Below are 72,089 nucleotides of genomic sequence, written 5' to 3' on the forward strand. Positions count from 1 at the left end.
ACTGTGGAAGTCAATTCTGGATGCACACACCCTTCCACAGTGGGGACATAGGTTTCCAGGGGTGTGTGTGGAGTTCATCATGGTGAGGGTTTGCCAAATGTGCCTTCCTCTTAACTTGTTTCTCCCTTTTGTCCTGAGTTTGAGCGTCTTCAAAGTCCACAACATGTTTGGTAAAGGCTGTTCTCCAACTGGAACGCTCGCAGGCAAGTGTTTCCCAGTTGTCGGTGTTTATACTACATTTTTTAAAGATTGCGAGCATATGTGCTGGGGAATGGGTGGAAGTCAGTGGGAACATCACTTCCAAAATCCCCCATGAAGGAGGCCACCCCACCCATAAAAATCCATCTAATAGTCCCCATGCTTTTTGACCCTTGAATTTGAGGGGTCTTGGCCATTCATTTCAACAGTGCTATACAAAGTCCATAACTGATCCCAAACAACTATTATATTTTATCCTGGCAGGGCAAAACACCTGTTATTGTCTGGATGGTAGCTTCAGGTAAAAATTATTCGCTCACAGGTCAGTGTTTCTGAATTGTTGGTGTTTATATTACATATTTTAAAGCTTTGCCTTGAGGGAGTCTTTAAACCTCTTTTGTTGACCACCAGCACTACACTTACCATTTTTTAGTTCGGAATAGAGTAGTTGCTTTGGAAGACGATAATCAGGCATCCGCACAACATGACCAGTTCAACGAAGTTGATGTTGAAGAATCATTGCTTTGACACTGGTGATTTTTGCTTCTTCCAGTACACTGGCATTGGTCTGCCTGTCTTTCCAGGAACCCTGGACAGATGGCCGTTCAAACTCTGGTAAAAAACCTCCAATGAAGTCCAGAGCCTTCCCAGGTTGTCCATTCCATTGCCAAACAGCTGACCACCAGAAAGTTAGCAATGGTGTTTAAAATCTATTTCTGTCTTTCAGATTCACACACATTGTGTGCGCAGGGTTCTTTGGGTGTGCGCTGTCTGCAAGATTGGAATTCCATTTGCATCTGTAGCTTTGGGAAGCAGACCAATCCATTTCAGAGCCGCTCTGTATCTTTCTGATATGACTCATTATTGGGGACCAAATTAGATCTGTTAAAAATGCAGCTCTCTTTCCCACTCCCCCTTTCCTGATAATTGTTGTTGTTTAGTCGTTTAGTCGTGTCCGACTCTTCGTGACCCCATGGACCAGAGCACGCCAGGCACTCCTGTCTTCCACTGCCTCCTGCTGTTTGGTCAAACTCATGCTGGTAGCTTTGAGAACACTTTCCAACCATCTCATCCTCTGTTGTCCCCGTCTCCTTGTGCCCTCCATCTTTCCCAACATCAGGGTCTTTTCCAGGGAGTCTTCTCTTCTCATGAGGTGGCCAAAGTATTGGAGCCTCAGCTTCAGGATCTGTCCTTCCAGTGAGCACTCAGGGCTGATTTCCTTAAGAATGGATAGGTTTGATCTTCTTGCAGTCCATGGGACTCTCAAGAGTCTCCTCCAGCACCATAATTCAAAAGCATCCATTCTTCGGCGATCAGCCTTCTTTATGGTCCAGCTCTCACTTCCATACATCACTACTGGGAAAACCATAGCTTTTACTATACGGACCTTTGTTGGCAAGGTGATGTCTCTGCTTTTTAAGATGCTGGTTTTTTACATGATAATAGGGGGTATCTAAACATGACTATACCTCCAGCCCTTTTTCACAAAAAGTGGGTAAAAGTGTACTGCAGATACAGGAACCACTCTGCAATGGATGGCTAAGTCTTCTAACTTATAGTCAGATGCAGCTATAGGTTTTCATGCAGGGCCATAGTTCAGGCATATCCTTCACAGGAAGAGGGTCCCAGGTTCAAACCCTGACATCTCCAGGTAGGGCTATGAATGAAAAATCCCAGAGAGCTTCTGCCAGTCAGAGCAGGCGATGCTGAGTTAGATGGACCAATGGTCCAACTCAGCATAAGAAAGCTTCCTATGATGTATCTCAACAGGAATTCTATACTTTCCCATCCTTTCATTGCATCTCTTCCAGCTGTTCTGATTCATTTCAGGCCAAAACCTCTGGCACAGACGACAGGGGTCTGTTTCTCTGCTGATCTGCCAACCCATCTCTACATCCCAGTTCTCCTAACATCACCATTAAACAAGCCTACATTAAATCTGTCTAGAAATTGCTGAAGCCCAAGGCATCTTCAAATTCTGCTGGCTTATCAAGATGTCAGGTTTGCTCTTAAAGGTAAGGTAAAGGGACCCCTGAACATTAGGTCCAGTCGTGGCCGACTCTGGGGTTGCAGCGCTCATCTCGCTTTACTGGCCAAGGGAGCAGGCGTACAGCTTCCAGGTCATGTGGCCAGCATGATTAAGCTGTACTGGTGAACCAGAGCAGCGCACGGAAACGCCGTTTACCTTCCCACCGGAACGGTACCTATTTATCAACTTGCACTTTGACGTGATTTCGAACTGCTAGGTTGGCAAGAGCAGGGACCGAGCAACGGGAGCTCACCCCATCACGGGGATTCGAACCGCCAACCTTCTGATCGGCAAGTCCTAGGCTCTGTGGTTTAACCCACAGCGCCACCCGCGTCCCTATCAGGTTTGCTCTTAAGAAAGGATATATGGGATTGGATTAATAAATAAGACCATAAAATGGGTCTTGACAACTTACGGAGAAAATTGGGGGGCGGGGTGGTGGTGGTGAACCTCATCCGCAACAGAAAACTATACAAGCAGCTGCTGTCCCTCAGTTATAACCTGAACAACTGGCTGAAAGACTAGCGGTGCATTCAGACATGTGGAATATTGCATTGGTTTTCCTGACTATGATGCAAGCTCTCCTGTCCTGTTTTCTAATGCTCCTTTCACTCTGTTGTGTTAGGGGGGCAGTGTGGTGTAGTGGTTAGAATGTCAGACATAGGAGCTGGGAGACCAGAGTTCAAATCCATGCTCAGCCATGGAATCATAGAACTGCAGAGCTGGAAGGGACATTGAGGGTCATCTAGTCCAACCCCTTGCAATGCAGGAATTTCAAATGAAGCATCCATGACAGTTGGCCATCCAAGTTCTGCTTAAAAGCCTCCAAGGAAGGAAAGTCCACCAGCTTTTGAGGGAGTCCTTTCCACTGCCGAACCGCTTTTACCATCAGAAAGTTCTTCCTGGTATTTAGTTGGAATCTCCTTTTGTGTAACGTGAATCTGTACATGGTTGTGGGCCACTTTGTTTTTGTTTTTTAAATAATATTTTATTCAATTTTCAAGAAAAAGTTTACAAAAATAATAAAATAATACAGAAAAAATACAAACAATAAAAAATACAGAATAGAAAGAAAAGAAAATAAGAAAATAGAAAAAACAGTAGAAAAAAATAAGTCCATCTTTCAATGTCTTATTTTTCATTCACTTGTTTCCCTGACCTCCTCACACCTCCCTTTTTTGTATTCCATTTCGAATGGTTAATTCAGCAAATCCTTTCCCTCTTTGTTTTTATCTTAGTTCTTTATCTTGACATATTATAACCTTATAATTTCATCTATTTAATAAATCATTTTTACATACTCCTTTTCAACATTGTTACTAAAACCACTTCGTTTCATTCCAGCATCATTTTAACATTCGTTAATTTTGCAGGGTTTCTGTAAATAGTCCTTAAATTTCTTCCAGTCTTCTTCCACCGACTCTTCTCCCTGGTCTCGGATTCTGCCAGTCATTTCCACCAATTCCATTTAGTCCATCACTTTCATCTGCCATTCTTCCAGAGTGGGTAAATCTTGTGTCTTCCAATACCTTGCAATAAGTATTCTTGCTGCTGTTGTTGCGTACATAAAAAAAGTTCTATCCTTCTTTAACACCAATTGGCCGACCATGCCCAGGAGAAAGGCCTCTGGTTTCTTCAAGAAGGTATATTTAAATACCTTTTTCATTTCATTATATATCATCTCCCAGAAAGCCTTAATCCTTGGGCATGTCCACCAAAGGTGAAAGAATGTACCTTCATCATCTTTACATTTCCAACATTTATTATTGGGCAAATGGTAGATTTTTGCAAGCTTGACTGGTGTCATGTACCACCTGTATATCATTTTCATAATATTCTCTCTTAAGGCATTACATGCCGTAAATTTCATACCTGTGGTCCACAACTGTTCCCAGTCAGCAAACATAATGTTATGTTCAACATCTTGTGCCCATTTAATCATAGCAGATTTAACCGTTTCATCCTGGGTGTTCCATTTCAGCAGCAAGTTATACATTCTTGAAAGTATCTTAGTTTTGGGATCTAGCAGTTCTGTTTCCAATTTTGATTTTTCCACCTGGAAGCCAATTTTTTTATCCATATTGTAAGCCTCCCTTATTTGATAATAATGAAGCCAATCTCGCACTTTATCTTTTAATTTCTCAAAGCTCTGCAATTTCAATTTATCTCCTTCTTGTTCCAGAATTTCCCAATATTTCGGCCATTTGGCCTCCATATTGAGCTTTTTCTGGGCCTTTGCTTCCATCGGTGACAACCACCTTGGAGTTTTATTTTCAAGTAGGTCCTTATATCTTATCCAGACATTAAACAATGCTTTCCTGACAATATGGTTTATAAATGCTTTATGTGCTTTAACCTTGTCATACCACAAATATGCATGCCACCCAAAAAACGTTATTAAAACCTTCTAAATCCAAAATGTCTGTGTTCTCAAGAAGCAGCCATTCTTTCAACCAGCAGAATGCTGCTGATTCGTAGTAGAGTTTAAGGTCTGGCAGGGCAAATCTACCTCTTTCCTTTACATCAGTTAATATTTTAAATTTTATTCTGGGCTTCTTGCCCTGCCAGACAAATCTAGAAATATCTCTCTGCCACTTCTTGAAACAATCCATTTTGTCCAAAATTTGCAATGATTGAAACAGAAATAACATTCTTGGCAATACATTCATCTTTATAGCAGCAATTCGACCTAACAAGGACAGCTTCAAATTTGACCATATTTCTAGATCCTTTTTCACTTCTGACCAACATTTCTCATAATTGTCTTTAAACAAATTTAAGTTCTTAGCGGTCATATTAACCCCCAGATATTTCACTTTCTTAACCAATGTTAAACCTGTCTCCTTCTGAAACCTCTCTTTCTCAATCGGTGTTAAGTTTTTCTCTAGAACCTTAGTTTTTAACTTGTTCAGCTTAAATCCTGCCACATGACCAAATTCTTGAATCAATTCCAATACTCTTTTAGTACTAGATTCTGGCTCCTGTAATGTCAGTACTAAATCATCTGTGAAAGCTTTCAATTTGTACTGTTTGGCTCCGACCTGTATACCTTTAATCAAACGGTCCCTTCTGATCATATTTAGCAAAACCTCCAGGACCGAAATAAAAAGCAATGGGGAAATTGGGCAGCCTTGTCGTGTCCCTTTCTCTATCTTAAATTCCTCTGTTACCACATTGTTAACAATTAGTTTAGCCTTTTGTTCTGAGTAAATTGCACCTATACTGTTTTCAAAACCTTGACCAACCCCCATCCCCTGAAGATTTTTCTTCATAAAACTCCAAGAAATATTGTCAAAAGCTTTCTCCGCATCTACGAATATTAAGACTGCTTTGGTGTTAATATTCACTTGCAGTTTCTCCAAAATATTAATTATATTTCTCGTGTTGTCAGACAAGTGTCTACCCGGGAGAAAGCCAGCTTGGTCTTGGTTGTGGGCCACTTTGAGCTCTTTGGAAAAAGAGGTGAGCTATAAATGCCTTTTTTTTTGTAAAGGGAACTGTGGGTTTTTGACCTACACATCTGCATGTTGCACTAAATTTCATTCACATCACAGGGTGTGGTGTGGTGTGGCATAGCAGAACAATAAACACCATTGGGCAAAATCACTACACCCCTGAAATATACTTGGAGTCAAGAGTGGATTTCATTCTCTTTATTCAGCTCATAGTGGTGAGGAGGAATGGAAGTTCCCCCAGAATGTCTGCTTTATATACATTATTTACACAATGGGCCCCACGTGATTGGCTAATTCCAGGATTTACCTGTAGGCCAATCAGGTTGCGGATTCACTTCCACCTGGAGCTGGATTGGGTGGCTCCTGTGGACCAATCAGACAGCTGCATTCTGAATCCTATTGTTCTAGGACCAATCAGACTGCTGCATTTTGGATCCTATTCAACTCAGTACATAACAACCCCTAAACATGTGCTCTTCTCTTTCCCCATGAAAACAGCAGGAAAGACCTGTACATTGATATGCTTCCTCCAAATGTTGCATCACTTTACTCCTGCAATTTTTCCACTTAAAGGAGGTTGCAAACTGATTTTTTTCTTGGAATCTAATAACACAGAAATGAGTGCTAAACTTGCACTGTATTCCATTAATTTTCTGGCACTGGCTTTTTTATGTTTTGCGAAAACTCGGAATGAATGCTGAACCTGTCAGTTAGGGGGAAATTGGGGAAATGGAATAAGCTGACATGGGGATGTAGCCCCAAAGTGGAAAATGCTATTTGAAGGAAAACAACAAGAGCCGCAGCAGCAACAACAACAACAGGCTCGGGGTGTTGAGGACTTGGAGCGGCCTTTTCCGATGTGGCCCCTCTTCCCAATGCATATTTTGTACTCCACCAGCCCTAAAAAGCATGCTCAGTGGTCAGGAATAGTGGGAATCGTTGTCCAACAACATCAGCAAGGTTGGAAGTTCAGAATACACACAATTATAAAATAGATTTAGATGCATGGGGAAGATAGGGATTATGTTGTGGGTGTCAGAAGTGAGCAATAACAAGCCTTTGAAGCTAATAAAAATGATTGCAGCCCAGGTCACTCCATTCTGGGCCTAGGTCAAGCTCACATGCCTTCATTCATAAATGCAGTCCATCCTCTTTCCTCTTTATTTTGTGATCTTAAAAAGGGAAAAAATGTATGAAAATTAACATTTAAATATCCACTTCATCTCGATGTACGCATTTCTGAACATGCTTTATCCCGAAATATGTATGTTTACACATACCAGTACTTTCCCCCCACTTAAAGTCAAGAACTGTCTCACACAATTCTGCAAAGCACAAAATTCAAAGGATAATTACCTTCTAATTATGCATTAGACTGGAAGGTGTGAATTAGGTTGGTTCGCTTAAAATGAGGTCTGAAATAAAACCTTCTCCATCTCTAGGGTGGGGAAACACTTTAATACATGAAATACCTTTAGCTGCCCTGGGGAAAGCTCAGCGTATTTTCCCCAACCCTGCTGAACTGGGATGGGAGGATCAGAGTAAGCCATGAAAAGGAGAATTACAGGGGAGTATCAGGGGTGTGGCCAGTTCAACATAGCTCAGTTGGTAGAGCATGAGACTCTTAATCTCAGGGGTGGGTTTGTTGGGCAAAAGATTCCTGCATTGCAGGGGGTTGGACTAGATGACCCTCCATTCCAGTCCTACAGTTCTATGACCTAATAATCTGGATCCTGAACCCATTCAACTTGGTCTTGTGACCTGGTAACCCAAAAACTTAAGCTGGCAAAAAAGGGTTTTGTAATGCAAACACAAGCTCCGTATAGTTAAAGCTATGGTTTTCCCAGTAGTGATGTATGGAAATGAGAGCTGGACCATAAAGAAGGCTGGTCGCCGAAGAATTGATTCTTTTGAATTATGGTGCTAGAGGAGACTCTTGAGAGTCCGATGGACTGCAAGAAGATCAAACCTATCCATTCTGAAGGAAATCAGCCCTGAGTGCTCACTGGAAGGACAGATCCTGAAGCTGAGGCTCCAATACTTTGGCCACCTCATGAGAAGAGAAGACTCCCTGGAAAAGACCCTGATGATGGGAAAGATGGAGGGCACAAGGAGAAGGGGACAACAGAGGATGAGATGGTTGGAAAGTGTTCTCAAAGCTACCAGCATGAGTTTGACCAAACTGCAGGAGGCAGTGGAAGACAGGAGTTGCTGGCGTGCTCTGGTCCATGGGGTCACGAAGAGTCGGACACGACTAAATGACTAAACAACAACAGCAAACACTATAGGATTTCTTCCTGAAGAACCAATTCCCTGTGCACACTCACCTTTGAATAAACTCAACTGGATACAAATGGCACTTATGCACCTAAACCATCCAGGAACCAGACCAGATTAAGATTGGTTGAAACCTTAGAACTGTACTAATTTGCATGGGGTGGACAGAAAAGCATGGCCCTTTATGGTACAAAGATGTAGCACTCTGGTTAAAGGAACCAAAATTTGATGTCTATAATGCAAGCAATAAGTCCCTCCCGCTGAAGCCATTTTTAACGCCTTCTCTATCTTCACAACAGCCATATGAGGTAGGCTGGGCTGAGGGTTGGTGACTGGTCCAAGGCCAGAAGTGAGCAAAACCAGTGAAAAAATTCAGTGAGAAAAATTCATTGAACCAAGGAGATAAGGAACTATACAGCCTTTAGAAGACATCTGAAGGCAGCCCTGTACAGTCGTACCTTGGTTCTCGAACGCCTTGGTACTTGTATGTTTTGGCTCCCAAACTCTGCAAACCCGGAAGTAAGTGTCCCGGTTTGTGAACGTTTTTCAGAAGCCAGACATCCAACATGACTTCCGCTTGACTGCAGGAAGCTCCTGCAACCAATCGGAAACCGTCCCTTAGTTTTTGAGTGGTTTCAGGAGTTGAACGGACTCCCAGAATGGATTAAGTTCAAGAACCAAGGTACCATTATATAGGGAAGTTTTTTTAAACGTTCAATGTTTTGTTGTGTTTTTAGGTATGTTGGAAGCCACCCAGAGTGGCTGGGGCAACCCAGACAGATGGGCAGGACATAAGTAAAACAACAACAACTGTGGTTATGCAATAGGACATTGAGGAAATTTACATCAAGGAAATCTTGGAGGGTATAGAATCATAGAACTGAAGAGTTGGATGGGACCCTGAGCTTCATCTAGTCCACCCCCTGCAATTTGTCCCCCAAGCCCAAGATGCTTCATCCCTGGAATAGACAATAGTAGAGAAATAAATCTGGCCTTGTAATGAGCTCCTTACATTCCTTTTGTACGGGATTTGACAGTCGCTTTGAATGCTACTTCAGTTGGAGATACAGGGAAAGTTAAGCAAAGTATTTAACCGCCCATAACTATTAAGATTATACTGGGAAGCAGAGTGCTTTTTGTTACTCGCCAACCTGTCTTCTTCAGAATTAGATAGATGAATGAATCGCTTAATGTAACAAAATGAGACAAATCTTATCTGCAAAGGGATATAAAAAATACATTCCCAGCCATCAAAGCAAATGCACTCAGCGTAATTTATGCTCGCGCCTTAAGTCGGCGAACGGCAACACAGAGTTAAAGTAAATTCCTTTATGCCCAGTCACTAAATCCTCTAATATACATGTCATTAAAATAAAGTATGGAAGGAAATATGCGACTCTATCAGAAATTGGGGTCAATTAGGGACTCATTATGAAGGAGCAGTGAAATTGATTTGTAAGTGTAGCTCTTCAGGCCGGCTGCCTGTTCCGCAGAGCTAATAATAAAATCTGAATTCTGACAAGGAAAGTCATTAAGCCCCTTCACAGCCAAGAGTTATTCATTACTTTAGAACTTATTATCTGGAATTTATTCCCTTCTGCTAGCTAGATTCATCATGTCCAAGTGATTAATGATTTTGAATACAAAGGAGTCGAGCTGTTATCTGTGCTAATATTCGCCCGCTCCTGGTGGACTGATGTTCTTTGTTGCCACATGCTTCCTCCTTTGGAGGAGAGAGTTCCCCATCTCAGGTAGCAAGCCTTTGTCGGAGACCATATACGGCACACCCTGTCCTTTATTCATTGCATGCACCAATGTTTCCGTTCTGCTGCAGTTTGGTCCTCTGCCGAAAACTATGTTAATCGCTCCACTGTTCACTGTGGTGAAATTGCACAACTTCCTTTGCAATTATTCCATCCCATTCATTTCAGTGCCAAGGAAAAAAGCAGTGCAAAAGAGGAGAAATGCAATCTGTTACGTATGGTTTGCAAACTGGAAGCGGCAACCATTGAATATTTGCTGGACTGATTTCCGTTCTTGTAAGAGGAGAAATATTGCCAACAAAGGTCTGTATAGTAAAAAATATGGTTTTCCCAGTAGTGATGTATGGAAGTGAAAGCTGGACCATAAAGAAGGCTGATCACCGAAGAATTGATGCTTAAGGAAATCAGCCCTGAGTGCTCACTGGAAGGACAGATAGTGAAGCTGAGACTCCAATACTTTGGCCACCTCATGAGAAGAGAAGACTCCCTGGAAAAGACCCTGATGTTGGGAAAGATGGAGGGCACAAGGAGAAGGGGACAACAGAGGACGAGATGGTTGGACAATGTTCTCGAAGCTACCAGCATGAGTTTGACCAAACTGCGGGAGGCAGTGGAAGACAGGAGTGCCTGGCGTGCTCTGGTCCATGGGGTCACGAAGAGTTGGACAGGACTAAATGACTAAACAACAACAACAACAAGAGGAGAAATAAGCAAACGCTGGCAATTTCTGCTCACTTTCTCATTGGAATTCTCCAACATCCCTAGTAGTCACTGCTCCTATAATCGGAACAAACTGACTCACTTTGCCTTATGTCAGGTCTGGCAGCGTCCATCATCCCCATTAAATCTCTACTACAGCGAGACTACAACCACCCACCAATCTTATTTATTCTTATTCTTATTCTTATTATTTATTGAATTCAAATGCCGCCCTATACCCACAGGTCTCGTGGCAGTTCACAGGATAAAACCACAAAGTACATAATAAAAATCAAAATAACAACAACCCAATAACCCCCAAAACAAATTTTAAAGGGAATAGGTTGTCAAGCAAATCAACCAGAGGTATAGTGAAAGAGGAACACTTTTGCATGGCACCTAAAGGTGTATTGTGAAGGCGCCAAGGAAACCATCCAGGAGAGAGCATTCCACAGATGGGGAGCCACTGCAGAAAAGGCCCTTTCAAAGGCATATATATGTCTATACATATCTATACATTTATTTATTGCGTTTTTTAATCCTACTTTCCCTCTAAGGAGCTCAAGTTGGCACTGTCAGGAGGCAGAGGAACCAACCCCCACAGCAGGTTGGCCAGCAACGGAGAAGACAAGGAAAAGTCCTTACCATCTGCTTTTATTCAATACAGTGGTACCTTGGGTTAAGAACTTAATGCGTTCTGGGGGCCCGTTCTTAACCTGAAACTGTTCTTAACCTAAGGTACCACTTCAGCTAATGGGGCCTCCCACTGCCGCCGCGCCACTGCTGTGCGATTTGTGTTCTCATCCTGAAGCGTCTGTAACCCGAGGTACCACTGTATTCACAGTGAGCGGCTTGGGAATGCAGCCTCTCAGAATCATAGCTGTCAACTTTTCCCTTTTCTTGCGAGGAATCCTATTCGGAATAAGGGAATGTCCCTTAAAAAGGGGGGAAAGTTGACAGCTGTGCTCAGAATAATGGTGTTGCCCCAAGTGAATCTCCACCCCCTCCCTCTTTCCAATTTCCTACAGGTGCTGAAAAGTGCCCTCTGCTTTTGAGTTCTTTACTCTCCTACTTTCAAGGCTCGCCGGGTTCTCGGGTTGCTTTCTAAAGACACTGAGCCCATCACCTGTCGCACCCCTGGGGCTTCTTCTTCCCGCTCCTCCTCTCCTATTATTTCCCAGCTTTCCCCCTCATCTGCATCTGAGCTGCGACCTCCCTCAAACCCCTGTTGTAATTCTGAACTGTCTTCCTCTCCTTGAAGGGGCAGGCTGGGGAAGCAGTCTCCATCATTTCTCCTCTGCCCAGTCCCTGACAGGCACACATACTTTCCCCACTCCTTATTTTATCCTCACTGTGACCCTGGGAGATAGGCTAAGCTGAGACAGAGGAACTGGCCCAAGCTTTATGGCTGTGTAGGGATTCGAACCCTGGTTCCCCAGCTCCTAGTCTGGTGCTGTAACCACTTAACCACACTGTCAAAGCAAATCTACATTCATGTCATGCTCATTTGTGCCAGGAGCCTTTTAAGTATCTGGCAACGCCCTGCTGCCCATTGAAATGGCCGTTGTGATTGAGCCACACAGAAGCACCCTGGTCTGCTTTATTGCCAGAGTTAACTTCCCACTATTTGAAAATATGGGCATGACTATGGCCTTTAAGAAGATGGAGCGCTGAGGAAAGTGCTGATGAAGGCCATAAAAGCCAATGAGGCTTATTGCTTCTTGACATTCGGGACACTTAGGGACGATTCCTCCGCGAACACACCAATAGCAAAGAGACTTTCTAAGATAAGTCCTTCCCCGCCCGCTAAAACCCCACAAAAATAAAAGCACCCTCTGAAGCAGTCAGCAGGAATTCATTACCAAATACCGCGCCTGCTCTGAAGGTTATGATCTCCGCTTGCTAAATGGGCGACGGGATGGGAACACGAAGGGCTGTTTTCTCATAACCTTTGCAGCCATTATTTGGATGATTAACAGAGAGGTCAGAGGTGTGTTAGCATTTCCAAGGATTCCTGCTTTCTTCCTTTTTTCCTTTCTCTCCTCTGCTTGATCAACACCTCAGAAGAGGAGTAGTTGTATGAGCCTTTGTTCGGTGCAATGATTCTGCAAAGCACACCCACCCAAAAAAGGGGTTGAAAACTTTCCTAGGCCCCATTTGCACCATATATTTAAAGCACTATTGTACTGATTCTAAGGCCATATTCACACCACACATCTAAAACACTATGAAACCACTTTAAACAGTCATGGCTTCCCACAAAGGATTCTGGGAGCATTAACTGTGCTGAGAGTTCTTAAAAAGGTAAAGGTAAAGGGACCCCTGACCATTAGGTCCAGTCGTGACCGACTCTGGGGTTGCGGCACTCATCTCGCTTTACTGGCCGAGGGAGCTGGCATACAGCTTTCCGGATCATGTGGCCAGCAGGACTCAGCTGCTTCTGTCGATCCAGAGCAGCGGATGGAAATGCCATTTACCTTCCCATCAGAGCGGTACCTATTTATCTACTTGCACTTTGACGTGCTTTTGAACTGCTAGGTGGGCAGAAGCAAGGACCGAGGAATGGGAGCTCACCCCGTCGCGGGGGTTCGAACCGCCGACCTTCTGATCGGCAAGTCCTAGGCTCTGTGGTTTAACCCACAGCACCACCCGCATCCCTTCTGAGAGTTCTTAGGGAACCCCTACTGCCCTCACAGAGTTACAGTTCCCGGATAATAATAACAATAATAATAATAATACCTCGCACATCTGATGGGGTTGCTCCAACTACTCTGGAAAACTTCCAACATATATAAAAAATAATAAAATATTAAGCATTAAAAAACTTCCCAGGTGTCTTCTAAAGGTTGGATAGTTACTTATCTCTTGGCTCAGGGGTTGCATAACTCCATACCCTCCAACATTTCTCTGATGAAAATTGGGACGTCTTAAGTAAAAGCAGGACATCCCAGGATCAAATCCAAAACTGGGATGGCTTCTGTAAATCCACGACTGTCCCTGGAAAATAAGGACACCTGAAGGGTCTGATTTAACAGTCGATCCCACTTTGCAGGTGATTCCGGAACTTGTAGCTCTGTCAGGGTAACTCTCAGGACCTTTAACAAACTACATCTCCCAGAATTCTTGGTGGGGGATGGAATCCTGCACTGCAACTTAAATAAATAAATATTTTTTTTTTTAAAAAAATTATATCCCGCCCTCCCCAGCCAAAGCCAGGCTCAGAGCGGCTAACAACAATGAAAGTAACACAGTTTACATAAAACCGCAATCAAGTAATTGAAATGCATTCTAAAATCAACTCATTCTAAAATCAATTCAGAATCAAATTAATGGCACCCACTGGGCTAGAGTTCTGTGAGGAACAGAGACACAGATAGAAAAAACTTTGTTTTTCGATTCAATTCCTGCTGCTTTTAATAATTTTACATTGGGTAAGATTTCCTCATGCCTTTTGTACAGATCTGATTATTTTATTACATGGTGAGCTTCAGACTTCACTATTTTATTTTTAAAAGTTTTTCCTTTTACCTAGACTAATTTTCTGTTTGGTTTTTTTCTGGATTCCTTATCTGGGCCACCTCTGAATTCTAGTAGTGTGCACTCACAGCTATCATGACTAGCAGCCATTGATAGTAGCTGGAACGGCAAGGGTTAAGTTGTAGTTAATTCTAAGCTTGCATATTGTTATTCTGAGTAGGAGAAGGTTTAAAAGTTAAGCTGCATATGCTTATTCTGTTTTGCTCATCGTGTAATCATTATTTCCATGTCCTACTCATTTTTTCTCCCTTGCCCCAAGACTCATTGGTGTATAATGCACCATTGAATTTTCTTGATATCAAATCTTTCCTAAACTGAAACACACACACTGGCCTTCTGCTCATGTCTTTAAAACAAATCTTTTCTAATGAATTTTAGCCTCTTGAGCCCTTTCTGGTCAAAAGCCTTGTGCCCATTGGGGCAATTTAAGAACCTCATTTTCGCATCCTGCAGATTAGAGATGTTGGTGAGTTTAAGGGAAAGGGCTGTGGGTTTTCTCTCTTCAACTGCGAGTGCAGTGAGGCTAGTAAACATATGTTCAGATACTCGGAAAGGTTCATCTGCCAAATCGGTATCATATTCAGAATATGGTTCTTCCAAGGATATAAATTAATTCCCTATCCTGGAACTAGGAAAAGGGCTGTGTAGATGAAAAGAGAGAGAGTTTAATTTCTTCCCTTCTGTTGGGTTTCTTGATCATGCCTGGCTGGCTGTTCATAAAAGAGGCATCTTCTGGCTCTGTCTTTTGCTTTGATGGATGCAGCATCTGCCTTAGCATATGACCTGGATTGGTTGCGGCCACTTGTTCAGCATGCCTCCTATTCAGCTACCGAACCACCTGAGCAGCTGGATCCCGAGGCAGAGGAGTATAATTCAGAGGCTTTCCTGGCCAAGTGAGAAGAACATATCGTTCAAGGGCAGCTCTCCAACTCCAACGGAAACATTCCCCGTGTACAAATTACAATGGTATGAGTTTGGTGACAGAATGACAGAAGGGGCTAGAGCAGGGGTTGGCAACGTTTTTGTGGCTTGGGCTAGTTCACGGTCCCACAGAATTAATTTTAAACTGGTTTTAATGCTGGATTTTAAACTGTTGTAACCCATCATGAGACCTTAGATTAAAAAGTGGGCAACAACAACAAGGGATGCGGGTGGCGCTGTGGGTTAAACCACAGAGCCTAGGGCTTGCCGATCAGAAGGTTGACGGTTCGAATCCCCACGACGGGGTGAGCTCCCGTTGCTCGGTCCCTGCTCCTGCCAACCTAGCAGTTCGAAAGCACGTCAAAGTGCAAGTAGATAAATAGGTACCGCTCCGGCGGGAAGGTAAACGGCGTTTCCGTGCGCTGCTCTCGTTCGCCAGAAGTGGCTTAGTCATGATGGCCACATGACCTGGAAGCTGTACGCCGGCTCCCTCGGCCAATAAAACGAGATCAGCGCTGCAACCCCAGAGTCGGTCACACTGGACCTAATGGCCAAGGGTCCCTTTACCTTAACAACAACAACAACAACAACAACAACTGCATAGCAGGGGGTTGGGCTTGATGATCCTCAAGGTCCCTTCCAACTCTACTGAAATATACTCAGCTCATAGTGGTGAGGAGGAATGAATCCAAGTCCCCTCAAAGTATCTGCTTTATATACATTATTTACACAATGGGCTGCACATGATTGGCTAATTCCGGAATTCTACTGTAAGCCAATCAGGTTGTGGATTCACTTCTATCTGGAGCATGATTGGGTGGTTCCTGCCAACCAATCATACTGCTGCATTGTTCTAGGACCAATCAGACTGCTGCCTTTTGGATCCTATTGTTCTAGGACCAATCAGACTGCTGCAGTTTGGATCCTATTCAACTCAGTACATAACACCTACAATTCTATAATCTTATAATTCTATGAGTCAAGACAGCTTACAGGTGAATGTGCAGCAGCTGCTCCAGCTGCCAGGTCACGGTGCCAGATTTACGTACAGTCATACCTCAGGTTGAAGTAGCTTTGGGATAAGTATTTTCGGGTTGCGCACTGCGGTGACCCAGAAGTAACAGAGCACGTTACTTCTGGGTTTCACCGCTCGTGCATGTGCAGACGGTCAAAATGACGTCATGCGCATGTGCAGAAGCGTCAAATCACGACCCACGGACGCGGGTTGCGTTTGCTTCTGGATGCGAACGGGGCTCTGGAACAGATCCCGTCAGCATCCAGAGGTACCACTGTATAAGCTAAACAAGCTATAGCTTAGGGCCCCACTCTCTTGGGGCCCCCGGAAAAATTAAATAAAAACAACAACTGGATGTACATTTCCAAAATATAAGATAAAAAACAAATACAATAAAACCTACATACAGCAAGAGTGTTTTGTGTTGTGTAGGCTCCTATGATGTAAGTCATGGGCCCCACCTGCTAGCCTGCTCCCTAAAATGTCACTGGTTTGCTCCTTTCTATATATAGGGTGCCTACGTTCTGCATGGACTGGTTGCATGGCAACATGCAAATGGCTTGAGATACCTGTTAGGTCCATAAATTACCATGTAGCATATATTCAACACAAAAAACAGCAACAATCTAAGGACAAGGTCAGCTGGACATCTAAAGGGCCCCATTACCTTCAGTAGCTTAGGGCCTCATCAAACCTAAATCCAGCCCTGTGCCACGGCCTCTAGAATAAAGGAAGAACAAGAAATGGATCAGCCGTTGGACCACCACATAATGGAACTGAGAATAATTGCATATTATTCTCATATTATGAATAAAGTCTAATCTCTCTGGAGGTGCTGATTAGGCGAGTCCACTTTTGCAATTTGAACTCCCCCAAATTCTTCCCTGAAATCTATTTATGTGGGTTTTGCGCCTTCTCCACAGATGTGAGATGTCTATCACCCCAAGCACCGGGATGCCTAGAATGCTTTGCTAGTTTCCAGACTTAATAATATTGACCACTTGCTCACCTCATTATGTCAACTGCTTTCTGAATATTGAATGCTAAAATGAGGTTGCAGAGTATAAGTGGTTTGGAAAGTGGAAACTCAATACTCAAGGATGAGAAAACAGTACTTACTAATTGAGTGAAACAGGCCGGAACAGAAACAAAGCAATGGTGCAGCATTAATAATGTCATAATAAAACGGTGGGTGGGTAGGAAGCACCGGAAAATGGTGGGGCTATGCTGACACCTTCAAATAAAGTAGTATTAACTAGGGATAGCAGATCTATCAATTTTGGCTACTCTCCATTTCTCAATTTTCCAAACTTAATTTCTCCACATTTCCACATCAGTGTGTGTGTGTGTGTGTGTGTGTGTGTGTGTGTGTATCTCCTCATGAAAATTAATTGTCTTTTAATTTAATTGCAAAATTAATTCACATTTTCCTGTGAATTTCTCCTAAGGTATAGATGCTTGTGTGCAATTTTGCCTAAAATACACATTATTATTTTTTTGCAAGTAATTATCCCAGCGCTCAGCTGAGCAAGCGCCCTTCTGCCACTCCAGCTCTTCTCCTTCTAGAAAAAAAGCACTGGTTGTCACAGACGGATGGAGCAAACTTGTTTTCTGCAGCTCCAGAAGGTAGGATCCGGACAAATACAAGAAAGGAGATTCCAACTAAACATTAGGAATAACTTTCTGATGGTGAGTTCTTGCTTGACAGTGGAAGGTGATGAACTCTTCTTCTTTGGAGGTTTCCCAACACATAATAGATGACCATCTGTCAGGGATTCTTTAGTTGCGATTCCTGCACAAGATGTTGGACTAGATCAGGCATAGGCAAACTTGGCCCTCCAGATGTTCTGGGACTACAACTCCCATCATCCCTAGCCAACAGGACCAGTGGTCAGGGATGATGGGAACTGTAGTCTCAAAACATCTGGAGGGCCGCGTTTGCCTATGCCTGGCCTAGATTACCCTTGGGATCCTTTCCTACACCACAGTTCTGCAATTCTATTGCATCAAAGTGAGTAGGAGAACCATCTTATGCTAATAAGACTGTTATACGGGGGGGGGGGGAGTCTCCCCAGACGTGTTCTTAAAATACTCTTTCGGCAATCAAGCATTGCATCTTCCTGAGTCTCACCTTCCTTTAATAACATACCCATCTTCCTCCCCTATCCAGCCCTATGAGTTTCCTTGCTTCATTTTATGGGTTGGAAAAAAACCAACTGCCTGTATAAAGCTTTGTCATCTGACTTATTAGCTATGACCTGATTGTTCCACCGAGTGCTGTGGCCTGGCCGTGTCTCGCCTCTGCCCCAGAAAACCCTTAAGTTGCTGTTCTTGACGTGATTCAGCACGGGCTGTCTAGCAGCATAAAATGTCACCGTCTCCCCTGGGTTAAGCGGGTCACCGAGGTCTATTGCTCTGACTGATGCAATTAGAGATTTTGCTTCCAGGTGCGATGTACAATCACTACCGTTTGGGCGCAGGACCAGGAGCCCGCCAGGGAGATCCTCCGTCACTATAACAACCTGGAGAACATGAATAATTCAGCCCATTTTAAAATGCTTGTTTATTTATGGAATACCTTAATTACAGCAAAGGAAAATTTCACAGTTACTGAAACAGTTTCCCTTCAGAGATAACTTGCTCTTATTGCTTATCAATTATTGAAACCTGGCAGTGTTGGGAGAGAGTGAGAGAGAGAGAGAGAAAGCAGGAAGGAACAGAAGATGCAGAAGAAATCAGACTGGATAGAAGGGTTTTGTGGAGCCCTGTAATAAGAATGAACAATAGAATCATAGAATTGCAGAGTGGGAAGTGTCATCTATTCCAACCCCCTGCAATAAAGGAATCACAGATAAAGCATCTCAGGCAGATGCCAATCTAACCTCTAAAAAACCTCCACCTTTCATGACAGTCCATTCCACTGTCATACAACTCTTACCATCAGAATGTTCTTCCTAATGTTTAATCAGAATTTCCTTTCTTGTAATTCGAATACATTGGTCCTGGTCCTACCATCTGGAGCAGCAGAAATTAATGAACTTTTGTGAAAGAAATCACCTTTTATCGTTCAGCGACATACGGAGGACCATAGGTTAGCTACCCCCAAATTAGTCAGTGAAGTGCAGCTATCTTAGATGACGCTGAGATTGAAGAGTCTTGTGCTCCTATCAACTGAGCTATTCCTTGGTTGAACATTTCCCGTGGATCATCCCATATGTTCAGTAAACACATCTGCGGTGAAGTTGGAATGGCATATTTGAGTGCTTTGGCCATTTCTTGACAAAATGCATTCTAACATTAAGAGAGAGGGTAACAACATTTGCAGAATCCATGTAGGAGAACGTCATCTGCTATAGGCCCTCAAGCTCAGGCGTTTTGATAGCCGATAGCCTGATTTATGGTGCTGGAGGAGACTTTTGAGAGTCCCATGGACTGCAAGAAGATCAAACCTATCCTATTCTTAAGGAAATCAACCCTGAGTGCTCACTGGAAGGACAGATCCTGAAGCTGAGACTCCAATACTTTGGCCACCTCGTGAGAAGAGAAGACTCCCTGGAAAAGACCCTGATGTTGGGAAAGATGGAGAGCACAAGGAGAAGGGGACGGCAGAGGACGAGATGGTTAGATAGTGTTCTCGAAGCTACCAACATGAGTTTGACCAAACTGAGGGAGGCAGTGGAAGACAGAAGTGCCTGGCGTGCTCTGGTCCATGGGGTCACGAAGAGTCGGACACAACTAAAGGACTAAACAACAACAAAGTTTCATTTTTGTATTATTATTTTTACTTGCTTGCAAATCACTTTAGGACTCTATTTCAAGAGTCGGACAATTTACAAATTTAATAAGCTTATATTTTGTTGCCTGAGGTGAAGAACACGATGGCACCCCTCCCCATTCCACAAAAGCCTGATGATAAAATTGCACCCTTCACTACACCTGGGGGTAGCAGGTTCACTTAGTGGCTCAAGAACAGGTCATGTACATACACAGCTGTGTCCTCAAGAGAGGCAAGTAGCTCACGAGGAACAGCTGAGAGGCTACTATTGTTGACCTCCAGCATCAGTTGCCCGAAGCAGTTGTCTCACTGTGCCAATTGGTAGGGCTGCCCTGATCTAGACCACATTCACATGCTGCATTTAAATCACTAATGTTTATTATGTGTATTGAATTTCTATACCACCCTTCATCTGGGGATCACAGGGCTGTTTATAATATAAAGCTACAGTTATAGAGTGGTTTAACAATCAATAGGGAACTCTGGGAATTGTAGCTCCGTGAGAGGAACAGGGGTCACCGAACAACTTGCAGCACCCTTAACAAACTACAGCTGCCAGAATTCTGTGGGGAAACCTAGAACTGCTTACAGTGGTATCATAGTGCTTTGGGGGACGTGAATGGTACTATGGTCTAAAACACTGAGCTTGCTGATCGGAAGGTTGGCGGTTCGAATCCTCACGACGGGGTGAGCTCCTGTTGCTCTGTCCCAGCTCCTGCCAACCTAGCAGTTCGAAAGCACACCAGCGCAAGTAGATAAATAGGTACCGCTGCAGTGGGAAGGTAAATGGTGTTTGCATGTGCTCTGGCACTCATCACGGCCCTCCGTACACCAGTAGCAGTCTAGTCATGCTGGCCACATGGCCTGGAAAACTGTGGGTAAACACTGGCTCCCTTGGCCTGAAAAGTGAGATGACCCCATAGTCTGCAACCCCATAGTCGTCTTTGACTGGACTTAACCGTCCAGGGGTCCTTTACCTTTGCCTATCATGGTGCTTTAAATGGATGGTGTAGCCCTACTCTGTTCACATCATTTCTGCCTGAAAGCAACTTTCCAAGATCTCCAAGATAATAGTTTTCTCCTGACCCTGCTATTTGGAGTCTTCTAACTGAAGAGTCCTGGAACTGAATTTAGGATGTTTTACATGCAAAGCACCACTACTAAGTTTTGCCTCTCCAGTCCTCCAGACCCTTCCCAACCCACGTCCTCAAGAAACAGACAGGGAACATAATGTGACAAACAGCTCAAAAGCAACCAGCGCTTGACTGTCTTACCCGGTTCTATTTTGTTTGCTTAGCTTAAAATGAGTTTTTCTAGCGCGCCTGATAAATTATCGCAGTCACCCCAGCCAGCTTTTTTGCTTGCTGAGTTATGAGATTCCACTGCCCTAAAAAGATTTCTCGAAATGAAAAGCTTAGATAACAGCTTTCTCCTCGAACAGCATTCTCTTCCCAATTCTCCCCACTAAACCCAGGAAAGCAATTTCGATGAAACACAGGACGGTGCTATGCAAAATCCCAGCTGCCGATCCATACACAATACCATAGATGAGATTTATGTAAATGCTGTGTGCACAAGTAATCTGAACACTCACTGATGAAATCCTTCTCGGATTTGCATCCTCAAGGACATCCAGCAAAAGTCTCTGGGTGTCTTTTCCAGAATATTGTCCTTCCCTGAGCAGAGATTACTGGGGATGTTGAAAAGGCATGTTCTGTTATCACCACCAATATTTCCACCTCTCCAAAAGTGACAACAAGTATTTAGTGCATTTATCCCCCAAAAGAAGTCTAATTTTCACAAAGGTAGGTCTAGCTGAATGCTTGGTTCACATTCTAGTAGAAGAGCTCAAAGTTGAGGCGAGCAAGCTCTCTGAAATTCTTTTGGTAAAACAGTCTACAGCGGTACCTCGGGTTACAGACTCTTCAGGTTACAGACTCTGCTAACCCAGAAATAGTACCTCTGGTTAAGAACTTTGCTTCAGGATGAGAACAGAAATCGTGCTGCGGTGGCACGGCAGCAGCGGGAGGCCCCATTAGCTAATGTGGTATCTCAGGTTAAGAACAGTTTCAGGTTAAGAATGGACCTCTAGAATGAATTAAGTTCTTAACCCAAGGTACCACTGTATTTGGGAGACTGTTCCACCCAGCTCACTCTCCCGTCACCAAGTATGCATCCCCTTCCTTTCCATTAAGTCAGAGCCAGCAGCAGTGAAGGTGTCCAAGGAAGAAAGACTAGGCAGGTTTTTTCTCCATAACTTCTCTCCATTGCCTCATTGCATCAGGCTGTGTTGTTTAGTCGTCTAGTCGTGTCCGACCTCTTGTGCCTCGTCTGTTGTCCTTGTGCCCTCCATCTTTCCCAGCATCAGGGTCTTTTCCAGGGAGTCTTCTCTTCTCATGAGGTGGCCAAAGTATTGGAGCCTCAGCTTCAGGATCTGTCCTTCCAGTGAGCACTCAGGGCTGATTTCCTTAAGAATGGATAGGTTTGATCTTCTTGCAGTCCATGGGACTCTCAAGAGTCTCCTCCAGCCCCAGAATTCAAAAGCATCAATTCTTCGGCGATCAGCCTTCTTTATGGTCCAGCTCTCACTTCCATACATCACTACTGGGAAAACCGTAGCTTTAACTATACTGACCTTTGTCGGGAAGGTGATGTCTCTGCTTTGAGCAGGAACCGGCAAGCCACTCCAGTATCCCTGCCAAGGAAACTCCATGGACAAAGTCAACAGGCATATAATGAAACTTACAGCATGTATCTTAAAAACAGATTTAGCAATAGAATAGAATAGAATATTGTTGATTCTGCCCACACGCCTGGGAAAACAAGAACACCTTTTCCTGATGCTGCAATGATGGCAAGGCCGGGTGGACATTTCTGGGAAGAACATTCCATAAAAGAGAGATGATATTAAGATAGATTAAGGGCTGGGTGATCATCTGAACAGGTGTGCCTGGCTATGTGAACAGGGCCCAATTATATCATTTTTCCTCCCAATATGGGGACATTTCAGGTCTGACTCTTCAAATCCACATGCTTCTAAAGAGTCTTGTAATATGCTTGGCAGTCAGGATGACAGAAGGAGACCACTCTTTGACGTCCACATTTACTTGACAGTAGGTACACAGAGGCATGGAAAAGACCATGCAAATGTCGCAAACAGGATGTTGACCTGCCCAGTCCATATTTATGTTTCTAGCAAAACAATCCTAGCTTAAATAAATTTCTGCAGCATTTCTAGCCCTCTCTTGGATAAAAGACAGAGAGAGCTGCATGGCATCTTAGCCACGCACACAGTCTGCTGTCCAAGGTACAGGAAGTCTCTCATCAGCTTCTGTTTGTCCGCAAATCGAGGAGAGATGTTGGGATCAGCTTTTCTCCATTTTTTCTTTCCCATTGTCATCACAGCTATGCTTGTCATCGGCTTGTTGGGAAACGGATTCATCACCATTGCAGGTGGCCTTGAATGGTCCAGAAACAAAACGCTCTCTTCCTCCGACATGATCCTGTTGGTGCTGAGTGTGTCCCGCCTTCTTTTCCTGGGGCTAACTTTGGGCATCCGTTACTCAGTTTTTACTGACATCAGCAATCCAAAACGTATGCCAAAATCTGTCGTTTTCCTCTGGGCATTTTTCAATGCTGTTACCCTGTGGACAGCCACGTGGCTTGCTGCCTTTTACTGCATGAAAATTCTCACCTTTACCCAGCCTCTCCTCGTGAAAATTAAGATGGGGATATCCAGGATGGTTCCATACCTGCTCCTAGGATCAGTGTTGGGTTCCTTACTTGTCTCCCTTCCTTTCAACTGGTTTGAAGATTGCTACCAATGCTGCAATGGGACAGATCACCCTTTGGGTAACAATACTGGGAGGTGTTATGTTCAGACCACTGGGATGCTATTTTCTTCTCTTCTGTACATTGCAGGGACATTCCCATCCTTTATTATATGCTTAGCTTCTTCTGTCTTCTTGATTCACTCCCTTCTGCACCATGTTAAGAGGATGCAACAGAACAGAGAAGGTTTTAGAGATCAGAGGATGGACGTTCAATTGAGAGCAGTCAAGATGGTGGCATCATTCCTTCTCCTCTACACTGTAGCCTTTGCAGCTGAGATTTCACTCATGTTGTTCATCAATCCCTTGACAGTGGTATTGTCCATTGTTATGGTGGCCGGATATCATTCAGGACATGCCATCAGTTTGATTATCACAAATTCCAAACTCAGGCAGATGTTCCTCATGACTTTGTGGGATCCTCTGCGTCAGAGACTGTGGGCAACTATATCACCTTCCTATCCCAAGACTCCCAAAGGAACGAGTCAGTCTTAGGGATGTTTGAAGCATCTTGTGAAATTTTACCTCTTTCTTTTCAAACCTCCCTAAAAATTACTCAGACATTTCTTTGAGCAGAAGCCAAACAGCCTTTGGCAACATCTCTGTATCTCCATTGGCAGAGTCTGGAGGAAATGATCTTATTCTTCTATCATGTGGCTTGAAGGAAAGATCATTTGCTACAACAGAAAAAGCTGAGAAACACTATCCGGCTCCTCGTTGGAACAATATTGTCATGTTTCAATAAATAGCTTGTGCTGATTCATGCTGTGGTCTTCAGATGCAGGTGCTGAGGGTGTGTTCCATTGGATTCATGAGCTCTGGAAGAGGAAGTGTGTTGACAATTGTAGCTTTAGTTGTGAATGGCAGGGTGGACAAATCAAGGCACATTGTTGCCACTACAGAAAGAAGGAGCCATGCCAATCTCCCATACGTTCATTCATAAATCCATTTGTCCTGTTCCCACATTGATTTGTAATATATACATGGGGGATTTGCACTTTAAATACTTTTGAAGTATGCATGTTATCACAAAATACATATGTAAATACACATTTTATGTGTATTTTCAAATGCATTTTTTAAACCAAAAATGCGGGAATTGTTCATTCATTTTGGAACTTTTTTGAAAATTGTATCGCATAAATTTTGGAGAAGTGTGAAATCTGAAAAATGATTATGTTCTGATCTGTGTATTAGTTTGGAATGTGTCAATTAGCTTGGTTCTGTTAAAAATGCAGCGCAATTGATACTCCATCCATCCCTAGTTGCTGCTGGTAATTTAAATAGTGGACCTGGGAACTGGACCCTAAGGGCAGATGTGTAAATAGGAAGATGGATAAAGAACATAGAGAAAGCCTTGTTGCATAATGCCTCTTGCTTCCTGGCTAAAGGATAGAGAGGGGGATGTGAGTGTGAGTGCAAACTAGCAAAAATTATATTCATTGCTCCACCCACTTTTCCTCTGGCTCCACCCACCACTGCGATGTGGCCCTACAGGCTTAGGCTGAAAATGTTTCCTCACCCATTATCTATTCTGGAGGTTATACTGCAAACAATGGCTAATAGTCACTGATGGCTTTTCTCTGCAGGTGGCCCTAAGAATAAAATACCTGGCTAGATTCTCAATTTCAGAGAATGCATGTCCTCTATTCTATGCATCAGTGGGATGGATTCCACCCTCCCTGATAACTTCTGCCTACCAGGAGTTGATAAGAAATATCTCCCATGGCACTCCTTTTGTTTCCATCTTCTCAAGTTGGAAAAACAACAGTGGCTCATTTCCATCTGTGTACTTGCTGGAACGACATGCACCAAATGCACATCACCTGGTCACACCTGAGAGGTGGATTCTCTTCCCTCTGCCAGGCCTCTCCCCTGAGTCTCCAGGGATGAAAATGAGGCTTATGTGTGAGACTCCAGGGATGAAAATGAGGCTTATCATGTGCCATCCATTCTTATCCGCTTGCCACCACTTTGTCATCTCCGAATGTCATGGACGATGCATGTAAGCTTCAGCATCTATGTTCAGTTGTCTGGTATAAGGTATTTAGAGAATAAACTCTTTTGTTTCTTTGCCTTTATCCTTCCTCTTAATAAAGCTTCAGAACTGGAACCTGGGGGTAGATTACGTATATTTTGGAAAGTCCAGTGATCTTTCCTCCTGCGTTCTAAGCCTCTCATTCATGTCATGCCATTTTAAAAGGGGGGAAATAAAGGGAAAGGTGGATTAAAAAATGCTCAGCAGTGACTTGGGGCAGGGGGTTAAGCAATAGTTGTCCCATCCCATGATATGTGTGTGTGTGTGTTTAGGTTTGGATGGAAGGGAGTATGGAAGGGAGTAGGGAGAATCTGAATTGCCCCCAGGGCATTGGGGCAGGTTTTCAACTCCATAACATCCATGAATTTGCCTAACATCTTTTTGAAGCCACCTGAGCCACCATCACATCTTGTGACAGCGAGTCCAATAGTTTTAATTGTACTCTGTGTGAAAATTACTTGTTCTCCTCCCTTATATGCCATGAATGACTCTCCCCATTCCATTCTCTCTCTTGTCATCCTCTTGACTTTTGCCAGTCTTGCTTTCCCCAGGGAATGAATGCATGAGACATTGATGGAGTTGAGCCACAACTTCCATTAAATCCAAGGATCTGCAAGGAACTCAAAAGCCACCCAACATGTGTCACTGTCCGGGTTGTAGGTGGCCGCCATCCAGACCCGACACACCAGGACCAAGGTATGGATGGTAACAATGGTAGCAGTTCAATGGAGGATGGAAACTCGATGAGGAACAGAACAGAACCCAGGAACAGAAACTGGAACAGGAGCAAGGACAGGAGCACTAAAGCAGGATCAGGAACAACTCTGTCAACAACAGAGTATAAACCACATTGCTGTGGCAAAGAACCAGGGCAAAACACTGGCCTTATATACTCCTCTTGGGCTTGTTTCCAGTTGCTGCACATCTCTTGATCTGGCCACACCTGCCAGGCCACACCCAACTCCCCCAAGAAAAACACAGCAAGGGCCTGGTTCTGCAACTCCTCACTGCGGTCAGGACCTGGCCCAGGCAAATACTCCTTGCAACATGTGTGAGCAGCATGACTTGGTGAAAGTGATGGCAGGCATTCATCCACTTGCACATGGGTGATGACACCAACAGGGCTCGGGATAGCAGAGGGGAGCATTCATTGATTTGTTCCCGTCTTCACCCCTTCACCTAGATGGCTTTGAATGAGGGTGAGACAAAGTACAGTGGTACCTTGGGTTACATACGCTTCAGGTTGCATACGCTTCAGGTTCCAGACTCTGCTAACCCAGAAATAGTGCTTCAGGTTAAGAACTTTGCTTCAGGATGAGAACAGAAATCATGCTTCTGCGGTGCGGCGGCAGCAGGAGGCCCCATTAGCTAAAGTGGTGCTTCAGGTTAAGAACAGTTTCAGGTTAAGAACAGACCTCCGGAACGAATTAAGTACTTAACCCGAGGTACCACTGTACCAGGGGAGAGGGCTATCCTTGGTTACTAGCCATGATAATCATGCTCTGTCCCCCCAGTTGAACTGGAGGAAGCAATGCTTGCAAATACAAGTTGCTGGGAACTGCTGGTGGGGAGAGTGTTGTTCTTGTGCTCCTGTTCTGCCCCCTGGTTTCCCACAGGCATTTGGTTGGCCACTCTAAGAACAGGATGCTGGACCAGGTGGGCCTTTGGCCTGATCTAGTAGGGCTTTTCTTATGTTCCGAGTGCTACAGCCCTCTCACAACTTCTGATTTCTATCAGCTGGTGTTCAGAGGTCTATTGCCTCTGGAATTGGAGGTATAACACAACCATCACGCCTGTTTGCCTACACCAGTGGTGGCCAAACTTGGCCCTCCAGCTATTTTTGGACCTCAACTCCCATCATCCCTAGCTGGTCAGGGATGATGGGAATTGTAGTCCCAAATAGCTGGAGGGCCAAGTTTGGCCACCACTGGCCTACATAGTCCCTTCTGGCAGGCAGATGATGATGATGATAATAATAATATATTTGTACCCCCGCCCGTCTGGCTTGATCTCCCCAGCCACTCTGGGCGGCTTCCAACAAAGATTAAAAATACATTAAAATGTCACACATTAAAAACTTCCCTGAACAGGGCTGCCTTCAGATGTCTTCTAAATATCAGGTAGTTGTTTATCTCTTTGACATCCGATGGGAGGGCGTTCCACAGGGAGGGCGCCACTACTGAGAAGGCCCTCTGCCTGGTTCCCTGGGTCAAAGCAGCCCCCACAGTAACATCAGCGCTCAATTTTATCTCCACCAGTAGGTCTGGCCAAATTTTTGAACGCATGGGCTGGTTTATTTTATTTTATTTTTATTTTTTTGCATGGGCAGGAGTGTACAAAACTCCCTCTTCCCTTTCAAGAACTGCAAATATTTTTGGAGGGAAGGGAGGAGGGCCTGAAATTTACCAGAGTTCCCTTGCATCTCTGATGAGTTCACCATATCTCCCCGTCCCCCAATGGCCCAAATGATATTTTGGAGGAAAAGTTGGTCAGGGTAAAGAAAGGATGCCCCCCAGGAACAGAGTACCGGTGGGGGGGGGGGCCCGATAGATCAGTCACCAGCCCAAAGGAGTTCCTCTGATAAGTTTCCTCCCTATAATCATACACCCACTGACACTGAAAACAGCCCAACACACACATACCAATTTTCGATGGGCTGCAAATGGGATCATGAAGGAGGAGTATTCTCAACCCTTCCTATTTTATAGCATAAGAAAAAACACACACATAGTTTGTAGCCCTGAAGATCTTAGACTCTAAAGTATGACTATAAGAAGAGAATGGACAGCAGGAAGGGGTGAAAGAGATGTGTTTGAGCAGATGCATCTTGCAAATGTATGTTCAGGAGAAAGGCTGGGATTAAAGCCAAATTGGAAATCACACCAATCATTTGCATGCCCTGAAACAACACCAGAATAAAACACACAGTATAGATTTCAGGCGACTTCCTGGACCAGGAGAATGAGAATTTTGGTGTGGACAATGCATGTGCTCTGGCTGGATCCCAAAAGAATGGAAGGCTGTAGGACTGATGGAACCAGGTAATACCAATACTTCACATTGCCCTGTCTACTGTTTCTGAACATGATCAGAGCTACATGCTACCCCTGAAGATCTTTGACAGGATTGTCCAAATCGCTGATTGTCTGTGGATATATCACCAAGGCAGAAATCCAGGCAAAGGTGAGTGCAAGGATGTCAGATTCTGTTCATAAAACCTTCCAAGTCATAATCGTGAGCCAGGGCGCTGTGGGCATGGCTGCCAGTGCGTTCATTGTGGCCGTTGGCTACACAGACTGGGCGAAAAGGAAAAAGCTGCCCACTTGCGACGTCATCCTGCTCTGCCTCTGTTCATCTCGGCTTCTTCTCCAGGGAACCATCCTGCACGCTTCCCTCTTACCGAAGATGTACCAGTGGGAAGTGATCAGAGTCCACTATGTCCTCCTGGTTTTGGCCAGCACAGCTTGCCTCTGGTTTGCTGCGTGCCTCAGCATGTTCTACTGTGCCAAGATCAGCACTTTCACCCAGCGGTACTTTCTGCTAATCAAGCTGAGAATCGTCAGGATGGTTCCGCAGATTCTGCTGGGTTCGGTGCTGGTCTCTTTGATCTCTTCCCTCCCTTTCATCTGGATGGATTATAGTGGCCACCTCTGCAACTCAACCAGGAGCTTTCTGAGAAACGCCACCTTTGACAGCCCCGTCGGGACCATCTCCTACTTCAAGGGTTTCCTCATGTTCTTGACATTGGCAGTCATCCCGCTTCTGTTCTTTGTAGCATCATCCACCTTGCTCATTGCATCTCTGTGGAGACACACCAAGGAGATGAGACACGGTGCGGCGGACAACAAGGACCTGAGGACTGACGCTCACATCACCGCCATTAAATCTCTGATCTCTTTCCTGATGCTCTACATCTGCAGCTTTGTGGCCGAGATGCTTGTAGGAATGCCTTCCTGCCAAGCAAGGAGCAGATGGAAAGATTATATCTGTTCACTGGTGATTGCTGTGTGTCCTTCGATCCATTCCATTCTTTTGATTCTCCTGAATGGTAGACTGAAGCTGGCACTCAAAAACATGCTATTTTACATGAAATGCTGTTAGGTGATCCATAAAGACAGAATCAGCTGCTTTGGTGGGAACTGGGGCCAAAAAGAATTTGAGGAAGGAAAACTGCTTCTTTTTAAGTGTGCCTACAAATGTGCAGTTGTATAGTTTTTTATTTTTTCCTTTTCTTTTGCATTTATATCCCACCTGTTCTCCATCAAGCTCAAGGTGGTGTCTCCAGTTTTATCTTCATAGCAACCTGTGAGTTAGGTTAGGCTCAGAGGCAGTGACTGGCCCATGGTTACCCAGTGAGCTTCATGGCTGAGTGGACGATTTGAACCCTGGTCTCCCAGGTCCTAATTTGACACTCCAACCACTACACCACATTGGTTCTCATTCACATTTTTTAAAAGCAGGTTCGTTTTCCCCCAAAAGCAATATTGGCCAATAAGGGATGCTTTGGATAGAGGGCTTTTTAGGTAAGGGTAAAGGGACCCCTGACCATTAGGTCCAGTCGTGACCGACTTTGGGGTTGTGGCGCTCATCTCGCTTTACTGGCCAAGGGAGCCGGTGTACAGCTTCCGGGTCATGTGGCCAGCATGACTAAACTGCTTCTGGCGAAGCAGAGCAGCACACGGAAATGCCATTTACCTTCCCGCCGGAGTGGTACCTATTTATCTACTTGCACTTTGTGCTTTCGAACTGCTAGGTTGGCAGGAGCAGGGACCGAGCAACGGGAGCTCACCCCGTCGCGGGGATTCGAATCGCCGACCTTCTGATCGGCAAGTCCTAGGCTCTGTGGTTTAACCCACAGCGCCACCCACGTCCCTAGAGGGCTTTTTACAAAAACACAAAATCATTTATTGTATTTAGAGAGTGAAAATTATTTATATCAGCTAGATATATTAAATGGTTGCTGCAGTTATTGTAAGCAAAACCAGAACTCTGATCCAAATAACTAGCCTGTGCATTTAAAAAAAATTGATTTTAAGTCTAAATAAAAAAAAATCCAAGGAAGCTGTCTTCTACAAGTCTGACCACAGTACTGTCTACACTGATTGGCTACCATTCTTTTGAAGGCTTTAGCGGGAGATGCCAGGGGAATGTTAATGCAAGGCTCTACATGAAGAGCAGGTTCTCTGCCATGCAGATACAGTCTTCCACCATAACCCTGAATTTTGCTGACAAAAGCGAACTGGCTGAAAGTGGACTGAGATTGGTGGGGCAGTGCCAGCCTTAACTGGCTGCATGTAAGCAGATCAAACAGAAGTTGAGCTCCTGGGCATATTACTATGGAGCGATTAGTCAAATGTTGTTACTGTTGGGTTGAAGAAGGATGTTACAATTTGTCTAAGGCAGGGTGTGGATTCCAGAGTGAAGTGCTCCCCAGATTTGCATCTAAAGAGACTGCAATATTATTTCGAGGCTGCTTCCTGTTCTTAGATAAATAGCAGGTGCATAGCTATAGCTTTGCCAGGTGCACCAGCTTCTGGGTTACTTCCACCTGTAGCTACAGAGCCTATGGACTGGCTGAGCAACTAATACCACACCGTTTCCATTTCACCAGAGTTCATTCACAGGTCTGTTTCATCCTGGTCTGTGCAGATGAAAAGTCCACAATTAGAGATTTTGTATGGATTTCCAACTCTACGGTTGTATGACTCTATGACTTCATACATAAAAATAGATCCTTGTGAAAAGCAAAATATGCATTCCCAGCGCATTTGTCAGCAATATATGCATATTTTATATATATATAGAAAAATCTAGTTACAAAGGTAAAGGACCCCTGGATGGTTAAGTCCAGTCAAAGGAGACTATGAGATTATGGTTCTCATCTCGCTTTCAGGCCGAGGGAGCTGGCGTTTGTCCACAGACAGCTTTCCGGGTCATGTGGCCAGCAGGACTAAACTGCTTCTGGTGCAACGGGACACTGTGACAGAAACCAGAGTGCATGGAAAGGCCATTTACCTCCCGGTCGCAGCAATACCTGTTTATATACTTGCATTGGCGTGCTTTCGAACTGCTAGGTTGGCAGGAGCTGGGACAGAGCAATGGGAGCTCACTCCGTCACAGGGATTTGAACTGCCAACCTTCCAATCGGCAAGCCCAAGAGGCTCGGTGGTTTAGACCACAGTGGCATCCACATCCCCCAAAGCACTATGATACCACTGTAAGCAGTCATAGATTTTCCCCAAAGAATTCTGGCAGCTGTAGTTTGTTAAGGGACACTGTAATGAGTGCCAGAGCTCATGGAAACGCCGTTTACCTTCCTGCCGCAGCGGTACCTATTTATCTACTTGCACTGGCGTGCTTTCAAATTGCTAGGTTGGCAGGAACTGGGACAGAGCAACGGGAGCTCACCCCGTCGTTTGGATTCGAACCGCCGACCTTCTGATTGGCAAGAGCAAGAGGCTCGGTGGTTTAGACTACAGCGCCACCTGTGTCCCTTGTAAAAATCTAAACTGCATATTTTTGTACACACTTTTTGCTCACTAAAACTGCTTCACAAACCGCTTTGAAAAAGGACCAAATTCCTTGCTCATTCCTCACCCAGACCCCGACACCTGGTTTATATCTGTTGCTGAGAATCAAAAGCAGGGAAAGAGAGCTGTCACTCATATAGTGCTAGCAGGCTTCCCATCCAAATCTGCCTGATCACTGTCCTAATAGGATGCAGGACTAGGTGAGACTTTGGCCTCATCCAACAGGACACATTTATATCATATATGCGTGTGTGTGTTGAAGCTTCAAGAAACACCTTTGTACTGTCACGTGGCCCACTCATCTTAGCATTGTCTCACCACGCTTCTTTTTGTAAGGGGTGGGGAGGTGCCTACATAATGAAAAGCCGAAAGTGAACGGGGACAAAAACAACACATTTCATTAGATGCGATTACATACTTAATTACCTTACCCCATCCATTAGGAATTATATTAGTATAATCAAATACAAAAGACACATACACGCAAAAAGGAAATTAGTAGAGAGAGGTGTGTTGTAATTAAAGTAATAATAATAACTAAGAGAGAGTGTATAAGATACAGGACAACTTAGAAGCGGGGGAAGGGGAGGGGGAAAAGAGAGAAAGGAAAAAGAGAAGAAAAGAAGAAAAATCGAGAAAGAGAAAAATGTGTGTGTGTGTGTAATATATGAATATGCAGAGGAGAGTTATTCAGAAGTCATTTGAAAATAGATTGCAAGTTATTATTTTAATAGTTTTTCAATTTTACTGTTTTTATATTTGCAACGGTGTTCTGTATGTTTTTCTTGTATTGTGAAGACGCTCCATGAGAAATGAATAATAATAATATATGTGCAGAAGCCTCCGACTTTTATATGAAGGGGATCAAGCGGAAGGATTTGGGGTGGGGGAGATCTTCTGAAATGTGTGGCAGGAGATGGGATAATGTGTATTTTTGATTGATTGATTGATTGATTGACTGATTGTGTTTATATCCCACACTTTCCCAAGGAGCTCAAGATGGTGTCCATGGTTCTCCCCCTCCTCATTTAATCCCCACAACAAGCCTGTAATGTAGGTTATTCTCAAACACAGTGACCAGCCCAAGGGCACCCAGCCAGCTTCATTGCTGCGTGGAGACTTGAACCCTGGTCTCCCGATTCCTAGACCAACACTCTAACCACTGTACCACACTGACTGGCTCATTTTATATATTTACCTAGGAATACAACCAATTGAAATCAATGGGACTTACATATGAGTAGACACATGTAGGCTTGCACTGTAAAACAGGGGTGGGGGCAATTGGCTGCGCACCTGAGGCTGTTTTGCAACGTTCAGATAGAACATTTTGATATAATGTATTATAATTTATTACTTCCTCTTCACCCTAAGGTTCCATGGCAGATTGGAAGAATTTAAAACGCAACATTAAAAACAGTTTTTAAAAAAGTTGTGCGGGTCCTAAAATTCTAGGTAAAGGTAAAGGTACCCCTGCCCGTACAGGCCAGTCGTGTCCGACTCTAGGGTTGTGCGCCCATCTCACTTAAGAGGCCAGGGGCCAGCGCCGTCCGGAGACACTTCCGGGTCACGTGGCCAGCGTGATGAAGCTGCTCTGGCGAGCCAGCACCAGTGTAGCACACGGAAACGCCGTTTACCTTCCCGCTATAAAGCGGTACCTATTTATCTACTTGCACTTAGGGGTGCTTTTGAACTGCTAGGTGGGCAGGAGCTGGGACCGAAAGACGGGAGCTCACCCCGCCGCGGGGATTTGAACCGCCAACCATACGATCGGCAAGTCCTAGGCACTGAGGTTTTACCCACAGCGCCACCCGCGTCCCTTTCTAATTCTACATGAGGGTAAAGAGCACTATCTATTTTGTATTATTTTATTGTACTATCTATTTTGAACTTGCCTACTTTGATGGGGTTGAGGCACACCGGGTTGCTTCATTTGTCACTATCTTGAAAGACTCTTGACAATTTGAGCAGCCGCTGAATATAATTCATCTGGAGCACCTTTTCATGCTAATATTTCCATCCCCAACCCATGCATTAATTTTGCAATATCAGTTTAAGCTTCTCTCCGGAGAGAGTCAAGGGGATGCTAATCAAACCAAGTTAGTTAGAGACAATGATACGGTTGGCTGGTGCACTGGCCTTCTCAAAAATTTCAAGTGGTCATTAGTTAAGGTGCTGCTGGAGGGATTATTTGACATATCGTCCTAGGTATCATGAGTTTCTCATTAGAGTAGGATGGCGCAGCCACTCAAGGCTGCCGCGAGCCAAATATATCTGATCAAATGAGGTCAGCACAATGGAACTTTCCTGGCGCTGTAAAGTTGCATTTGTAATGAAATCAGGACAAATGCTTTTCCTGGGCAAGAGCATATAGGACAATGGTTGCAAGCACAGAAGTGTGGGCCAAACCATTCCACCAGCATGTTTTGTGTGGTTAAAAATAAAATAAAAAGTCTGTACCATAGAAGACCAAGCAGTGGGCAAGAAGTACCTGTGAGGTGCAGGTTACATACTACTCAACAAGTGATGTGGGGAAAGTTTCCTAAAGACTAGGCATGTTGTTGTTTAGTCGTTTAGTCGTGTCTGACTCTTCGTGACCCCATGGACCAGAGCACGCCAGGCACTCCTGTCTTCCACTGCCCCCCGCAGTTTGGTCAAACTCATGCTGGTAGCTTCGAGAACACCATCCAACCATCTCATTCTCTGTCGTCTCCTTCTCCTCGTGCCCTCCATCTTTCCCAACATCAGGGTCTTTTCCAGGGAGTCTTCTCTTCTCATGAGGTGGCCAAAGTATTGGAGCCTCAGCTTCAGGGTCTGTCCTTCCAGTGAGCACTCAGGGCTGATTTCCTTCAGAAACGATAGGTTTGATCTTCTTGCAGTCCATGGGACTCTCAAGAGTCTCCTCCAGCACCAAGAGACTAGGCATACTGACTGGAGAAAGTGCATATTGCCTGGCGAAGGCACGAAATGCAGTTGAGTTATGCCAGGCATAGGCAAACTTGGCCCTTCACATGTTTTGGGACTACGACTCCCATCATCCCTGACCACTGGTCCTGTTAGCTTGGGATGGTGGGAGTTGTAGTCCCAAAACATCTGGAGGGCTGAGTTTGCCTGTGCCTGAGATATGCACGTTACCCAAAACCTGTTGGAGATCATGCTTAAAGTCCAGGGAATGTGCAAAATAAACAAATTCCCAAGGTCTGTTGGAGATTTATTTTAAAGATATATGTTTTTTATTGATATATAGCCAAAAAACATCTGTCTGTCTCCAGTGGCGGAGGAAGGGGGGCGGGTTGCCCGGGGTGTCATCACTGAGGGGGGTGACAAAATGACAAAAATATTTGGGTTTCCCCCCAAAAAAGGGGGGGGCTCACGAAACCTTTTAGTTCAGTTAACAAATGTAACGAAATGCGGCTGGCACTGGGCGCCACACTGCGGGGGCCGGCACTTACTGTGGGGCCTGCAGCGTGCCCGAGCCACGTGTCTCTCCTGGGAGTGACGTGGTGGCTTGGGCTCCTGCAGGCTTTGCGCTGCCTGAAATGGCAGCATGGGGCTTGCTTCTGCCCACAGCCTCACCCTCAGCTGCCCTACAGCTGAGGGGGAGGTGACGGAAAGGCTCCACGCAGCACGCCCCACCCCCATGGGCGGCTCGCGCCACACCTGGCACCTGAGCGGCTAGCTACGCCGCTGTCTGTGTCAAGAGACAACAGAATGTGCTTCTGGGGGTGACGCCAAACCATTGCATTAGCAGCACCAACTGACCTCCCCAGGGCACAAGCCTGGGCAGTGTGTATGGAGGTCCTGGGAAGGAAAGCAGAGCAAGATGTTTGGCACCAGCTTGGCTGCAGGAGTTGCCGTAAGGATGCTTACAAGGTGCCACCCAACCGCCTTAGGGACCCCAATCCGGATTTGTGTTGGGTTCACTCCTTAGCCTTTTCTTCTTCTGAAGATATCCTGCAAGGCATCAAAGGATCAGGGTTTTCCATTACAACTCCCCACTTATAACATTTCAGGTCAACGAATATTAATATCCTTCTCTTTCACTTTACAATACAGTAGTACCTCAGGTTAAGAACTTAATTCATTCTGGAGGTCCATTCTTAACCTGAAACTGTTCTTAACCTGAGGTACCACATTAGCTAATGGGGCCTCCTGCTCTCGCCACGCCGCCGGAGCACGATTTCTGTTCTCATCCTGAAGCAAAGTTCTTAACCCAAGGTACTATTTCTGGGTTAGCCGAGTCTGTAACCTGAAGCATCTGTAACCTGAAGCGCCTGTAACCCTAGGTACCATTGTATTACTATCTCAACCAGAATGTCCACGTAGCAATTCATTGATAGTTAATATAATATCCTGAGAAACATGAACTAGGACAATAGTTTCTTTTGTGGCAGGATTAGGATTGCAGTGCATTTTCCATAAGCATTGCTGTAGGGGTATTTTTTTTTAAAAAAAAATATGCTTCCATAATTCTGCAAAAGGACTCCATGGCATAGAATAATAGCTTCTGCCAGCCCACTCTAACAGATGGTGCGTTGGACTTTGCCCTGAACTCATGGTCTTACTCAACTATGTTTTCATCTCATAGCTTTGTGGAAATATCTGTTTCCCAAGCTCATGTATTACATGATGATAGCAGAAAGGTGGCATTGTGATCTAGCACTTGCCCAGCAAGAAGTCTTCCTCCTCATCGATGGTGCTCCCTCTGCTGGCTGAGAAAAGCTAATTTCCTGCGTCACACTTTTAATAAGAACTTGGACTTGAGTACAATTTTGAGGGTTGAACTCAAGCAGCACTTACTCAGAGCAGGTTCACTGAAATTTATTGCCAGTACTAAGTTGAGTCCATTAATTTCAATGGATCTACACTGAGTAGAAGTTAGTTGAATACAGTCTTGAGGGTGGGTTGTGGTGGATTTTTTTTATTCATCCATAGAACTCAAAATGATTTGCTAGATATCAAATACACTGTGTTAGATTGATACAATCAAGAATGCAAAAGGCATTTACTTTGGGCTGTACAGAGCTGAGGTGCTCGCAAAATCATTTCTCTCCATCCAAATTTCTTCCTGAATCTTCCCGGAGTTCAGGACCACCTGGCCTTGTTTGCAAAACAGAACCAATGCTTTAGAAACTTCCCATAGTCACATTTTTTAAAAAACAAAAAACCCCAATATTTATATAGAGTGCTGTTCATTCGTGGATTGTCGCAACTTTCAATTTGTACAGTTCATTCACGACTCTTTCCCCCTCTGTGTTACTGATGCACACATGCCCATGGATAAAACACTGTGAAAAAGTAATCCTGGTGTGATTCTTTCTGTGCAGTGTTTTATTACAGTGATAGCTTGGTTCTCAAACTTAATCCGTTCTGGAAGTCTGTTCCAAAACCAAAGCCTTCCAAAACCAAGGCGCATTTTCCCATAGAAAGTAATCCAAAATGGATTAATCCATTCCAGACTTTTAAAAACAACCCCTAAAACAGCAATTTAACATGAATTTTACTCTCTAATGAGACCATTGATCCATAAAATGAAAGCAAGAAACAATGTACTGCAGTCACACAATCAATCAATCAGAAGCTGAACTGGGTTCCACACAGTCACAAAAACAAAAAAACAAAAAAACCACAAAAACAGACAGACCTCAGCGTAACACTCAAAACAGAAGCGTGGCGCTCAAATCGGAAGTGTAACACTCAAAACGGAGCATGTTCAGCTTCCAAAAAGGGGTTGCAAACCGGAACACTTACTTCCGTGTTTGCAGTGTTTGGGTTCCAAGTTGTTTGAGTACCAAGGCATTTGCACCTTTATTATTATTAGTAGTAGTATTAGTATTAGTATTATTCTAGAATCAGCTCAACAGGTGTAGGGAAGCAGCTATGTTGGTTTTCCAGTACAGTGGTACCTTGGGTTAAGAACTTAATTCGTTCTGGAGGTCCATTCTTAACCTGAAACTGTTCTTAACCTGAAGCACCACTATAGCTAATGGGGCCTCCCGCTGCTGCCACGCAGCCAGAGCACGATTTCTGTTCTCATCCTGAAGCAAAGTTCTTAACCCGAGGTACTATTTCTGGGTTAGCGGAGTCTGTAACCTGAAGCATCTTTAACCTGAAGTGTATGTAACCCGAGGTACCACTGTAGGTGAATCTTCATTGCTTACTGGGAGGGAGAGGCAGAGGAAAGTTCAGGACTATGCAAACAGACTGGCAGAGTTAATTCAGGACTCCTGATGGTACTTTTGCATGGCGCTGACCTCCATGCTGATGCCTCATTCTGACTTCTAGAAGGCAACAATCATCTCCCTGCCAAGAATTAGTGCAGCAACTCCTCCCCAGGTTCTGAGCAGCTTATGCCTTTCTCTGAATGCAGGTCACCATACAGAGCGGCTGGGTGATTACAGCAAACTTACATAGGTTCGCACTGCATGGCCGGCGGTGGGCGGGGTGATGATTCAGTGTCCAATCTCTTCCTTGCATTTACAATTTTGTTAAGTTCTAACTTGTTCTCTCTTTGCAGTCTTCTTTCTAAAATGGCAGTCGAACGAAATGTGAGCCAATCAAATCAAAGCAAGAACTCCCTTCCTCGTGTTGTTCCTTCCACTTCAAATGGTTATAAGTGTTTGCTCGTCTCCAAAACTCATTCTTTGTTGTTGTTGTTGTTGTTGTTTAGTTGTTTAGTCGTGTCCGACTCTTCGTGACCCCATGGACCAGAGCACGCCAGGCACTCCTGTCTTCCGCTGCCTCCCGCAGTTTGGTCAGGCTCATGTTTGTAGCTTCGAGAACACTGTCCAGCCATCTCGTCCTCTGTCGTCCCCTTCTCCTTGTGCCCTCCATCTTTCCCAACATCAGGGTCTTTTCCAGGGAGTCTTCGCTTCTCATGAGGTGGCCAAAGTACTGGAGCCTCAACTTCACGATCTGTCCTTCCAATGAGCACGCAGGGCTGATTTCCCTAAGAATGGATACGTTTGATCTTCTTGCAGTCCATGGGACTCTCAAGAGTCTCCTCCAGCACCATAATTCAAAAGCATCAATTCTTCGGCGATCAGCCTTCTTGATGGTCCAGCTCTCACTTCCATACATCACTCATACATCACTCAAAACTCATTCTACATGAGGTTATGTGGGGTGGACCTTTCGGGTCATTTATTTTCAAATTTGAAGGAATTTTCTCAATGAAAATTGCAAAAAATATGGTCCTTTACTCTGGCCTTTCAACACAACTTACTGAATGGGGGCGGGGGAGAGAACTTACAGGAAAGTGGTATCAACTGGTTGTCTGAATCTGCAAAATACTGGAAACAGTATTAAGATGTCCCCAGCATATTGCAAAGCTGAGGGTCAGGCTATAGGTCTTGAACACAACATGAGAACATGCTTGCCCTCTGCTTCCCTGTCAACCTCCCAGTCTCAGGACAGTCTCAGATTTATAATAATTTAACCACTGAACAATTATGACAGGTGATGAATTGAGCGCAAGGAGCTAGTTCTCAGTGTGCTATTAATCATGAGGCCACCATGCAGGGAGAGAACAAGCAATCTATATCAGTTACGAATGTTGTAAGGCACACATTACTCAGACAGCGTGAAAAGGTCATTGTGCTGCTGAAAAGCAGGATGAGTAGATTTAGCTGGATTGATGAGAGACTCTGATTTTGTGTATTTATTTTCAAGGGAAAAAAACATCATTAAATCTGCACAAACACCATAAATAACTGACTTAAGCAGGGGGAGGAGATCAAGTTTCAGACCAGCGTTCCACGTTTTTAGCAGTTTATTATATACTTCCCATGCAGCTAACTTTGCTTCTTTATATTTAGCCTGCTCTCCTGACCCAGAGACATGTAGGAATAAAGTATGGGTGCTTGCACACTCACACACATGTGAATCAACAATGCCAAAGGCCCAGTGCTGTGCATATGCTTCCGTGTGAAGATGTGTATATGGGCATGAGTGCACTAAAGGCTGCTTCAAATATCTTGATTTTCCATTCAGTGAGGTTGATGTTGGCGGCTTTCCAGAAAAAAAGACAACAATTTTCTGAATATTGTTGTCAGAACTATGGCTGGCAAAGAAACAGCCAGTGGGTTAACTGAACCTGCTGCTTTTGTTCAGTGAAGCCAATTGCACATAGGATGAGGCTACAGCCGTTCAGATCTGCACCATTCTCTGGGCCACTGGATTGAGAACATAGAATCATAGAATCGTAGAGATGGAGTGGACCACAAAGGTCATCTAGTCCAACCCCCTGCAATGCAGGAATCTTTTGCCCAATGGATGACTTGTACCCATGACTCTGAGATTAAAAGTCTCATACTCTACCGACTGAACATAGCACACAAATGGATATTGTACGTGATTCAGGCATTTTCACCTGTGCACGTGATGAATCCCAGTGATTTGGCAGCCACAGAAACTGCAGAGCATGATTATACTTTACATTTTTAAGCATGAAGGGAGTAATGTGGCCAGAGTTCAGTCTATTTTATGTGCTTCATCTCTTTATTCCTGGGTTTGACCACAAGCATGGCTATCCCTCTAGAAATGACCAGGATCTAAAAAGGTTGCTGTCCATGTACAGTTTGCTCTTTGATTCTTTCCATACATTTACCTATGGCTTACATACATACATACATATCTATCTATCTATATCTATCTATCTATCTATCTATCATCTATCTATATATCGATATATATATATATAGATATATATAGATATTATATGTGGTATATAAGTGTGTGTGTGTGTGTGTGTGTGTGTGTGTATCCTTTGTGGCTAATCCAAGCACACAAGAAACTGTGAGCATTAAAGGACAGCATTTTTAAACATTAATGGAAAGTGCAGCAATTACATCTGAGTTCCTTAACTGTCCTTGAAAAATTCCCCGCTGAGAGAAATGCCAACAGGGAAGTGGAGGGAGAACAAATCTCCTGGAGAGCAATTTAATCAATGCTAGAAAAAGCCAGGCTTCACCCTGATCTAGATAAGGAGATCAGCACTGAATGGGACAGCAAGCCCTACTGTGACACACTTATAGGAGCATTCGGTTTGGACCATTTGAACTCATAAAAAGATGTAGCGCTAAGTAGGACAATAGAGGTTTGGGATCAGAGTTTTCCTTCTCCTAGATGGCTTACCTTCCCAGGTTGATGCGAAGCACCAGTCCCATGGAGGTTGTAGTCCAACGATAAGTAGAGGGGACCACATGACTATAGACTAGCACATTTGAAGAAGGGTAATAACTAGTAATAACAGGGACGTGGGTGGCGCTGTGGGTTAAACCACAGAGCCTAGGGCTTGCCGATCAGAAGGTTGGCAGTTCGAATCCCAGCAACGGGGTGAGCTCCAGTTGCTCGGTCCCTGCTCCTGCCAACCTAGCGGTTTGAATCCACATCAAAGTGCTAGTAGATAAATAGGTGCCACTCTGGCAGGAAGGTAAACGGCGTTTCCGTGCGCTACTCTGGTTCGCCAGAAGCGGCTTAGTCATGCTGGCCACATGACCCGGAAGCTGTACGCCGACTCCCTTGGCCAATAAAGCGAGATGAGTGCCGCAACCCCAGAGTCGTCCACGACTGGACCTAATGGTCAGGGGTCCCTTTACCTTTACCTAATAGCTGGGGAAGGGCCATAGCTCAATGGTATTGCCTCTGATTTGCATACAGAAGGTCCTATGATCAATTCCCAGCATTTCCAGCTGAGAGAAGATTCCACACCTGAAGCTTCCAGAGGTGAGCCTCTGCCACTCTGTGTAGACCATACTGAGCTAGATGACCCAATGGTCTGACTTAATATAAGGCAGCTAGCTTCCTATGTTCCTACGTTGAGTTTCCCCATCAAGTTGCTCCCTGTGTTCAGCTGTAGGAGATGGGGAAAAATAAATTCTACTCCCCTCTTGTGTTGAGTGAATCACACTATTGAGTCCATGGACTTTTGATGCAGTTGTGGTGCTTTCTCGCCTGCTCCATCATGATTGGCTGAGTGGGTCTACAGACTGGGGGATGGCCTCATAGTATAGAATGGCAAATAGGAGCCATTAACTGTAGCTATGTCATATGCATGCCTCTTGGGCCATATCCTCTTAGTACACAATTAATTTATTTTGCTGCTTCAACCTCCACAAAAACAAAACAGGTAAGGAAAGAGCAGAGCGTTGCTCCCTTCTGCTTTATTTATTAGCAGCAAGAAGTTCTGACTCCTGCCTTTATTGCAAGTGATGTGTTAGGCAGGCATCATACCGAGTGCTCTCAATGTGGTGGCAATTACAGACGTCTCGGCTGTGACTAGCACACCAGTTTTATAAGCTTGTTAGCACAGCAGAATGAAGAGGGTACCAAAAGACGTCATCTTACAAGCTCTTTCTGTTTGAGAGAAGCTTTTCAGCTCCTTAAGTTACATTGTTCTCCATTGTCCTTGCTTTGTGAAAAAGCCCGCATGAAAAATGCATGCACGGCATATAATGTATTTTATTTGTTGTTGTGTTCATCGGTGTCAGCTGCCATAAGTCTCAATCTGGAAAAAGATGTGATCCTAATAATAATAAAATAATAATAATAATAATAATAATAATAATAATAATAATGATGATGATGATGATGATACTTGATCTTGAGTCAGCATGTTGGAATGTGCCTTGACTTGGGGTAGAAAACCTATTTCAACTTGAGGGCCACATTCCAGCTGGGGCAAGCTTTCAGAGGCCACATACAATTGGTGGGTGGGTCCCGAGACAATGTCTGATGGAACAATAAATAATTTTTTTACCTTTGTATGGTAGGCTGGTTTCTATATACAGTGGTACCTCAGGTTACATACGCTTCGGTTACATACTGAAATATACTCGGAGTCGAGAGTGGATTTCATGCTCTTTATTCAGCTCATAGTGGTGAGGAGGAATGGAAGTTCCCCCACAGTATCTGCTTTATATACATTATTTACACAATGGTCTGCACGTGATTGGCTAATTCCGGGATTCTCCTGTAGGCCAATCAGGTTGTGGATTCACTTCCACCTGGAGCTGGATTGGGTGGCTCCTGCGGACCAGTCATACTGCTGCATTGTTCTAGGACCAATCAGACTGCTGCATTTTGGATCCTATTGTTCTAGGACCGATCACACTGCTGCATTTTGGATCCTATTCAACTCAGTACATAACACATACGCTTCAGGTTACAGACTCCGCTAACCCAGAAATAGTGCTTCAGGTTAAGAACTTTGCTTCAGGATGAGAACAGAAATCATGCTTCGGTGGTGCAGCAGCAGCAGGAGGCCCCATTAGCTAAAGTGGTGCTTCAGGTTAAGAACAGTTTCAGGTTAAGAACAGACCTCCGGAATGAATTAAGTACTTAACCCGAGGTACCACTGTACACTCATACATCCCTCTTTGTTCTCCATTTAGGTCAGTGAGAGACATTGACCCAATCTGCACAATAATTTCAAAGCAGAATCATACCATGTTACACAGTTATGCTTTCCCCAAAGCATCCCAGAAATGGTGTCAGTTGAGTCCGCCCTGATGCTCATTGCTGAGTTTGAAGAGAGGGACCTTTTCGGCTAAAAAGTTTGTTGTTTGGATATCTGCTCTGTATCTCCTTGAAGGCAATGCTGATTCCCTTTCAGCAAGACTTACATCAGCCCTGTCCTACCCCAACCTTAACCACATGTGAGCATCTTTAAAAAACTAGCTATGATTCAGGAACCAATATGGGAGAACATTGAACAGAGGCATATTTAAAACACTTTGCATATTCTACCTCGTTAGTCTAGAGCAATCCCACCGTTCACCATGGAATAAATGTCACCATGGGTATATTTGCATCACAGTGTATATGTTCTGGTGCCCTCTAGCTATCTTTCAGGGTAAATCCTTTATGTCTCAGATAGAATCTATCTTAAGAAATGCAATGCATCTTGTTAACCAACTGGTGGGAAATTGGACAGGGAGAGATATTTTAAGAACATTCATTCAGCATTGCCTATGGACTTGGTCTGAGACCAAGCTCTGCTAGTGGGATCAAGCTAATCATCCTTTATAATGATGTGAATTAAGGGTATGCTGAAATAATGCTCCCATCACAAAGCTCCATAAGCAAAAAATTCAGGGTTAAGTTGGCAAAACTGAGGGTTCATGAGTGGCACCTTCAGCATCACAGCTTCTCTTTAGTATGCACCAGCTGGTGTCTGCATTTTTTTTAGTGCTGTACCAATAGATTAGATAGATAGATGATAGATAGATAGATAGATGATAGATCAATAGATCAATAGATCGATAGATTGATAGATCGATAGATGATAGATAATAGATGATGATAGAGATAGATAGATAGATAGATAGATAGATATAGATAGATAGATAGATAGATAGATAGATAGATAGATGATAGATAGATAGATGATAGATAGATATAGATAGATAGATAGATAGATAGATAGATAGATAGATGATAGATAGATAGATGATAGATAGATAGATGATAGATAGATAGATAGATAGATAGATAGATAGATAGATAGATGATAGATAGATGTAGAGACTTTCTTTTGGGGGGTAAAAAAATGAGATCCCGGTATTCATATCTTACCCAAAATGGCTGCATGGCATCTCTCCAATGGAGGCTTCTGGATAAATACAAATGGCAACCTCCAAAAATATATTCAAATATCTGAAAGACTATCGCAGGGAAGATGGGGCAACCTTGTTTTCTTCTGTTCCAGAGGGAATTCAGACCACTGGATTCAAATGACAAGAAGTGATATTATGATTAAACATTAGGAAGAACATTCTGAGCTGTTCAGCAATGGAATGGATGCCCTCAGCTGGCGGTGGACTCTCCTTTACTGCCAAGCAGAGGATGCATGGCCATCTGTCAGGGATTCTTTAGTTGTGATTTCTGCATTGCAGGGGGTTCGACTTGATGATCCTTTGGGCATCTTCCAACTCTTCAGTCCTAGGATTCTATGAACACACAGACACGGTGGGCTGCATTTTTTTTATAACCTTTAAGCCCCCATCCCAGTAGTGCTGCATTATCACATTAGGACATTCTAGGGGGCAACTGGGTAAAACACGTATGTCAAGGCAAAACCCAACCAAAAGCTGTTGCCAGCGGTGGGGAGGGGGGGAGTTGACTTTATCCCCCACAGCCAGTTATGCCCCCAACTCCTTTTATGGTCTTGACCAGGACTCCTCAGAGGCAGAGTTCTCCAGCAACTGTAGCCATAAGGGAAAATGGATCCACTCCTAGGCCCATCTCCTGTGGGTTCATAAGCACCATAGTCTCTCTGCCTTTCCCTGAGAAGTCCTCTCTGCCACCAGACTCTCATGGCTGGTTCACAGATTCCTTGGGGAATCCAGAAATCCCTGAGAGAGATCTCCCACAGTGAAACCTGATTACCCTGCAGAAGCCAATAGCTGCAGAAGAACCAACTACTCCTGTTACTGGTCAGGAGGCAGGACTCAGGGGTGTGGGACCCCAGTCAATGTCTATCTAGCCCATGGGTAGGCAAACTAAGGCCCGGGGGCTGGATCTGGCCCAATCACCTTCTAAATCCGGCCCACAGACGGTCCAGAAATCAGCGTGTTTTTACATGAGTAGAATTTGTGCTTTTATTTAAAATTCATCTCTAAGTTATTTGTGGGGCATAGGAATTCGTTAACCCCCCTCAATATTGTCCGCCCCCCACAAGGTCTGAGGAACAGTGGACCGGCCCCCTGCTGAAAAAGTTTGCTGACCCCTGCTCAGACATCTTGGATACTGCAAGAGCGCTAGCCGTGGTGCTGAACCTTGGTGCTGATCTTTGCCTTGGGAATCAGGAACTTCAGACCTCCCTTTGTTTCGGCCCTTCTCAGCGGTGTCCTTCTCTGTCAATCACAGCAAGTCCTGAAATTGAAAATAATCAGCTCTAATGTATGATGATCTCTATGCACCATGAGGAAGTTTGTCTGTGTATCTAAGGAAGGGCCATAGCTCTAGGCCAGTGTTTCCCAAACTTGGGTCTCCAGATGTTTTTGGACTACAAGTCTCATAATCCCTTATTACTGGTCCTGGTAGCTAAGGATGGTGGGAGTTGTAGTCCAAAAACAGCTGGAGGCCCAAGTGTGGGAAAAACTGATCTAGGCAAACTGTCTGTGTTGTTCCAACAGCATGTGAGCATGGAATCATGCTACTGGCCGAACCCCTTTTCTTTGCGTATTGAAATCTAACTGCATTGTAGTAGTTGACTTGAGCAAGCTGCATCCAGCCACAGGAATCACCCATCAGTTGAAAATCATATAGCACGATCTGGATCCTGACCCTGAAAATTATGTGGAGTTTGTTCAGGAGGGCAGGCTGCAGCTGCTCTTTTAAAGGGGCTAGAAATGGTGCCATGCACCTCGTTGACTGAAGAACAGGAGGTTTAGATCTGCAGCCAGGCAGAAACCAAATTAAGGATTTCAGAAGAGCCCTGGTGGATCAGACCAAAAGGCCTGCCTTCTCCAGCCTTCTGTTTCCAACAACATCCAGCCAGATGTCTCCGAAAAGCCCACATGCAGAGCTTAAAGATAACAGCTTTCCCTCGTGAGCCTCACACAGAAATCTTAGGCATCCTACCAGCATCAGCTTCCAGTTCTTCTATCCAAGAATTGGCTGGGTCTTTCTTGAAAATATCTTGCCCAGGATACTTGGCTGTGCATCACAAAGCCAGGAAATCCCAGCTCTCAAAGTTAGCTCCCTCTACTGCCTCCTAAAAGAAGCTTTCTAGCACATTGAACTAAAATAGCCACGTCTCCTCCTTAACTATTACCTTAACTTTTACCTATGTTTTCATTTTCCCCCAATTGCTGTCCCATCTCATTCTCTGTTTCTGACAACTTCTCGGCTGTCATTCTCAACATTCTCCACCTGTCACTCAGCCTGACCCTGCCAAACATTTCAACCCACTCTCCTGCTGTATCACATTTTCCTTTTCACTCTTCTTTGTCATACTTCCCTTCCTTTTGTGCATGAGCGGTGCCATTTCGGCTACATATGAAACAGCAGTCAAAGGTTGAACACTAGAAATAGGTAGAAATTAGTATTATTATTAAGATAGTAAAGAAAGCATTAAACAGCCATCTTGGGAACAGCATGGTTTTTATCCGAGCAACTGATAAGGAGGAAGAAGCTGAGACGTTTTGCTATAAGAATTTAACATTTCTGTTTCGTTTGCCACTGTATCACACATACACACAAACACACACGAATTTTCAAAGCCACCTTTACTAGAGGACTGCAGCGGCTGATCCTTATGCTGTGTGCATCACCGTGGGATTATAGATATTCCGAATGTATGTAATGTCAATTTTTTCAGCCACTAAAATATTATCCCCAAGGCATTACAAGCCTCATTCATTTCAAATGTGGTGATTCAGGTTGTTGCATTGCAGGTAACGGGATTTCAGCTGGCAGGGTTGAAAGTGTACTCGCTTGCCAAGATAAGAATGTGCATTGCAAATACTGTTGATTTATTGCTGGTTACCGTGAGATGAAGTAGGACAGCATGCTTAGCAAATGCCAGATAAATGGTAATCAGGCTAGTCCGGTGCACATTAAGAGCAGGGCAACAGGCAAGGCTAGTCCAAGATATATATATTTTTTCCTGCTGTCCTAGGCAAATTGAAATCTCCTCCCGCGTGTCTTATTGAATGCTGAGCAGCATAACAATACCACATTAAATGAGCAGGCCTTGTCTGGAATACTGTTCCCTCATTTACATGCTTAATATGACTTCTTTACTTCCTCCCCCTTATAACTTTCTCTGTGGCTCAAGCCATCAGGAGTTCATTATCACAGAACGGGGGAGTTGGAAGGGACCCTAAGGCTCATCTAGTGAACCCCCAGCAAGGCAGGAATATGCAGCTGTCCTGTATGCAGATTGAACCTCCGACCTTGGAGTTAGCACCACCACACTCTGAGCAACTGTGCTATTCTGGCCACACACAAAAAGTTTGAGAAGAAACATGGGAAGCTGCCTAATACTGAATCAGACCATTGGTCCATCTAACTCAGTATTGTCTACACTGATTGGCAGCAGCTCTCTGGGATTCCAGGCAGAAGTTTTCCTGCAGTGCCACTTGGAGATCTCAACCACCTGCATGCAAAGCAGCTGCCCGACCACCAAGCTATGCCTAGGGATGGGCAAGAAATTCAATTAAGTTTGCACTTAATAAAATCACACTTATAGCTCAGTTGGTAGAGCATGAGACTCATAATCTCAGGGTTGTAAGGTACGAGCCTCCCTTGGGCAAAAAGAATGACCACCGTGGTCGCTTCAAATTTTAAGATTCTGAAACAAGGCACAAAACAAACTCTGGGACAATCTGTTAAGACAGAGAACGGAAGGTACTTAACTGATACAGTCAACTCTAAACTGTTGCACATAACTGCTTGATGTTAAAGGTAAAGGGACCTCTGACCATTAGGTCCAGTTGTGGCCGACTCTGGGGTTGCGGCGCTCATCTTGCTTTATTGGCCGAGGGAGCTGGTGTACAGCTTCCGGGTCATGTGGCCAGCATGACTAAGCCACTTCTGGTGAATCAGAATAGCGCACGGAAATGCCGTTTACCTTCCCGCCGGAGTGGTACCTATTTATCTACTTGCACTTTGACGTGCTTTTGAACTGCTAGGTTGGCAGGAGCAGGGACCAAACAACAGGAGCTCACCCCGTCATGGGGATTTGAACCACCGACCTTCTGATCGGCAAGTCCTAGGCTCTGTGGTTTAACCCACAGTGCCACCCGCTGATACAATCGACTCTAAACTGTTGCACATAGCTGCTTGATGTTAGGCTGTAGCATTTTAATTGTTTCTCATGGGGTGTGGGGGGGGGGTTTGAAATAAAAACAGTGGTACCTTGGTTTAAGAACAGCTTAGTTTATGGATTAAAAATGCCGCAAACCCGCCAGTAGGTTTTTTGGTTTGGGAACTTTGCCTTGGAAGCAGAACATGTTCCGCTTCCTGTTGAGTGTGTTCCATTTGTAAATCAAGTCCCCCACTGCTATGGGAAAGCACGCCTTGGTTTAAGAACGCTTTGGTTTAAGAACGGACTTCCGGAACGGATTAAGTTCGTAAACCAAGGTACCACTGAATTTACAGAAACTGGGAAATAAATGGTTTTAAAAAGCAACAACTTTCTGATGGCTAGAGTTGGGATGGATACCCTTGTAAGGTGCTGGGAATCGGAGGTTTTTAAGCAGAGGTTGGATGGCCAGCTGTCATGGATGCTTTAGTTGAGATTGCTGCATTGCAGGGGGTTGAAGTTGATGACCCTCAGGTTCCCTTCCAACTACACACACACACACACACACACACACACACACACACACACACCAATTATCCTTTTTGAACCATGACAGAGCACAGACAGGGATTTCTGAATGGAGCCCTCTGCTTCAAGAGCAATTTAAGCACACATCCATCCTCTGCCTTATCAAATAGCTAAAACCACTTATCCTTGCAATGGAATAATTCCTTCCTCTGCTACCAGCACCCAAAGCAGAGATAATTCATTACAGGGCTGCTCAGAGCCCTAGCCCTTGGAGTCTGGACCACATCAATGGACCACACAGTGCGTGAGCATGGTGACAGTGCTTTTTACGGTTAGGATCAGAAGGCAAAGAGGTTCCTGGATGAAAATTGTGGCTGTCTAAAAATGGCAGCCACAAGTCGGGGCTATCTTTTGGGCTTAGTTTTTTTTTTTTTTTTTTTTTTTTTGAGGCAGCCACCATTTACAACAATGGTGTCTCCAGGACATTTAGAGAGGGTACAGGAAACAATAGCAGAGTCTCAAAGGGGGAATTTTGCAAAGCAAAATTGTATATCTATATGTGTGTGTCTGTTTGTGTTGGTGTGTTTGTGAAGCCTCCAACCCTAAAGTACACACACACACACACACACACCAGGATGGTGGAGGATATTGACTTCCGGGTTGGTGCCACTGTTTAATGGCGGATTCCCTCCGAGCTCCGGAGGGAATCGGCTCCGTAGCGTCTGGGTCTGGCCGCTGCGGCGAAGCGGGGACCCTTAAAATCACAGGCGCGGATGCCTGTGAACACAGAGACTCGGCGGGCACCATTTGCGCCCCCCCAATCCGCGACGGAGCCTTTTTAAAGGCTTCGGAACGGAGGCAGGGTAAGGCGTGGTGCTGAGAGTACTCCCTCGTCTACGGAGTGAAGCCGCAAGCCATTGACAGAGAGCGCCAACTTCTTCTAAGAGTGATTGGATCCTAAAACATCAACCCGTGAGTAATACGGAGATTGGAACTTTAAAAAATTTCTTATTTTGGATTTGGAACGAGCGGGAAGGGGCTAAAAAGGAAGTCCACCCCCCCCCTCTTTGTAAACAACTTAAAGCAAAGGACTGGGCAGCTAAGGTCGAGAGAATCTGTTTCTTGTTTTTTTTTTTAACTAAAGATCCTGACCTCACGGTTTGGACATTATAAGAGGATATTCTGGAGGATAAAAAGAATTTTGGGAGCTGAAATTACACCCCCCCCCTAGACCCGGGAACGTCCGATGAGAAAGCCTGTTGTATGGAAGATTTTGACAGCTGTCAAGTGAGCTGCTAGTCAGCTAGTTGTCAGCTGGAAAAAGAGAACATTGTTTCTGCTGTTTTTGCTGGTTAATTCGGGATAACTTGTTGAAAATAAGGTTGATACAAAATAACTGGACTTTTGGCTTTTGAGCTGAAAGGAAGATCAAGGAATTAAATCCCCCTAGAGGGGTAACAAGGATACTACATTACAAAAATGGCTGGAGTGTCTAAATTCCAAGCAGAATTGGACAGAGCACTGGTTCTCTTGGGAAACTTACAAGATGAGTACGATGCTTTGTCTACAGAGGTAGCGCTATTACACTGGACAGTAAACAACAGCTTGGAGTCTGATAAGGATTTGAAACAGGAAGCCTATTCAACTGAACAAATAAATGAAACCGAAAGCGTAGACACGATGGAGCAATATGTTCTTTTTGAAGAAAACGAAGGAGGAGTTGGAGGTTTGCAGGAGTCAAAGGAGAGCTACAATATGAGGCCTGACATGATGATAAAAAAGGACAATAAAAACTGGATGCGGAAAGCCTGGTTTGATTGGGAATTTGGAAAATGGAGAGATCCTCTTTTGAGGAGATCTGAAGACCTGAGGATTATAAATTTGTTGAAGGTGGAAGCTGGAGCTGTGGGGACATTTGGATTAGAAAGAAATTTGAAACAAGAGTTGGAATACCCCATAGGCTTTGCTTTTGCTTTTAAGGATGGAGGACTGGCTAGAAGCAACACCGACTCTGTTGGGCCGGAGCCCCTCCGAGACCTGGGGCTTAACATCAAGGTCTATCAAAGAGACCGGCAGAAAGGAACTGAGAGAGACATAAGGGCCTCGGACCTGAGATCTCCAGGCTAAATAAATAATATAAAGACTGATGGATATTGGTTGGGGACTGGAACCGGGAGAAGGGTGGGTGGAGGTTGGGAATCCAAAGGGTACATAAGGATAATTTGCATTGCTTTGTTTGTTTTATATTTTGTTAGTGGTAAGGAAATTGGGTAAACCGTGGAAGGGAAATTTTGGTCGACCTTAGGAAAAAGGTTCAAGAATAAATTAATGAGGTATAAGTATTGATGTGTAATTTTAATAAGGTGAAATTGGTTTTTTTTTTTTCTTTCTTTTTTTAAACTAAGTGAGAATAAGGCTGTTAAAAATAAATGGAGGAAATGGAAAAAAGAAGTAAAGTAAAATAACAGTATGTTAGAATAAATGTTTAAGTTAAGGTGAAGAAATAAGTTAAGGACTTGCTGAATTGACAATTTAAACTGGAATACAAGAAGGGGAGGTGTGAGGAGGTCTGAGAAACAAGGTTGAGGAAAATAAGTATCAGAAACTGTATGTGTTTTTTCTATTTTTTTTGTTTAGTTTCGAATATTTTGTTTATTTTTTTTTGTATTGTTTGTTGTGGGTTTTTTGAAAATACCAATAAATATTTAAATAAAAAAAAAAAAATGGTGGAGGATATTTTTGGTTCCCCTGGGGAAAACAAACGAATGAACAAACAAGCAAACAACCCACTTTCTGCTGATTTGAAAGCCTGAATTTGCCCCCTGCTCCTAAATCACCAAAATAATAAGAAATCATCATGTTATTATTGTCTTTACTTTTTTTGTAGCTAGGGAATCATTTTTATGGAATAGCTTTTATGTATGGAATTGTGTTTGTTGTTGATGCTTTTACTGTGAAATTGTGCTCAGATATTCTTATGGGAAGCGATTCCTAACTGGAATTGAAGCAGCTGGAGGTGGAGAGGAGAGAGAGTGAAGGAAGAGCTGTGAGCTGAAGGAGAATATTTTCCCATCCTTTGGACCCCTTGGGAAAACACAACAAACCTGCTGTACCTGGAACTGGATGTGGAGAGGGCAGCTGAATGGGATGCAGCTATGGGCAGCTTGAGAGGGTACCACCAACCTTGGACTTGCCCATAAAAAACAAGTCTAGAATGAGAGACTAGGGTAATGTTCACTGTTTCCGAGAACTCTCCTTGTTGTGAGACTTTTGTGGGGGATCTGAGAGTTTGTTTGGACCCTGGGTGAAAACCGGGAGGCTGAAAGGGAAGCCATGTCAGAAGGAAAACAAATTGCTATTGAGATACAGTGGTACCTCAGTTTCTCAAACGTAATCCATTCCAGAAGACCATTTGACTTCCAAAACGTTTGAAAACCAAGGATCAATTGGTGGTTGGCAAAATCCATTGAAAAAATGGAGAAACGTGCCTCAGAAGCCATTCGACTTCTGAGGCGTGTTCAAAAACGGAAGCAATTACTTCCAGGTTTTTGGCGTTCAAAAACCGAAACATTCAGCTTCCTAGACGGTCGAAAACTGAGATGCCACTGTATATATATTAGTAACTTTGTATTACTATAACATTTTTATATGTAACTCCGTATTTTTGCAGTGCATGTTGTGCATTGTTGCTTCAGTTTTCAGTATACCGCTTAGAGATATTAAAAATATATATATTAAGCAGCATAGAAAATAAATAATCAGTTCTAATAAAAATAAATAGATAAATCCTGGGGATGTTCATTTCATGCTTGGTCATAATGCAGTCTATAGGTAAAGGTAAAGGGACCCCTGACCATTAGGTCCAGTCATGACCGACTCTGGGGTTGCGGCACTCATCTCACTTTATTGGCCAAGGGAGCCAGCATACAGCTTCCGGGTCATGTGGCCAGCATGACTAAGTCGCTTCTGGCGAACCAGAGCAGCGCATGGAAACACCATTTACCTTCCCGCCGGAGCAGTACCTATTAATCTACTTGTACTTTGATGTGCTTTTGAACTCCTAGGTTGGCAGGAGCAGGGACCAAGCAATGGGAGCTGACCCCGTCGCGGGGATTCAAACCACCAACCTTCTGATTGGCAAGTCCTAGGCTCTGTGGATTAACCCACAACGCCACCCGTGTCCCTATGCAGTCTATGCTGCAGCATAATTCCTATCCCAGTTCTTGACCACCAGGATACAGGAGCGTACAACTAGGCCGCACGGTGGCATAATAGTTCCCAGCCATCACCAGCCAAGCCCTAGGGTGAACATGTTTCTACCTCCCCCCCCCCAATTTGTTCTTCATAATGGGACTGCACTTAGCAAGCCGCCACCTCCTGGCTCATTTCAAGTCCTCTTCAATTTCAGTGAAAATTGTCTTCAGCTGTTAACTTAATTCAGAAGTACCTTCCAGGCCTGCTGGCGAAGGAGCCAATGTCATTGCAGGGGCTTTCAAGGAAGCGAGTGAGGTTTCCTTTGAGCAACAGATTATAGCCTCATTAAGCAACAATTGCTATAATGGAAATTATTGAAGCAGCAAGGTAGCAGGCGAGTGTTGTAGTTCTGGACAGCTGGTATGTTTCTATGGAGAGGGGCTGGTGGAAAGAGCGCTGAGACTGGATTTCACCCCTGCATCCCACGGGGATAGCATCTATTTGTAATATACGAGCCAGGTGAACTTGCCTGGCTTCAGTCAAGCATCTCTTGTGATATCCAAAAAGTATTGAGGTAGCCCTGTATTTAAGATGGCAAAAAAAATCTATTTTAAAAAGGAGTGGGGGTTAGTTGTGTGGATTCTCTCTGGTTTACTCTGTAGATTTTTCACCATTCTGAATTTACTGTGCCCCCCCAAAGGACCCACCAACCACAACTTCTTAATCAAGGAAAAAGTTATTTACCTTTCACTATGCTTGAGAGATTCTGTGTCAGATTACTGTACCTTGGAAAAAGCAACATTACACAATTAACTCTTGGGTCCTTTTATTATGTACTTTGACGTGTGTGCGTTGCATCTGTTTGTATGCTGCTTGAGGAAAATCATCATGCGTTCTCCCTTATGCAAGATTTAAAATCCTCTGTGAAATTTAATTAGCTGCAACAATGGTTAGAACCGTTTGCAAACGCTAAATAATAGAGCTTAGTCAACATTTTTCAATAGCTGCAAATAAACTACTCAAGAAATCCCAGGTTATTAGGGGGTGTTGTCTGTGTTTAACAAAAGGACTAAAGAAAATGGTGTGTTAAGTGAATTTTCACTATGCACATACCTACTACTATTAAGAAATGCAATAAATGACACATTTTTCTGATCCTCAGCATACCCAGAGGTAAGTCCTAGTAGTGCACACAAGCCCAAGGGCATCACTAGAGAGTATTCAGGTATTCCAGATGACTAAATACCGGTCGAGGTCCAATGTAATGAGCTTGGTCCAAAGTCAATCTGTATGGTCAGCTTCCCATCCCACTTCTGCGGAAGATCTAGGGTTGGAACACTTGGGGTCAGTCCCAAAGTCACAGTCCAGTAGTATTCCCAAAGTAGCCAAGCTGCAGTCCATCAACGGAGAAAGTTGAGCAGATATAGAGTGCCTGCCTTGCTTATCTTTTATCTTAGAATCTTAGAGTTGGAAGGAATCCAAGGGTCATCTAGTTCAACCCCCTGCAATGGAAGAATCTCAGCTAAAGGATCCATGACAGATGGCCATCCAACCTCCACTTAAAAATCTCCAAGGAAGGAGAGTCTACCAGTGTGGTGTAGTGCTTAAGAGTGGTGGACTCGTAATCTGGTGAACCGGGTTCATGTCTCCGCTCCTCCACATGCAGCTGCTGGGTGACCTTGGGCCAGTCACACTCAGCCTCACTCACCTCACAGAGTGTTTGTTGTAGGGGAGGTAGGGAGAGGAGATTGTTAGCTGCATTGAGACTCCTTAGGGTAGTGATAAAGCGAGATATCAAATCCAAACTCTTCTTCTTCTACCTCTCGTGGGAGACTGTTCCCCTGTCGAACAGCTCTTAGTATCAGAAAGTTTTTTTCCTGAAAGTTTAGTTGGAATCTCCTTTCTTGTAACTTGAAGCCTAAACTTGATTGGGACTGAAGCTCAATTGTCAGGTGTGCGTGCAGGAGCCAGTCCCTGTGGCCAATAGGACTTTGCAGGACTGGGGCCTTCCTAAGTTTGTTCTGGAGAGGCAAGGCGCGGCCTCACAGTTGAGGCTGATTGGTAACTCACAGCACCTGGTGGCAAGAGCTGGAAAGGGATATAAGTTCAGCATTTTCCTTTGGCTCTTTGCCACAGCAACACGCTCCCTGCCTTGGGTTTCTTGCTTCCTGATCCTTGAATCTCGGCTTCTTGACTCCTTGCTTCTTGATCCTTGGACCCTTGACATAGTAACTCCTTGCTTCCTGGCCCTCGGACCCTTGGTTTCTTGACTCCCGGCTCTCTGACCTTCAGATTCTTGGCTTCTGGACCCCCGTTCCTGCTCCCACCCCACCATCTTGCTCCCGGTCCTGACGTCCCCTGCTGGGACTTCGATCGCCTGTGAACCAGACTGTGACACCAATCTTAATTGATGTGCCAGAGTTTGCTCCAGCTGAGCAGTTGTGCCTCTCCACTTGACAAAGCAAGTGGTCCTCATCGGCCCCGAGCTTAATCCAGCTGAGTGACCACAGCATCCTCCTGGACCTAAAGAGTTCCATGATCTCCAGCCTGGTCCACTAATGAGCTGGGCCATGTTCCGTTGCCTGCCTCAGTCTCCTGGAGTGCACTTCCTGCTGTTCCTGATGATTCAGAGCCCACTGTGTCCATAGAGGAGGGGACACCTCTGGTTCTGGTGATGTCTCTTTCTCCTGGCTCTTGTGAACTGACCGCTACCCCCTCGGCATCCTCCGATGTCCCATGAATACCTCCTAAGTCCTCCTCTTCCCCATCTTCAGCTTGTCCAGGTGTGTACCAATCCCTTTGCAGGGATCCTTCTCCCCTCCTTTGGTGTCTCACCAACTCATGACACACATCACTAGAACTATGCATTGGATATAGATTTTTTAAATTTTATTTTACTGAACTTACATATTATACATGAAATTGGCAATGACAACTACCAAATAAGTTTATTAAATGCTTGTTTACCAATCGCTAAAATGCAAAGTTTCAAGGTAATGTCTGTCCTTATCCTTTCTTCCTATATACATTAAAATGTAAGCTGTCGTCACGCCCTGCAATTTACACCAACTGCAGTGTGAGGAATAGCATGCAGATCCAGGCGAACTGTATAATGGATTGGGGGGGGGGGGGTACCTTCACACAGCAGTTTAGCAATCTGCTCTGTTAAGCACCCCTACTCCTTTAAAAGGAGTTGTGTCAAGAGGAGATGGACTTTGGGTGAGTTGTGTGGATGGAGGGTAGATGAGGTGTACTGGGAAGCAGTTTGGTCAGCTGCTGGGGAAGGGCGAACAGTAAACAGTTTAAAAGGCCATGGGTTGTTTATTAGCCAATGGCCTAGGAGAAGATAAATGCCCTTGAAGCTGACACAGAAACATAAGGAGCCCAGCACAATACACCAGTCCAAAATGTCTGCATTGGTGACTGAGCAAAGCCAGGTGCCTCGTGGTGTTAGCAGCGTGCATTCAGTGGGCCTCTCCACAGCCCTACGCCAATCGCAGGCACGCAGGAGGGTGGAGCCAGCCAGCTGCCTCAGCACCTCACTGGCTCACTCACCCCCGAACTCACGGCACAGAGCCACCCACAGTAGAACAGCCCACCGTGGCGGTCCTACCAAAGCGTGGGCTCTTTCCCAGACTCCAACTCTCGGGCCCCAGACTCTTGGCCTGGCACCCCTAAGAGGCTGGCACCCAGGTGCCCCGCAGCACTGGTGCCTATGGTTAAGACGGCCCTGCATAGCTCTCAAGGATTTTGCAAAGAGATGCATCTGTCCTATCGCTGTAAAAATGCCCTAGATGGCATCTTCTTTTCCTTGGCACATTGGGGAGCATGCTCATTGATCTAGGTGCATGTGTGATCACGCGCTAAAATGCAGAATTTAGCTCGTTCTCTGCCATATTAACTGTCACACGACTATATCCCAGCATTTGCTGAGTGCAAGCATTGTAACTCTTGGTGACAGCCAATGCTTCATAAATCTAGGTAAGATTATTAAATTTAGACTGCCAATTACCACTTCAGAGAATTCTGCAGGCTTTGCATGTGGATTGGATAATCATAGAAACTTGTTTTTAATTAGCTGCAAGCCTTTACTGTTTATAGTGCATTACATCAAGGTCATTTCCACTTCGGTGTCTTGTGAAACATAAATCAGGTGTCCGCTGTTGTTTCTAAAAGGAGAAGTTACAGCAGGGATTACCAACGGACAGTCAACCTATGGGCAGAACTGAGCTCAGGAAAGACCCCCAAATCACCCAAACAAGGATATTATTGCTCTCACCATGGTGGCAATAATGGCAAAACCTTTAAGATCCCAACTTTAGCTAAGAGATATAGTTAACTCTGGGTGGGAATAAAAGTGAAAATAAGCAATATCAGGAAAGGGTCAACCACAGAAAGGTGTTCCCTTTCCTATGGCCTGTCTATCCAGTGATTGGGTTTCAGTTGGCCCGCTGGCCAACCCAGCTGCCAACCAGGGGTCAATACAATTGAGGTCACTTTAAAATATCCCCTTGGCTTCTTTATTCATTACTTAAAAGGACACTTTCTGCTGAATGATACCACCAGCCTCCGTGCCACAATGGTTCATTAAAGGCCAGATTTTATTACATATTACATGCTTTCTGCTTTTCACACAAACTTATTATAGCATTCTGAGAAGGTGATCTTTTAAAGCACATTAGGCTAATGTTCCTGAAACTCCAGCTAATGTAAGTTTTATTGAATTGCGGTGCCGTTTTTTTTTTAAATACATATTAAAAAGATCACCTAATGATGTGCTCTGATAATGGTTTTGGTGAAAGGAAAACAAAATGAATGGCTTATTGGAAGGCATGCGAACCTGAGATGCATCTATAGATACTGAGATTGATTAAAATTGCCACAAATAAAAATAAAAGAGATTTGGGACCAATATTGCTGCCCCTATTATGAAATGAAGGATTAATATGAGACAGCTTATAAGGGTATGGAATAGGTCTGTTTATCTATGGCTGGTAGTATATGTGTTTTATCTAACCAAGCCATTCTCAGAGTAGACTTGACTTCAGTGGGTCTGTTCTGAGTTGGATTCAAGCTGACACCTTTATCTGTTCCTCTGTCATCTGTCTGTCTATCATCTATCTAAAAATAATTAATTGCTTACTTACATTGATAGGCAAGTAATTGCTTACTTACACTGACAGCGGGTGGCGCTGTGCTCTAAACCACTGAGCCTAGAGCTTGCTGATCAGAAGGTTGGCGGTTCGAATCCCCGCAACAGGGTGAGCTCCCGTTGCTCGGTCCCTGCTCCTGCCAACCTAGCAGTTCGAAAGCACGTCAAGTGCGAGTAGATAAATAGGTACCATTCCGGCGGGAAGGTAAATGGCATTTCTGTGTACTGCTCTGGTTTGCCAGTAGCGGTTTAGTCCTGCTGGCCACATGACCTGGAAAACTGCAGACAAACGCCAGCTTCCTCGACCTGTAAAGCAAGATGAGCGCTGCAACCCCAGAGTCGTTTGCGACTTAACTGTCAGGGGTCCTTTACCTTTTACCTTTTTACTTACATTGTTACCTGACCTCACCTCCAAGGAGCTCAAAACGGTCCATGTAAGCCCACCCTCTCCATTTTATCCTCAAACCAACCTTATGAGGTAGGTTAGACTGAGGAATGGATATTGGCCCAAAGTCAGTTCTACGAATATAGTCCAGCAAGACTTTCCTGTGCTCATACACTGAGGTCCAGCTCTGAGGGCCTTCTGGCAGTTCCCTCACTGCAAGAAGTGAGGTTACAGGAAACCAGGCAGAGCGCCTTCTTGGTAGTGGTGCCCTCCCTGTGGAACCCCCTCCCTTTAGATGTCAAAGAAATAAACAACTATCTCACTTTTAGAAGACATCTGAAGGCAGCCCTGTTTAGGGAAGTTTTTAATGTTTGAAGTTTTATTCTGTTCTGTTGAAAGCTATCCAGAGTGGATTGGGAAACCCAGCCAGATGGGCGGGGTAGAAATAAATTATTATTATTAATAATAATAATATACACAATCTGGCATAATGATGGGAATTTTCCTAAAATAAAGAAATAGGCAATCTTATGCAGGGGTATTCTCCCGCCTCCCACCCAAGTGTCTCTATTGAAAAATGTCAGCATCCCCTGCAAGAAGGACTACTTCAAAAAGCCATTTGCTAACCTGTTGCTTAAAATGCCGTTACAATGAAAAATACGATGAACAAATCCAGGTCATGCCATTTCGTCGTTTGATGAATGAAAGCGGAAGATCTTACAACATGGTTTTCCTTTTGTTTTGTATTAAACTTGCCCTATCAATCAATGTGGCAGAGTAGGTCCATAGCTCAGTAGAAGAGAGCAAGCTTTGTACACTGAAGTACTCAGGTTTAATCTTCAGCGTCACCAGTTAAGGATATTGAGCAGCAGAGCTCTGAGTGAGCTTGGTCTGAAACCTTGGAGAGTTGCTATCAGTAGACTTGCTAAGACTGAATCAGATAAGTGTTGGAGATGCAACGAGGTCGAGGGTACGTTCTATCATATGTGGTGGACCTGTAAAAGGGTAAAAGAGTATTGGGAAATAATCCATAATGAACTGAAAAATTGTTTAAAAGTACTTTTCCAAAAAAACAACAACCAGGGTCCTTTTTGTTGGGGGTAATTCAGGCGGAAATTCCCAGGTGTCAAAAAAGGTTATTTATGTATGCCACTACTGTGAGGGTACTACGAGCGAGGTCCCAACCAAATAAGAATGGCAACTTAAACTGATGGAATATGTGCAGTTTTAGGACCTAACACACAGAACAAGAGAACAAGAAAAACATACGTTTAAAGAAGACTGGAAAATGTTTATTGAGAATATATATATATATATATATATATATATATATATATGGAGGAAAATTGTGATTATTTGGAAACATGGGCAGCATTAAGATAAATTCAACAGTGCAAATAAGTTTTGATGGATGTAATAATGGAATACTGAATGGTTAATAATAATTTATGTACCCCACCCATCTGGCTGGGTTTCCCCAACCACTCTGGGCGGCTTCCAACAAAGATGAAAAACACATTAAAATGTCACACATTAAAAAAATTCCCTGAACATGGCTGCCTTCAGATGTCTTCTAAATGTCAGGTAGTTGTTTATCTCTTTGACATCTGGTGGGAGGGCATTCCACAGGCTGGGCACCGCTACCGAGAAGGCCCTCGGCCTGGTTCCCTGTAGCTTTGCTTCTTGCAATGAGGGAACCGCCAGAAGGCCCTCGGAGCTGGACCTCAGTGTCCGGGCTGAACAATGGGGGTGGAGACGCTCCTTCAGGTCTACTGGGCCGAGGCCGTTTAGGGCTTTAAAGGTCAGCACCAACACTTTGAATTGTGCTCAGAAACGTACTGGGAGCCAATGTAGGTCTGGTTTAGTTTATATAAAATATGCAGGGATTTTATGTTTTGCAAATGAACCATGGAAAGAGAAGAAGGGAAGTCATTGATATTTTAAGGTAGTTTGAATTAATAGTCTAAAATGTAAAACAGGAAATTTAATAAAAATTATAGGGGGGGGACCCCAAAGAGATAACAGTGGGTTAAATGGTCCTGGGGTCTCACGCCAGTACAAAGTAGCATCACACATGTTCAAGTCCTTTCAGTCTCTTTGGCTTGATGTTTTGCTTTATTGTTGTGTTTCTGCGTTTCTTAAATCTGTTTTCATTTATTATTTTATTTCTTCCATTAATATGCCATCTTTTTCCTCCAAGGAGGTCAAGGCATGTACATGGGTCTCACCTTCCCTAGCTAATCCACAGAACATCCCTGCGAGGTAGACTAGGCTGAGAGACAGTGACTGGCCCAAGGTCAATGGTGGAACAGCTCTGTCTTGCAGGCCCTGTGAAAAGATGTCAAGTCTCGCAGGGCCCTAGTTTCTTGTGACAGAGCGTTCTACCAGATCGGGGCCACAGCCAAAAAAGCCCTGGCTCTGGTTGAGGCCAGCCTAACCTCCCTGTGGCCCGGGACCTCCAAGATGGTTTTGTGTGAAGACCGTAATGTCCTCCGTGGGACATACCAGGAGAGGCGGTCCTGTAGGTATGAGGGTCCTAGGCCGTATAGGGCTTTAAAGGTTAAAACCAGCACCTTAAACCTTTGACAAACTGCAGTCTCCAAGATGCTTTGGGGGAAGCCAGGAGAGTTTAAACTGGTATCATAACATTTTCATTGTATGCTGTGAATGTGGCCATAGACCTGGATGAAGGGCCTGCTTAGGTTTCACAATGGGAAGAGCATCACATGCCCCTGGAGTCAGTTGGAGTCGCTCTGTAGACCCGCTGAGCAACAGCGCTTTAAATCTCCATTTCAGTGCAGTGAGAGATGACCCTTCACTGCCCTTCTGTGGGGGAAAAACAATAGCATACAATCCTGTCAGGTTTAGCAGTGTTTGCAAATGAATAATGTGGATCAGAATATTGCCTGCTATTATGTGCTCATAAAGTGGCTGGAAGTGGGTTTTCTCGCCCCCCAGTTAAAGGTATTTAAGCCTTTTTTAGCAGAGGATAGGACTGCCGTGTGGAGTGGTATTAAGGCGAAACGCAGCTGGGATTAAATTCCACATAGTGCCAAATTCTTCTCCGCTTGCTCTTTAATATACCCATAATGGTCTTCCTGAATCTGCTTAAACCACGTCTATAAAATACTTCATATTCTCTCTCCTTTAGTACTGTATGCTCAGAAATAATAGGCTTTAAAAGAAGCTTATTTTTCTTTTGCATTTGCAAGGAACAGGCACTGTGGTCTAACCTCACGGGGAAATATCGCAAAGACGACCGGTAGCTTAATGCAGGTGGAGCAATTGGGACCTATCCTGGCCTCTGGCACACTAAATATTGAAGGGTGGAGGAAGCAATGCTTCTGAATACCAGTTCTACCGATATTTGTAAAGACTGTACTGTGTGGACAACTATTTAAACACTGTTGCCTTTGCAGTTCGGAAAAGCCAGGCAAGTTTTCTGGTAGAATAGCCAGCCTGCTGCGGTTTAGCATGGACATTTGGTTGGGCAGAGTGGCAACATCTGAAAGGTTTCATTGACTTGCTGTTGCAGTTTAACATAGTAAAAACACATTCAGCTAACTTCACCTAGGGCATATGACCTAGGGTCATGTGAAGTCAGGTGTGGGGCAGGTAGCATCACACCTGTCAAGGAAATAACCAGGAGCCACAGAACACATTTCCAAGGGTTCCCCTTGAACACTTGCATTCAGCATCCTTTATTCTGGGCACCCAATGCCAGCTCTGCTAAGATTGGTTCTGCTAGGGAGCTTCATACTTGAAAGCAGGGCTTAAACTGGTTGCCAGGTTTTAAACTGCTAACTGCAAGCCCGGCTTTTGGCTGGAATCTCCGTAGTCCTGGTTTAAATTAAAGACAAGGCTGTAAGTGAAGAACGGGTGAATTAGGAGCATGCTGGGAATGTTATCACTGGAGGAGAGAAGGGATGTGCCCCATGTTGCCAAGGCAACCAAGTGCCTTCTTCCTTTGTACCATTGGGGCAGCCAATTAAAAAAGTCTAGTGGTAGCCAATGTGGTCCTCTCCTGATGTTGTTGGATTCCTACTCCCATCCGCCTCAGACAGCATGGCCAAGGGTCAAGGTATGATTCCAATGTAAGAAAACAGCACCATCAGGTGGCCTTAGTAAAGCAGGGGTCAGTTTCTGAACCATTTGGTTGTGCCTTTATATGTGTACAGTAGTACCTCAGGTTACAGACACTTCAGGTTACAGACTCCGCTAACCCAGAAATAGTACCTCGGGTTAAGAACTTTGCTTCAGGATGAGAACAGAAATCGTGCGGCAGCAGCAGAGGAAGGCCCCATTAGCTAAAGTGGTGCTTCAGGTTAAGAACAGTTTCAGGTTAAGAACAGACCTCCAGAATGAATTAAGTTCTTAGCCCGAGGTACCACTGTATTTGGATGCAGGGGCGTCCTACGCATAGAGGCTAGTGGCGTGGGGCGCTGGGGCGCCAAGTCCTGGAGGGCGTCAGGGAAGAGGCGGAGGCTGGATGCGGCACCTCCTGGCATCAGTTTGCCACCCTTGCCTGCCTCTGCCATGCCACGCTGAAGCAACAGCGCGCCTAGAGCCTTCGTCTGCCGTGGCCACCAAGGCACGAAGCGGCCAGCTGAGCTGGGAGGCGCCGCGTCCAGCCTCTGCCTCTTCCCCACCGGAGGAGCTGCCCTCCACCTCCTCCAGCCCTGCCAGCAGTGCCATCCTCCCTAAAAAAGGTCGACAACTCTGGGAAATGGGGGGGGGGCTGCCGGAGGGAGCTTTGCACCACGGCGCCGGATATGCTTAAAACGGCCCTGTTTGGATGTCTGCATCGAAATGTGCACACATCCAACACTCCTGTTTTTCCAAATTCCAGATTCCAAAAGGGAGCGCTGTTCCTTTTGAGCCAACATGGATCCATTTCTTCTCTCTGTGTGAACGAGTTCAAACCCCTTTGAAGACCTCCCCCTGGAAGAAGAAGAAAAATCACCAAAAATGAGGGCTGCTTTTCCAAGTGTGAAAACATATTTGCAAAGCTCAGTCCCTGATTTTGGATCATCTGTAGATTAAATCAAACTGCTAATTTCTCTTGCCCAGTAAGGTCACTTGGCCAGTCACAGTTCCCCCATTGCTTGCCCATTGAATAATCTCCCTCCCTTATGTCTTCTCTTTCCACAGGCTTCAGTAAATGGGATGTGAATGGACATTTCCATGACAGCCTGGTGAGTCACACATGGTTAGATGTTGGTTTATTCTCGCTGGATTGCTTTTTGACAAATTATGTGAAAACATCTCTGATTTGGACTTTTGGACTGATTTGGATTTGGACTGATTTGGCTTGCTTTGCATGTTGTCTTCTACTGAACATTTGGATTTTGATAAAGGAGACATATGTCTTGGTGGGATTTTGGAAAGCTCTGATCCCCTCTAAAGAAGGCCTGAGCAATTTGTCACTGGCCAAACTGGGTTTAGTCCACCAGTTGTGTGCGGAGTTGTGTATGGTGGTCCTATGCTGTTTTTTGAGTTTCGGGCAGTGGCTGCAGCAAGAGATTTATCAAGAACCCAAGGGATGTTGCAGATTAGGGCTGGGGAACATTTGGCTCTCCACAATGGCGTAGCTAGCTGCTCAGGTTCTCGGTGTGACTCATGTGTTCCACAGCTAGGGGCGGGGTGAGCTGCCCATAGGGGTGGGGCGAGCTGCTTGGAGCCTCTCTGCTGCCTCCCCTTCAGCTGTAGGGTGGCCAAGGGAGAGGCTGTGGGCAGATGCAAGCCCCACACTGCTGTTTCAGGCAACGTTGAGCCTGCAGGTGCCCAAGCCACCATGTCACTCCCAGGAGAGATGCATGGCTTGGGCACACTGCAGGCCCCGTGGTAAGTACTGGCCCCCGCGGTGTGGCGCCCAGTGCCAGCCGCGTTTTGTTACATTTGTTGACTGAACTAAAAAGTTATGTGAGCTCAATTTTTAAGAAAACTTATATTTTTGTCACCCCCCCTCAGTGATGACACCTGGGGCGGTTCGCACCCCCCTTCCTCCACCACTGGCTCTCCATATGTTACTGAACTACAACTCCCATCATCCTTGATCATTGGCCAATGATGACGGAGATTTGTGGATCCCAACTCCATCTGGAGGGCCACAGGTGGTGGTGTTCAGCTTGATGTGTCTAGGTCTGCTCTAAAGATGTCCCATGATTATGTTGTATAGCTATCTCAAATGCCTTTGAATACTTTGCATTCCCAGGAGTGGAAGCTTATTCTTACTGTAAGGTGCAACCTCATCACAGTACATCCATAAGCCAGTTGTGTATTAAACATGCACCACAGTTCAACTGGCCCATCAGATACACAATACACGATGGGTCACTTGTGAAGCAACTGCGTGCAGCTAAGCAATGGGGTTATGGGATCCCCACTAGAGCAGGGCATGTTTACAGGCTTTCTTGGTGTTGAGAGTGGTGACGTCATAAGGACGCCAGTCTAAAGGACGCCAGTTGGGCTTCCATATTTTTTCAAAACAACAAAGGGATTTTGAGGGTGAAGACACTTGTAGGAAGTTTGCACCGGGCCCAGTTAAATGATGCTTGTGTACCGAGTCTTTAGATCAGTGGTGAGAAACCTCTGGCCCTCCAGTTATTATTGGACTCCAGGTCCCATCAGCCCCAGTCGCTCTGTTAAATGATCAGAGATGATGGGAGTTGTAGTAGCATCTGAAGGGTCACATGTTTTCCACCCCTGCTTTAGATATTAAGAATTTCCTGTCATGTTTTAACAGTCATTCCTGGGCAGTTTGGGTGATGGTTATGTTACTGAGATTTTTATAGAGAATTTTTTTGGGGGGGATAATTCTTGATCCTTTGGTTGTTAGATGGATGTAGTAATAGTTTTAATTGCCATTATTTGTGGAGTACTTAAAACACACACTAGGTGCTGCATAAAATACATTAAAAACAGACTCTGTCCAAATGGGATTATATAATAATGATTTAATGTGATTATAATGATGGAATAAACATAAGTAATGGTACTTTTGTTTCTTCATGGATCAAAACTGCTTTAGAACAAGATATACACTGTGGGTGCCCCTCCCCCGAGGTTTTGATAATGATGGGAACTAATCAGGCTAACATTTTACTGTTGGACAAAGGAATGGGGATTTAAACCTTGAAAATACATGATCTCTTGCAATGAAAAACTGTTCCCTGTTCTTTGTGGGTGTGAATCCCAGTTATGGGATTAAAGCAGCAAAATATTTAGAAGTGCTAAATCTTTATAAATGTAGGCATGCTTTAACACTAGCTGGGTTCAGTGTTTTACTGTACTGCTACAAGGAAGATTTCATAGTATTCCTTTTGCTCCCTGTCTGTTTCTATTCTGGTGGAACTGCAGAAGGTGGGTCTGTCAAATTCAGTTTTTATTTTATTATCTGCCTTCAAAAAAAATGATTGAAATGTTTGATGGATTTAAGGAAATACCTGAATCTGTTAACTTGGAGTTTAACAGGTGTCAGATTGAGACTTTGTGGGGGGGGGGAGTTACATATGCAGTAAGAATAAGTTTGGAATTATTGAATAATGCTGTTTTTCATTGCGTTTATGCTCATCTGTGGCCATAATAAAAAGCATAGAATTTCATCCTCTAGATAACGAACAAGGTATCTAAAATAAAAAAGACCAAAATACCAGAGGAGATGCCTTGCCTGCTGTGCCCTATACCACCCCCGAATTTGTGGGGGTGGGGGCACTAGGCACAAAGCCCTCCTGTGGGATTCCGGCACTCCTGGACGCCGTCCCTGATTCGCGCCGCTAGTTGCAAGCATCTTCAAAAGAAACAATTTGGACGAGATAAATTGCACATGCTTCAAGGAAAAAGGGGAGTAAAGACTGCTGACAGAAGAGATCTCTGATAACAAGACAAGAATAAAATATGAGAAGATACGTCAAGATACGGTATGACAAATGACTGAGGGGGGAGGGGGAAAAAACCTGCCTTCCTTTTTCTTATGTGATTTAACAAGAATCCCCTCCCCTAATGAGTCAGAAACTAAGGACTTAAGCTGTGGATTTAAGGCTGTGTGGAGATAAACTTTCGAACCAAAGCAATGTTTCAAGATGAAGCTGGAAAGCTAAGAGTTTTGGAATGACGCAGTTAAAAATGCCGTCGCCATTTTGGGAGGCATTGTTGGAGCTCTTGGGTCTGGGAGGAGAAAGAGAGAAATAGAGTTTTTTACATATCGTGGACCAACTTCTCGGTGGGACTTAAGAGCGACAAATGCCAAATTTATGATGGAAAGAGTGATGCTATCTACGAAGGAGATATAGGGAAACCATCTGGACTTAGTGGAGGAACGGGAAATCCACACAGGATTATTATTTTGCTTATTAGCTTAAGGAGACTAACAGAAGAGATCGTAAAGGAAAAATAGAAATTATATGAACAAGATATGATGTGGAAACACCAAGATAAGACTGGATAGAATTATGAATTTTGTTTGGACTGATTGGGACTGATTTGGACATTAACGCAGTAATAAGAAGATGATCTGAATCCCCCTTTGGATCTTGAAGTATGGGTTCCCCCAACAAAATTTAAAAATTTGGCTTTGTAATTTGGAATTTATGTGATGTGATTTAATTTGATGTGATTGGCCAGTTAATAAAAAATATTTAAAAAAAACACACAACAAAACACCAGAGGAGATGATACCTTAAAAAACAACAACTTCTCAGCTAGCTAATATAAATGAAGTCGTGTTGTGTGAAACCCTCCTGTCTCAGTTCAGAATATTTTTTTAAAAAATAATATTTATTACTTTTCCAACAATTTAAACAAAACAAAATAAACAATACAATACAATACAATAGAAAAACACTACATAACATAACATAAAACGCTACATAACACTAACACATTAAACTAACAAAACAAAATAAAAACAATTTAAAACACATCAAACAATTTCAATATCTTATCTTTCATTCACTTATTTCAACGACCTCCTCACACCTCCCTTTTTGTATTCCACTTCTGTTAATTGTTTCAGCAATTCCTTTCCATCTTCCTCTGTTTTCTATCCTATAATTATCTTAGCATATTCTAACTTTATTTTTTCCTTTAATACTCTAATAATCTATTTATACTTAATTCCTTATAGCATTTCTACTAAGGCCATATAACTTCATTTCCACATTTTTCTAACATTCATTAATTTTACAGTATTTCTGTAAATAGTCTTTAAACTTTTTCCAGTCTTCTTCCACCAACTCTTCTCCCTGGTCTCGGATTCTGCCAGTCATTTCTGCCAGTTCCATATAGTCCATCAACTTCATCTGCCATTCTTCCCGGGTGGGTAGATCTTGTGTCTTCCAATACTTCGCGATACGTATTCTTGCTGCTGTTGTTGCATACATAAAAAAAGTTCTATCCTTCTTTGGCACCAATTGGCCGACCATGCCCAGGAGAAAGGCCTCTGGTTTCTTCAGAAAGGTATATTTAAATACCTTTTTCATTTCATTATAAATCATCTCCCAGAATGTCTTAATCCTTGGGCATGTCCACCAAAGGTGAAAGAATGTACCTTCAGTCTCATTACATTTCCAACATTTATTATCTGGCAAATGGTAAATTTTTGCAAGCTTGACTGGTGTCATGTACCACCTATAAATCATTTTCATTAAATTTTCTCTTAGGGCATTACATGCCGTAAATTTCATACCTGTGGCTGTCTCAGTTCAGAATAGCCTAGGTTTTTCCAACCCACCCCAGGGGAATTATTCCAAGATCATCAACTTTTTGTTTTGTCACTTTTCTCTGACTCTCCTACACTTTCCTAAACTTGCAAATTGTGAAAGGTGAGGAGCAAAAAAGTTCAGCTGCGTGGGCTCAAAGGAGCCAAGATTTATCTCTTTCCAGTTTTTAGCTACCGACATTTGAAAGCTTCTGGGCGTGTTCACACCCTGCATTCTCCAAGGAAATGATGGGAATTGTAGTTTTGCTATTGATGCAGAGTAGCGTTGGCAGACAGGACCTCAGTCTGAGTCTTCTACTTACTGTCAACAGGCATTCTTGGATGCAACAGAAACAATTGGAATGCTCCAATTTTTGTCTCATCACTGCAAGTTTCCTCCTCTTTGAGTATTTGCATCAGCAGTCTCAGCCAACTGGGAACCCTGTGGTGAATGTGATGATGTCACAACTTTAGATAGCCAATTGCCTTGGTCCGGATGATAAGATCAGTGGCAGCAAATGCCGTTCTAAGCAAGGAGGAGGCTCCCTGGATACTGTCACCTCCTTTTAAATAATCAGTGAAAAATTAGTCGATGGAATGGTGCTTTTCGCTGCTGTTGAACATGTTTACAAAAAGGTCCTGCTTTCCTCTCACTTCAATTTAGAATGTACTAATTTCCTTTGTTAATTGGTTGTACTCATACCGACTGACAAATCTGATCTGAGCTATCAACGCCTGCTATCTCCCTCTCGTTCCTGTACCTGAATAACTGGGTCAGCCACAATATGTAAATAATTAAGAATTCAATCATTACACTGTTGGAAGGAACTGCTGGTGTGTGCTTTGTGCTTCATAAACAAAGCTGATGGTTGTGTGTATAAAACAATGCACCCTGAAGTATCAAGTATCCAGATGAGATGAGCTACTGCTCTCAATAGGAACAGCATCTGGACAAAAACCCAACCAGTTTCATTGTAGCTATTCCTAGTTATCCACAAGTCTTGTGTTTTCCAAAAGATCTGGTCCTACTATGAGTAAGTTTTTTGGGGTGGGGATTGCAATATTAAATGCACCAGTATACCCCTTGCTAATACACCCTGGAAGAAGTCTCTAGTGGCGGATAAACCTTGGGTGGCAGAAGAGTTCTGGGAGTGTTAAATAAGAAGAAGGAGATTGTGGAGAAGGTGGCCTATAATGGAGCTTTTACAAACTGAGTGGTTACTTTCTCTCTAGCCTGCATTTACTTGCAAACAGTGGTGTGCAGTGTCGCACCCTTCAACACAACGTGGTCCCAATTCAGAACACCATCTTCCAGGTCTGAAATCCCACACGGGGCTTGTGATTCCGTGTGAGATTGCAGACCTGGAAAAAAACAGTTGTCGGACCTGGCACCCCAAAATGCATCCTTTGGGGTGCTGCACAAGATTGCAAACCCAGATAAGGAACTTTGGGGGCATGACTCCCCAAGATGCACATTTGGGGGGTGCCACGTGTGATCGCGTAACCAAAAAAACAACACTTTTTTGGGGGGGCTGGGCAAGATCTCAGTTTGAAATCACGAGAAAGCAAGGCACCCAAAATGTACTGTCCATACTCTCGCATGAAAAGAAGTGGGGTGTCCCTGTTTTTTCAGAACAGTTGACAGGCTTGCCGTGACTTGGGCAATGTTGCTCACCTGGCTTTGCAACATGGAGGTCACTACTGGTGACTGAAAGGGAGAGAGGAGGAATGGTGAAGCAATAAGGAGGTCAGCAGAGTGGGGGTGCAGTGCTGGAGCCAATGCACTGTTCCCACCATCACATCCGCACCATACTGGCCTTCTCGCCACCTGCCCCTTACCGTATTCAATCACCAGAAGTGACCTCTGCATTGGGCAGCCAGGTGGAAAACGCTGGCTACCCCCCACTCTGCCCTGCCACCTGCCGCTGCCTGCATACGACAGAACTAGACTCAGTTTTTAGCACCAGGTGACTGAGGTCTTCATGCGGAAGAGCTGCAGTAACCAATTCAGTAACCTTCAAATGTTCAGTCTGCTGAGGGGTGTGGCCTAGAAAGAATATCAAAGACCAGATCGTGGGGACTGGGGGCCCCAGCCGATCCCTGGGCCAGAGGTCCCCCAGTTCTGTGTAACAAAACATTCCTGGAACATAGGAAGTATATTATATTGTAAATACAGTGGTACCTTGGTTCCCAAAAGGCTTAGTTGTTGAAGAAATCGGCTCCCAAACGCTGTATTCCGGTTTGCTCCTGCAGCCAATCGTAATCTGCGCCTTGGTTTTTGAATGGTTTCAGGAGTCGAACGGACTCCCAGAATGGATTAAGTTCGAGAACCAAGGTACCACTGTATAGTGAAGCTTCCCTGTAGCTGTACATTGGAAAATTCAGGACAGATAAAAGAAAGTGCTTCTTCACACAGCACACAGGTAATGGTAATAATAATAATAATAATAATAATAATAATAATAATAATAATAAATTATTTAGATCCCACCCTCCCCAGCCAGAGCCAGGCTCAGAGTGGCTAACAGAAATAAAAATAACACAGCATTCTAAAATCAATATTCTAAAATCAGTTCAAAATCAAATGGCAACCACTGGGCCAGAGTTCTATGAGGATCATCAAAGGGGGTGGGGTGGGGTCAGACTGTGTCTTGGCCAAAGGCCTGGTGGAACAGCTCTGGCTTGCATGCTCTGCGGAAAGTTGTCAAGTCCTGCAGGGCCCTAGTCTCTTGTGACAGTGGCTCTGGTTGAGGCCAGCCTAACCTCCCTGTGGCCCAGGATCTCCAAGATGTTTTTGTTTGAAGACTGTAAGGTCCTCCGTGGGACATACCAGGAGAGGTGGTCCCATAGGTACGAGGGTCCTAGGCTGTATAGGGTCCTAGGCCACAAACTATGGAACTCACTTCTGCAGGAGGCAGTGATGATTACCAACCTGGATGACTTTAAAAGATGGCTCTGCCTCCACAGTTTGAAGCAGCGATGCTTCTGAATACCAGCTGCTGCAAACCACAGGAGGGGAGGAGGGCATTTCGCTCAAATCCCACTTGCTGATTTCCCCCAGGAATCTGGATGACCACTGTGAGACCAGGACGCAGAACTAGATGAGCCATTGGCGTGATTCAGCAGGATCTCCTTCTGTTCTTATCTCTATGCCCACATGCTATTTCCTTACATCATATTTTGCTGCATCTCAGACCTGCACAACCCGAAGCTATGGACCTGTGTTTGATTGCATTAAGTTATGCGGTGTGTTAATGAAACGCAAGTCCAAATGAACTTCATTTTGTTTTGTTGCCAGGTATTTAAAACTGTA

The 72,089-nt window shown here is 44.2% G+C and overlaps 1 protein-coding gene across 1 annotated transcript; it reads left to right on the forward strand.

The window, feature by feature from the left end:
• Nucleotides 1–28,732: 28,732 nt before the first annotated feature.
• LOC310761831 (taste receptor type 2 member 40-like) lies at nt 28,733–29,638 on the forward strand (the record flags this gene model as incomplete). The annotated part of the gene is made up of 1 exon (XM_083612028.1): nt 28,733–29,638. One exon carries the CDS (start codon nt 28,733–28,735, stop codon nt 29,636–29,638), a length of 906 nt encoding a protein of 301 aa, XP_083468154.1.
• Between the last annotated feature and the right edge of the window lie 42,451 nt (nt 29,639–72,089).

This window comes from Podarcis filfolensis (assembly GCF_964270895.1).
Source record: "Podarcis filfolensis genome assembly, chromosome: 4".
Lineage (NCBI taxonomy): Eukaryota > Metazoa > Chordata > Lepidosauria > Squamata > Lacertidae > Podarcis > Podarcis filfolensis.